General features: G+C 43.9%; 1 protein-coding gene across 1 annotated transcript; it reads left to right on the top strand.

Annotated features, from left to right (window-relative positions):
• The first annotated feature begins 8,465 nt into the window (after positions 1 to 8,465).
• LOC134529902 (solute carrier family 41 member 1-like) lies at positions 8,466 to 56,959 on the top strand. Its single transcript, XM_063364460.1, has 9 exons — positions 8,466 to 8,568; positions 27,514 to 27,734; positions 33,107 to 33,286; positions 35,710 to 35,854; positions 41,650 to 41,796; positions 44,125 to 44,272; positions 51,066 to 51,274; positions 55,652 to 55,800; positions 56,634 to 56,959. Exons 2-9 carry the CDS (start codon positions 27,564 to 27,566, stop codon positions 56,817 to 56,819), a joined length of 1,335 nt encoding a protein of 444 aa, XP_063220530.1. The 5' UTR covers positions 8,466 to 8,568; positions 27,514 to 27,563; the 3' UTR covers positions 56,820 to 56,959.
• Positions 56,960 to 57,703: the final 744 nt, after the last annotated feature.

Raw genomic sequence — 57,703 nt, 5'->3', positions numbered from 1 at the left:
GAAAAGGCGGCTCTTGATACGTATTGTCCGGGTGGGCGCCAGACTAGCTCGGTTCTAGTCGTGAATTTGGGGTCGTGGATGTATGTGCCCCTGCGTGGCCCACTAGGGCCGGCGGCGGTGTTGCGTGAGATGGTGTTTAAATAAGAGACGTGGAGTTGAGGGGGCGGTGTTGTACCTTTTATTCATAGGAGCGAGTCGTACACAATACAACACTCTACAGAGGTCCCCGGGGGGGGGGGGGGGGGGGGTTTACTCGTTATTCCGTGGCGCCGTATTGTTTGTGTTCCGCGTTACGTGGGCCTCGGACGCTGTTACGTCTCATACGTCTCACTGGTTACGCGGGTAACGTAATTTCGTAACACAAAGGCGGGACACAAAAGTACACTGAATTAAGGGGGTGCGCACAAGTTACGTGGCACTCGTTACTCGGGTAACGTAAGTTAGTAATACAAAATACGGGACATAGAAATACACTGAATTAAGGGGGTGCGCACAAATTACGTGGCACTCGTTACTCGGGTAACGTAAGTTAGTAATACAAAATACGGGACATAGAAATACACTGAATTAAGGGGGCGCGCACAAATTACGTGGCACTCGTTACTCGGGTAACGTAAGTTAGTGATACAAAATACGGGACACAAAAATACACTGAATTAAGGGGGCGCGCACAAATTACGTGGCACTCGTTACTCGGGTAACGTAAGTTAGTAATACAAAATATGGGACACAAAAATACACTGAATTAAGGGGTGGACGGTTGGAGACGGCCAACCCCGTATACGAATGTGTCTGCGCGGGTGTTGTGCCCACTGTGGTGAAACACGCACCGCAATTAAGTTTGTCCAAGCTCCCTTGCGGGTTTGTGGTCAGCGCCGTGCGCGTGGCCTTAAGTAAAGTTCTGTGAGTTGCGGGAGGCGGCCTGTGCCGTATACTGAAGATCAACCCCGCTGACCAAGTGTGGTGCGGGGTGTCTTTAAACTGATGCGGTCGGATTAGGTCCTGGACCGAAAAGGGGGACCGGGTACTCACGGAGAGGTTAAGTAAAAAAAGGGGTTCTGTTAATTAGTGACTATATTTACCGGACGTTACTTTCGATGAAGACAGGCTGTTGCCCCTTCGTGGGACGTAGGTCCGCCCCGGTCCGTGAGCTGTGCTGAACTGCCGAACTGGCATGGCGTCCGAGGGAGGCTCGGCCTCTCTTGCGCCAGGTTTGACCTCATTACGCTAGATTTTAAATGGGTGTGTCTGGAAGAGACTTTATTGTCGCTAAAATCCTAATTTAATGTTCCAGGAGGAATGGGTACGGTTCTTCTCTTGTCTACTCAGGTTTTCGCGGGTTTGCCTTTAATCGCTGTTCGGCTCGCCTGACTCGGGTGGGCCATGGCCAGGGGTGTGTTCCGTTAGCGGGAGCGTATACTGGCGGGTGCAGGTCGGGCTCTGGGGTGGTCGTCGGCCGGACGACGTCAAACGCACCCCCCCTGCGAAGCCCGACCTTGCGCCGCTTATGGTCCCGCTAACATGGGGCCACCCCTAGCTCCGGCCGCCCCATCCCGGCGTGGTTCGCGGCTCAGCAGCTGGTCGGCTCCGCGTACCGGACCCGGTGATCGTGGCTGACTGGGCCAGCGTGCGCGCCGCCCCGGTTGCCGTCGTGGCAGGTGTGCCGGGGGCGGCGTCGTGGTGCCGGTGTGGGGTCAGCGACTGGTAGGGCCAGCGCACTGGACCTGGTGATCGTGGCTGACTGGGCCAGCGTGCGCGCCGCCCCGGTTGCCGTCGTGGCAGGCGTGCCGGGGGCGGCGTCGTGGCGCCGGTGTGGGGTCAGCGGCTGGTAGGGCCAGCGCACTGGACCTGGTGATCGTGGCGCCTCCTAGCTCCGGCAACAGCTCCACCCGGGTGGTGCTCGCGGTGGCCGCAGTTGGTAGGGCCCGAGCACCTGTCCCGGGTCGTCCCACGCCGAACATCCGGGGGTCGACTCGTCGAGGTGGCCTTGCGGCTGACAGGCTCTGCGCCCTGGTCCCAGGTCGTAGTCGGCTAGGTGAGCTGGAGGTCTGTGGGCCCGTCGGGATCTTTCCGCGGGCTCGCTGGCGGGTTCGCTTGTCCCCGGTTGATGTCCCGGTCCGCGGAGGTCCTCCTTCGGCGGCGGTTGACAGTTCGTGGACTGGTACGGACTCCGTTCCCGTTCGGGTATGGCGGCGATCTCCGGGTCGGTCTCTCCGGGTTGCGTGACGATCGGCGTTGGCCCGTCGTCGTTGCCCGCGTCGGATTGACCTATGCTGTGCGACAGCTCGGCGATCTCCACGGCCTCTGCTTCATCGCCCCGTGGGTAGTATTGCGGTGGGGGGCTCTCGTACACCCCGCTCCCCTCCCAGGGTACCACTGCCGTCTCCGGTGCGTCCTCGTGGACCTCTTCCGGTTCGTCTGGCACGTCGTGGGCGGGGTCGCCCCCGGTGTCCCCCGTGGTCATGCTAAGGGCGTAATCGTCGAGGTACGTGGGTGGGCGCCGCCACCGCCGTGGTCGTGGCCTCGCCTCGTCGTCTGATGCGGTCTCCGCGGGCGATGTCCCGGGCGTGTCCGCGGGTTCGTCTCGGGGCCTGTTGGACATGGTGTTCGTGAACACCAGGGTGCGGTATGGGCGTGGTTCGGGTCGGCTTCTAGCGGGGGTCGCTTCTGGCAAGTCGTCTTCTTCGTGGATGGCGTCGCTCTCCGGCGTACGGCGTCCGTTTTCGTCCGGAGTGGGGGGTCCTGCGTCTCTGTCTGGGTTCCTCTCCCCAGGTAGGGCGGTGAGTCGGATGTCGTCCCTGTGTACTTTCTTCAGGCGCCGTCCCTCCGTGCGGACTAAGTACGTCGTCCTGCCTAGTCGTCGCCGTACCGTGTATGGCCCGCCCCAGCGCGGGGCCAGTTCCGCGCAATAGTTGCGGGGTGCGGCTGAGAGCGGGTGTTGTCGCGCGAATACCTGATCGTCCACCTGCACGGCGGGTGGAGGATGATCTGTGATTGGGGTGATCCGGTTGGCGTATCTCTCCTGCCTGCGTCTTGCCTCGTCGTGCAGAGTCACCCGTCGTTGGTCGCGTTCCTCCGTCGTCTCGTCGGGGTGTGGAGTGCCGTGTGTGGCCCATTCTCCCGGTAAAGGCAGGTTGTGGCCCTGTATCATCTCGGCCGGTGTGCGGCCGGTTGCGGCGTTGGTGCGGCGCCGTACACAGAAGAGGGCGTCAGCCACGTGTAGATCCCACTGCGTGTGGTCCGCCCCCAGCCGGATCCGGAGCTGTGCCTTCAGTTCCTGGTTCCGGCGCTCTGTTGGGTTCGCTCTCGGATGGTAGGCGGGCATCGTGTGGTGCTCGATCTGGTGTTCGTCGCACCAGCCCTTCCAATGTCGCCCCAGGAACTGACTGGCGTTGTCCGTCAACACCGACTGGGGGTATCCCCAACGTGACAGGAATTCCCTGGTCAGCAGGCTGATGATGGTAGGTGTGCGCACATTCCCGCATGGATACGCCTCTGTCCACTGCGTGAAGAGGTCCGTCACGACGAGGAGGAAGCGTTTACCACGCGGCGTGCGGGGGTAGGGGCTCATCACGTCCAAGGCTATCGTTTGGAAGGCGGTGGTGGGTTCCCTGGGTTGTTGTTGCTCCTCGCCGTCACGCCGCCTCGCTTTCCTCGCCTGACAGATCTCGCATTCGCGCACGTACGTACGTACGTCGTACGTACGTCGTACGTACGTACGTCGTACGTGATGCGGGGCCAGTGGTAGTGTCGTGAGACTTCTCGTCGTGTCTGATCGGTCCCCGGGTGTCCAGCGAGGTCGTGGTCGTGGAAGAACCGAAGGACCGCTTCTCGGGCTTCCGTCGGGACGTAGGTCCTCCAGTCCACTTGGTGTCCGGGCGTGTGAGTCTGAATCAGGCCGTCTCGCACGCGCCACGCCTCATGTCCGGCGGTCGCTTGCTGGCGGCGTTTTGCCGCGTCTATTGACGTTTCCTGTGCTCGACGTACCCGGTCCTGGACGTCGGCCACGGTGTTGGGTGGGTCTTCGTCCCCGTCCGCGTCGGCCGTGATGCGCGCGCATGCCGAGTCGTGCGATGCGTGTCCGTGTGGTGTGTCCGGGGGTAGAATCTCCTCCCAGTCGTCCTCGTCCGTCAGCTCTGTTCGTGCGTCGGGTTCCCGCGACAGTAAGTCGGGGAGCTGGTTCTCTGTGCCGGGAACGTGCTCGACGTCGAAGTCGAACGACTGGAGGAATAGCGCCCATCGTATGAGTTTGCCTTTCCGCCCCTGCATCGTACGCAGCCAGGTGAGGCAGCGGTTGTCTGTCCTCAGTGTGAAGCACTTCCCCTCCAGGTGGGGCCGGTACTTTTTCATGGCCCAGACTACGTCTAGGCACTCCTGCTCGTTGCTGTGATACCGGCGTTCGGCCGGTCCGAGCTTTGCGCTAGCGTAGTCGACGACCTCGCGGTCCCCGTTCGGGTCCGTGTGGAAAAGCACTGCGCCCACACCGAGTGCGCTGGCGTCGGTCTGGAGGTAGAGGCGGCGTCCGTGGTCTACTCGTGTGAGGGTGTGACAGCGAGTGATGGCGGCTTTTATTTCGTCAAAGGCACGTTGCGCGGGTTCGCCCCAATGGTATCGTGCCCGTGGTGACAGGAGGTCGGTCAGCGGTGCGTTGGTACGGGAGAAGTCGGGAATGTACCCCCTGAGCCAGTTCACTAGGCCGATGAACCGTTGGAGTTGCTTCCTCGTCCGCGGTGGTGCCGCTTCAGCGATCTTGCGCAAGTGAACGGGTTGGGGTCGGTTGCCAGCCGCGCTTACTAGGTGGCCCAGGAATTCGACCTCCTGGGTCCCTATATGACACTTGTGGTGTGCGGCCGTTAGATGGTGTGTGGCTAAGCGTTCCAGGACCAGCGCCAGGTGTCTGGCATGGTCCTCCCACGTCTCGGAGAAGACGATCACGTCGTCGAGGTACGCGATCGCGAACCGGCCCAGGTACCCCTCCAACACTCGGGTCATCATTCCCTGGAACGTGGCCGGTGTGCACTTTAGCCCAAAAGGCATGGCGCGAAATTGAAACTTCCGCCCGTCTGGTATCGTGAACGCGGTTTTTCCCCTGTCTTCCGCTCGTATGGGCACTTGCCAATACCCAGCCTTCAGGTCGAGCGTACTGAAGACTTTCGTGCAGCCGAGTCCGGCTACGGCGGCGTCGACGCTGATTTGAGGTGGGGGTGAGCTAATCGTGATGGCGTTTAACGGCCGAAAATCGACGCAGAAGCGTAGCGAACCGTCTTTCTTTGGGGCTAACACGACGCAAGCGTTGTAATGACTGTTGGACGGTTCGACTACCCCGTCGCGAAGCATGTCCGCCACCTGCTCCCGGATGGCCCTCTGCTCCCGGAACCCGTAGCCTCTCGGTGGCTCGTGTACTGGGTTGTCGTGGGTGGTCGGGATGTGGTGTTCGGTGATGGTGGTGCGCTTCAGTGGGTCGGCTACCGCGAAGACGTCCTGTCTTTCTGCCAACACGCGTTCAACTGCTGTTCGGTGTTCGTGGGGGACGTTGTGGCGGAACTGGTCTAAAGTTACCTTCTCCCCCTGACTCTCGGGGGTAGTGCCTATGGCGTACACCGTGAGCCGCTCGCGGGTGCCAATGTAAACTCGTCTGGGTTTCATTTCGATTACCGCATCTTGTCTCGCTAACCATGGTTGGCCTAGTACTATCCCTTCGTGTAAGTCCTCTACCACCAGGGCGGTTACTGTGGTGACGTCGTCCCGAATGCGTACCTCGAGTTCGGCTTGCCCCACTGTCGTTCCCGGTTGTGTGCTGGTTGCCATTTGACGTGACAACGTCTAATAAATCAATGAACGCCGGCTGCACACACGAAAAAGTGTCCCGTTACGCACATTGTTCCGTTACGCTGTGTCCCATTACGCTCATTGTTACGTTACGCTGTGTTCCGTTACGCTGTGTTCCGTTACGCTGTCGGCGAGTGCAGTAATAATAGGTTATGTTACAATTGATTAAAACATTATGGTGATTCATATAATTGATGATAGATATTTGATTACAGTTTATTTATATGAAAACTTTTTCATAATTATATTTAAACTTTATAGTTAAACTCCAGTTTTTAAAATTAATTACAAGTCATCTACACGTGAACTGTTTCGTCGACTGTTTATAATGTGAAGTGAAAAGTTAATGTGGTTTTCATTGCTTATTACAACAACAATTTCGGCAATAAAGGTTAATTATTCTTGCACTTTAAAAATCTGATTACTAGTATAATTACAAGTATTTATTCTTTTATTATTAAAATAAAAATGATTCATTTTTATTCATAAAAGTATGCAATCATTTCATCAATGTTTTGTTATGACGTTGTCACGTTAAACTATCGTCCGTAAACCGTATTTACAGACATCCAATTTTTTTAAAAATAAATACACATGGATTTTCACGTAATCAACGAAAATTCTAAACACAATGATAAATAAGACATCGATACTGGTATCGCACCCGACTCGCCAGCATTGTAGACAGACGCTCTAACTGCTAGCCCATGCGGCCTTAGCCGTTTATGTCAGCCTTTAGGTGTACAAGTAGTGCCTCATTTTTAGCTCTGCTATTTCTAGAGAGCTATTGAGAGTTGGGTTTTCTCATTTACAGACTAGCTCGCTATCGGGAAGTACAGTATGTCCACAAAATAATGTCGCCTTTATAAATTTTAATAGTATCGATTGCAAGCTTTGTAGAGTGCTGGTTCAAAGTCCCAATCAAAGATTAACTCACACAGTTTTAGATAATCGCATGCGCGAGTACTACTTTGTAGTTTTCTCGCTTACAGCGCGAAATAATGGTCCTTCCTTTCCCCAATTAGTAGAGGGTGAACCTGTAAACTTTATTTGGCAACAGGCTGTAGCTGCTCTCCAATGGAATCTCTTTGTGCGAGAGTGGTTGAACGTGAAGTCCCTGACCGTTGGATTCAGGGGTGTAACAACAGGGGGGGGGGGGGGGGGGGGGAGGAGGCAAACCTGAAACCTTGAAGTGGGGGCAAACGGGGGCAAAGAAAGTGCTGTGTAATCAATTTTTAGATAGTAAAACTGCGTTTAATAGCACCATTTTCCACCTTGAAATACATATTTTCCCGGGGGAGGACCCCCGGACCCCCCGCTTCAATAGGGGGGATCATGATTCTTTATAATAAGGTATATTGCCCCCCCACCCGTGGAAATTTAGTTGTTGCGCCCCTGGTTGAATTGGTAGTAATGGTCGAGAAGACAGAGCTCTTTTTCGCATGGCCTCAATGTTTACCTTACATAACGCCATGCGATTTTTTTTTCCCTTTTGGGGTTTTATAAAAGATCGTGTCTACGTTCCCATTGGCGTAGCTGTGTTCATAAAGTTGGAAGGGACAAATAATGAATTTGAAGTCATGTAAACCCATTCCCCTCTTACCGGGGGTCCTCCACCGGAAAATTTAGCAAAATAGCGCTTTTTAAGCAGTTTTTGTATCTAACCATTGGATACATCGATGTTAAAATTATTATTGTTTCCTTAAGAAAAAATTTGATGAGTGAAGTAATTACAAATAAAGTTGGGCAGAATAATATTATAAAATAAAAATATCACGGTCTAGAAAGTTGGGGGGGACAGTCCCCTCCACCCAAAAACTTCAGGGGTACACGTCCCCCCTGTCCCCCCCGGTTCCTACGCCCCTGTACGTTCCGCCACTACTTGATGATTTGCCAGAGTTGAGACACAGAATTTCTCCGGATGAGTTAACTAAGTGTGAGAAGTACAACTGAAGGAGCACATATTGATAGGGACCGGAAAAAATTCGCGGGTTCAATGACCTGTAGGATGAACTCCATAGTTCTACGCACACTCGGTCAAATGTCACCCACTCATTGGCTGCTGTCTCGTGAGACGTCCCGTCGTAGCAGCCTGTGATTCGATAAAGCTTCGGTCAGGTGTTTCTCATTGGCCCGGAGTCATCCAGGTGAGTTGCGAACCAATAGCAGAGGCGGCACTGAGGTATAACTATTTGTATGTTAGTCATCGCGAAATGAATTCGCGAATTTTTCCGGTCTCTACATATTGAGCAATTGCAAGAAAAGCTGGGATGTTTAACCTCCAGTCTGATGCGTGGTGTGTTGTGGAGGGTTGGAACTTTGGGACACGCTGCGCTCTGTCGGAATCGTTGGTGCGGGGGCGGCGGTCGAGTTCCGGCCGGAGACGGCGCGCCGCTAATTGCAGGCCGGCCGAGCCCGGCAATGAGGAACCGTGTCGTTAGGCCGGCAAGCGCCGCCGCCGATGCTAAGTGGATTTAGGTCCCTCGGACGTCGCGAATGGAGCGAGGTCGCCCCGTGTCGAGGGGCCGGGGACCATCCATCTTCATGATCGCCGGCCGCAGAGAGAGAAGACGCTCTAATGGCTTCCCGCCGCTCGGGGGGGGGGGGGGGGGGGGCCGCGGCTTGATTGGCCGGCGGTGGCCGCCTTGAGGCTCACTGCCTCGCCGTGCCTCGCCGTGCCTCGCCGTGCCTCGCCGTGCCTCGCCATGGACGCCTCTCCCGTGCGACGGACTCCCGCAGGTGAGCAGAAGTAAACAAGTGCGACTCTTGCAGTGGGAACTGAAACCATGTGTCGCTATCCGTCGGGCGGGCCCATAACCACCAGCAAATAAAAACAAATCGGAATAGAGGTTCTCATACAAAGTTTCTTTTAGTTAATACGTTTTTCATGGGCGCAGAATCCTTCGGGTGAATTTTGGTCCAATCACTAAATCATCGTGAATGTGAACGCGTTTGCATTCTATCCGGTCTCTATAAATGGCGTCTTTTCCCTCCTTTCTTTCACCCTCATGAAATGGAATAGTTGTCCGCTATTTCCATTAGTCCTCAGTGCAGTTCAATCCTAACAATGTGTAGACTGAATTAATAGAGTCTTATCCAACACGTTTTATTTTCCTTTGTTTCACAAAGGCGTGGACAGATATTTGAAGTAAGTATTTTGAAATTATTGTATGACCATGGATCACATTAATATCAAAACATTTGTATGCTTATAGTCATATTCCGTGTATATATGTCCACATACATATTATGCATTCATATAAACATTTGCGAAGAGAATATAACTTTTATACAAACAAAAACCACTATTAAGTTATCTCCTTGGCGACGCTAAACTAATTTAATTGATGCGAAAATACTTAATGCTGTTTTGTAATAAACCGTCATGTAATAAATAAAGGAGTAGGAGGTGCATAAACTCATTGTATTACACACCACAAAATTAGTGGCTACCTAAATAGAGTGAATTTTCACTGGTTTTTTTGCCTGATAATAGCTTATACATTACTTCTCCTGATAAATTAATGTAGTTATGTCAGCAATATATTATGAAAAGCTACTATCTAGCGGACGGGCCCATAACTACTTCAAAAAACTAGGTCTCAGTCTCGGTGATTAGAGTTTCTCCCCCATGGTGTGTAGCTCCACCTCCGCTGACACTGCTTCAGTCGCAGCTGGTCGCATCTGCGTGAGTAGCACGGGTGTACACTCTCAACGCACCATACTTCCACTGTTACAGCAGGCAGGAAGAATTTACCGGGGATTTGTCTTCTTCAAGTCTTAAACACTCGAAGAAACAAAACATACTAGGACACAAGCATGCAACAACTTTCTCTTGATTTTCCTGTTGCGACATTTTCCTTCTATTCACAACACACCGTGTGGCTTGATCGTGGGGTCAACTGTTTAAAGACGTAAAACAACCCTATGACCATTGAGGGCACGACCCTTAAAGCGAGGTGTCAGGCCTTACGGTTACGCACAAAGGCCTTAAGGAGACACCACCTCCCCGAACCACTATGCTGGCACACTTGGGCCATGTCCCTTGTCGCTGGCTACAGTGGTCTGCGGGGCCTACGTGAATGTTATTAGTAGAGACCTGCAAAATTCGCGGATTCATTCGGTGATAGGCTAGAATTCAAACACATATACCTCTTAGATAATTTTGAAATTGGCTTACTGTTCATCTGGACGAATCTCAACCAGTTATAAACCCTCAACCAAAGAAGGTTTCGAATCACAGACAAACCAGCTGAGACGACTTACAAATAGGCAGCCAATGAACTTGCGTTATTTGCCCGAGTGTACAGGAGTATGTGCAGTCTATCCTGAAGGCCATCGAAACCGCGAATTTTGCAGGTCTCTAGCCATTAGCAACAGTGCCTGCATTCTTCATTCCTCTGAGCGCACGCGCATTCTCTGTCGTGGTGCTGACCGCGACTTTGCGTCAGAAGCCGCAGCCCTCTGCTTTGGAGCATCGCCCCACAGATTCTCACCGAACACAACACTCAACAGATGAAGGAACGTTTCACACATACGCGCTGCGGTTGTTGCATTTGCAGGCTATACAACTTTCAACAGCACGCATTGACTTTTTGCGCGAACGTAGATATGATTTGAAAGAAAGTACCTCTGAACCTACGTAATGATATTCCATAGCATTATATGAATGTAAAGTCCCGTTTTCAATGAAAAGACAAAAAAAAAATTCTCTGAAAGTGAAATTCAAAGCTAAACAACCGTCGTTTAGTGAAACTCTGAGCACGGATGATCGGTTTCGCATGAAAACCATTCATACATTGCGCTGCAATATATATAAAAAAAATGAATACATACATTAAACAATGGCTCGAGAAAACAGTCAAATTGGCTATTGGCGGGAAACCTAGTAGGGCGACGGGCAGATTTGCTTGTTACGTAAGAGGTTTATTCGGCGCGTCTGTGCATAACGTGGTCTCTCTCCCCCCTTGCGCGAGCACAATGGCGGCCTTAATGAATCACGTAGCGCGGCTGGGAGGGTCGCGACCGGGCAGGGATCCAACTGCTATCCGAGGCAAGGCTCGACAGCAACCGGCGAACGATCATCATTGTCGTAGGAGCAGCGGCACACACGCGCGCTAAATACTGGCTGCGTGAAGTAGGACTATCATTCCTCTTCCCTAAGGATAACAATTGGTTGTCTGTAAAGTCGGTTTACGGACGATAGTTTAAAGTGACAACGTCATAACAAAACATTGATGAAATGATTGCATACTTTTATGAATAAAATTGAATCATTTTTATTGAATTATCACTATTTTGTATGGATACAAAGAAGGAGTGAAATGAAATCTATAATTTAATTGATAAATTTACTTTTATTTGCACTCATTAAATCAAATATGTTTATTACTTTAAGGAATAGATTATTTTAACTATAACTTTTATACATGTTTGCTATTTAACTTCTTTCAATCTGTGTTATTCTGTTAAGGATGGGACGATGATAGGAAAAGTAGGAAACGAATGGGAGTGTTTCAAGTTTAATGTGCCTCGAAAAAGTCAAATCGATGGTTGTTCCAATCGAGTGGAAGAGAGATAGATGCGGCGCAAGCGTACAATGAGCGTAACGGGACAATGTGCATAACGGGACAATGAGTCATCCTTTTTCGTGCGTGCAGCCGGCGTTCATAGATTTATTAGACGTTGTCACGTCAATAACGAAATTCAACCATTTTAAGTGATACTGAAATTTTCTCAACTTCTGATAGTAAAAAAGGAGTATTTGCACAATAGTATTTACTGCTTTATTTCCTTAGTTATACCGAGATAGTAAAAAAAAATATTTCAACTGATGCTTTCAAAATTTCATACTTAAAGAATTTATTTGAAATTTAGTCTTGGGGATACTATATACTGAGATCCTGAGACATATAATCAGCTAGTATATATAACTTATGAGAAATCTGTAAACCGTTGAATTTAATTACAAAGTACCAGCATTTGAATGAAAAAAAACTTATAATTGCTTGCATGTTTCAAATAAAGCACGACAATTTTTCTAAACAGTTTTGGTAAACAAAGTCATGCCTTCTAGACACAAAATTTGCTTTTCTCCTTTTCTTAGGGAGGAAATAGAGTAAAAAAAAGTACACTATTGCGTATATCATTATAACTTTATAACACGCATAAAACACCAAAGTCAAAACTTTTTTTATTATGTAAAATATATCGATATTAGTAGAACTAGACCACGCGAGGTTGCGCTTACAAGTCCCATCCTAAAACATTGCGACCGTGGTATAACTGACTAACCTCTTCAAAATCGTATTCGCACAGACGTGAAACTACTTAAAAAAAAATTGGTTGTCTGTAAAGTCGGTTTACGGACGATAGTTTAACGTGACAACGTCATAGCAAAACATTAATGAAATGATTGCATACTATTATGAATACATTAAAATCATTTTTATTGAATTATCACTATTTTGTATGGATACAAAGGAGTGAAATTAAATCTACTATTTAATTGACAAATTTACTTTTATTTGCACTCATTAATTCAAGTATGTTTATTACTTTAACGAAGAGATTATTTTAACCATAACTTTTATACATGTTTGCTATTTAACTTCTTCCAATCTGTGTTATTCTGTTAAGTACAGGACGATGATAGGAAAAGTAGGAAACGAATGGGAGTGTTTCAAGTTTAATGTGCCTCGAAAAAGTCAAATCGATGGTTGTTCCAATCGAGTGGTTAATTGTACAAAATCCGATAATCAATCAAAAAAATCAACTATGTTTATATACCCGAAATTAAATAGGCTTGTTTCATAAATAATATCTGACACTACACAAATTCTTTAGTTAAAACAATATCTCTACAATTTGGTTTGAAAATATTAAAACAAATACCGTGTTCTGATGAGTCATAAAAGTATCTGAGTACGTAATATTTTGCATTAGACTACACCAAATAGCGTAATTAAAATTTTTAACAAATACCAAAAGTGAAATACGTGATATCCATATTTTGCTTTCAATGTCGTACGTCAATAACACGACCTATAATGAATGAAGGAATAATAAAACTAGTAAAGAAAGGTTTTCTTATTGGTAACATTAAAAATATTACCGTACTTATTTGTTTCTTCTGTAATGCTGAAAAATGCTGAACTCTTGCAGTTCTACATTTACAGGTTATGTGTGTGAAACCTACGATATTGGTATTATGTCTCGCATGGTGTTGTGTTCGGTGTTTGTACTGTTAAAGGCGTTTGAAGTAATCAAACTTAAAGTTGACGGCCAAAACTTATAGTTTAGTATTTAATTACTTACATAACTCACCAATTTTGCATGGCCCCGAATATTATGGTTTGTAAATACGAACGGGGTCACAGAAGTGAGTTAAAAAAAGCAAAGGGCGTAAAATTACTATCCAATACTTAAAAAAAAAAAAGCGATAAGTCCTTTCACATATTCGATTGCAATTGAAATTGGATTTTACAAAAAAAAGTTTATGAACTCATGTTACACTTAAAATATTTTAAAGTTTTTTATTTTTTCGATTTACAAGAAATTTTTATTAGCTTTCTGTGGAGCTACACTTATCTATCTGCAAATTACTTTAAGACACCCTCTGACCATTTACACACAGTTTAGCTCAACCTAGAAGCTTAAAGCAGTGGATTTGTAAGCATATTTTGTATTATAATATAATTGTTTAATTCGTGGTCATGTAAAGAAGGTTGAACCAAATGTCAGTATTTTAATAAAATGTTGTAACATGATTGTACACTTCAGCTTTGTAACAGGATTTATTTTTACCATACGAATTATGGAAAATATGTTTTGGTTTGATTTTTTTCTATCCGTCCTAACATTTTCAATAGTAGTTGCTGAAAAGTTATAACTAAATTACATAGTTATTGAAACTGTGGAAATGAATTAAAATTATGAGATGACTAACTTTGCCAAAATTTTATCTTACGTGATAGTCCAATGTTGTTGTTTGTTTTTACTCTTCTTGTTGCAATCATCTCGCAGTTGCCAGCCCGCTTTTTTCGCATGTGCTGTAATATTTCTTCGGACTAATTTCTTCTGGGAATCTGTGAGCGGTTCAGGCATTTAACATCTGACATAAGATGTTTTCGCCCTGTTTTCCGTGCATTCTTGAGGCTTTTCCACGACATGCTGTGTCACCCATAAAATGTTTTCAATAAATTTCCTCCATTGCAAGAATCATTGAAAGAACATAATATCTGCGAGATTATGTGTTCTGCTTTCGTGATCCTGTGGGACTTTTTGTGGCCTTGTCACATATTCGTTCACATTGAAAAAAAAAAAAAAAACATTATCTTCACAGATTTGAACGGAATGAAATCTGATGCCTAGTATTTTAATAGTTTTGTAATGCATTTTACTATGAGTCAGGAGTGGTTTCAAAATAGGGGCAACCGACATTAATTATTTTTGTTAATTTATTTTGCAAATTTCGTACGTTATTCAAACAATATTTAAAAATAAAATCACATTGCTTATAGTTGTTTCATTGATTTCAGTTGCTCTATTTGATGACGGGAATCCCTTTGATTGAATGACAGCTGTCCTGTCACGTAGCTTATGATAAGGGTACTTAGTAATGGGCAATTTTTCATATTTGTTGACTTATGACATTTTGGAGCCACGTGATTCCAAATATCATGCTGAAAATTAATTTTCTTGGAAATAGTGCTGCTAAAATTCTGTCGAAACTTCAAATAACCGTGGCTGGAATTCTGTTCTAATCAACACATGTTCGGATGTAATCGTTTGCTCAGAACCACTCGAGGAAAATGTTGCGATAGTTCCTTCCTGCAGACCACGGTGTGTCTGTCAGCGGTGATCTTGCTGTAGGCGAGAATCCAGCTCAGCAAGAAGTCAGCTGTCACTGGCATGATGACTTGCATTTGCGTCGACCATGCGACTCTTTGGATTATACGGCATTTGCGCTAAGTAGCGTTTTTTTTTGTATTAGCGCCTTAATAGTGAAAAGTTCGATAAGATTTGTGTGTTGTAAACGCAAACGGAAATTCCCAACCATTGTAAACTCCGGGAGCAATATGTAAGCGTATACAGCAAAGATAATTATTATGGTATGCTCCAAATAGGTGACCAGTAATTTTAAAGAATGTTTCAAGTTTAACCCGTTATTACACCAAGTACTAAACGAAGCGTAACTGATTTACTTCCACTTAAAAATGACATATAAATAATTATATAATTCGTTACAAATGTCGACTATATATATTACTGTATTTACTGTATGTTTTACAAATTTTGTCTCAGGCTGGTAAAAGTTTTTTAAGGTATATTAAATACTACACTTTACTGTTGAAGATACAAAATAAAATATTTTAATTTTTACGTTTAAAGAAATAACAGATATGGTTGTATTAGATTATTCCGAAGTAAATTATTGCATTAGAATGTTTCGAATGATGTGTTGTATGCTTACTTTAGCACGGGGAAAAAATTGTGATAAGCACACCCTCTTTTTATTCACTTCTCTCTACAGCAATAAAGGTACCAGGCATAATATGTTTTTCATCCGTGCTGTGTCGTAGAAACGGATGCTGGGCCGAGGCTTCACCTAGCTGGTTTCGCATATTTTCCCTTCGTATTTTTTTAACGTCCATTTCTAATATTTTAACTTGATACCTCTCTTGCATTCATAGTTCTGCCACAAATATCTCCGCTCGGTGTAAAACGGCGAGCAAGTCTTCGTAATCGCCACAACTTGCTGACATTGCAACAGGTGAATGTCTGTTGAAAATATCTGTGCCGGAACAACGAATGCGAGGGCTTTATCGAGTCAATGTTGTAGAAATGGGAAGCCTAAGATGTTCATCAAGTTCTGTCCCTGCCCGAACACGCCCGAATATTCACCTTCGGCCAACCTCGGGTTTATTTATATTTCTCTGTTTATTTTAATGCAGCTATACTAACCTAACTAAACGTCCATAGTGCTTTAAAGTGTTATAATGTAGCTAACCTAACCGAAAACTTTTAATATTTGAATTCATTTTTTCTGCGCAAAAATAAAACAAATCCCGAGGTTGGCCGAAGGTGAATATTCGGGCGTGTTCGGGCAGGGACAGAACTTGATGGACATCTTAGGGTTCTCTTGTAGAAATAGCCCTTCGGTAAAAGTAAACGAAGATAAAACGTAAAAATCAACGCGTCTCGTGAGACCAAGCCTAACAGAAGCAACCACGGAGTGCCTTAATGTGGTCTGAACGTGAAGCCTATTGTGCCTTCAACCTGCCACGGCTCGGTTAAGAAACATATATTCAAATGAAAAGAGTGCACACATTAGAGTGCCTTCATCACTAAGAAAAATTACCATTACTGTAATACATAATAAATCGACTGTTCAAATAACGCAATTTTTATCTTTTGCGCATGAGAAAAAAAAATTGGTTGTCTGTAAAGTCGGTTTACGGACGATAGTTTAACGTGACGTCATAACAAAACATTGATGAAATGATTGCATACTTTTATGAATAAAATTGAATCATTTTTATTTTAATAATTAAAGAATAAATACACGAAATTATACTAGTCATCAGATTTTTAAAATGCAAGAATAATTAACCTTTATCGCCGAAATTGTGGTTGTAATAAGCAATTAAAACCACATTAACTTTACACTTAACTTTATAAACAGTCGAGTGGAAGAGAGATAGATGCGGCGCAAGCGTACAATGGCGTAACGGGACACAGCGTAACGGAACAATGTGCGTAACGGGACACTTTTATGTGCGTGCAGCCGGCGTTCATTGATTTATTAGACGTTGTCACGTCAAAAAGACAATGGAGTTTTCCTCTGTTAAAATGGGACTATGTGGACGTCTTCAAACCTAATTCACACACTTACTCACTTAACTAAATCGCGAGAAGTTAGGCTGTGCGCAGTCCCGTTACACCGACTTAATGTGCACAAGTGGGAGTGTTTCGACTGCCCGACGGCCGTAACTTTAATTACTATAATCACTGTCGTGGTGCATCCATGGCATCTGCATACTCATCGAATGAAGAACATATAAAAGTGGACCCTCTTCTTGCTATGCTCAGCCGCTGATTGTGTAGTTGATTGGAAAGATTTTGTACGGCCGCGGCCATGACCGTAGTTTATGAGCTTTCGGTAACTAACAGAGGTAATGAGCGGCATTACGTCAGCTGGAACTCTTCGTGGGTCGCGGTTCAATGCCGGGATCCGCCAATCAATGAAAATTAAGTGAACTCAGTGAAATGGAACGTAGTCGGTGAAAACTTAGACCCTAAAAGTAGCGATAACATGTTTATCATGACAGCTTCATGTGTTTAGACCTGCCAGTGATAGAGAGGATCTGGTTAACAGTGACTTTAATTGCCCTTTATATTTATAGAGAGTAGATTTCTGTTATTAACAGATCAGAAGTCAGAAACAATTTTTCAGTTATAATAGATCAGATTGTTGTACAAATGTAGCAATATACCATAAATAAATCTCAATTTTCTGTTTGTTCTGTAGCATTAAAGAGAAAAAAAATATTATTAGGAAACATGTAAAATAAAATTAGTTATTTATTGAAGTTAATTTTCCTTGGTTTAAAAATAAATAAATAAACTATTTAATTACAGGTACTTGATATTTTTACACGCTATGGATCTATTCTCTGCTCCACGCGATATGTAAAACATAGTGTTACAGTCACTCTGTAGAAATGTCATTATAATATCGCAGAGGTAAAATGTTAGTAAAAATGAACGTTACGGGGAAGAGAAGTGGCGAGTGAAGTTTTGCGAGCGAAAGTTGGCAGTGGAACACATCAGAATTCGAAGTCGGTTTGTCCGCTGTACTGGCGGCGTCGGGCCATTACTTGACAAATGTTTCCTTCCTCCAATGAATGACGAGGAGGTCAAGCGTTGAGTGGCTAACTGGAAGCGGGACGTGGGCAGATTAAAAGCAAGGTCAGGCCCCAGGAGTCGCGCCATTAGCGCGCGTCGTTTGTGTTGGTTGAGTTTCCAGCGGCGGGTTGGAAACTCGCTTCACACGGCTTCGCGCGGCTTCACACGGCTTCGCGCGGCTTCACACGGCTTCACGCCTCTCGTCGCGGCGAAGCGCATCTTCTTCTGATGCGGGCTTCACCGCCCCATCTGACCTAGGCTCTGGTTGTCTGGGGCCGGGATTCCGGTTTGGACGCAGCCGGCCCGCGCAGAGTTGTGATTGATTGGTGTGTGCCGGAATTTCGCTCCGGAGGAAGCCTCTTGCGTCCGTCTGATCCTTGTCTTGATACGATCTGGACTGGTGGAATCGAACTGGCGGTCACCCAGATGATCCTTGTCTTGATACGATCTGGACTGGTGGAATCGAACTGGTGGTTGCCCAGATGATCCTTGTCTTGATACGATCTGGACTGGTGGAATCGAACTGGTGGTTGCCCAGATGATCCTTGTCTTGATACGATATGGACTGGTGGAATCGAACTGACGGTCACCCAGATGATCCTTGTCTTGATACGATCTGGACTGGTGGAATCGAACTGGTGGTTGCCCAGATGATCCTTGTCTTGATACGATCTGGACTGGTGGAATCGAACTGACGGTCACCCAGATGATCCTTGTCTTAATACGATCTGGACTGGTGGAATCGAACTGGTGGTTGCCCAGATGATCCTTGTCTTGATACGATCTGGACTGGTGGAATCGAACTGGTGGTTGCCCAGATGATCCTTGTCTTGATACGATCTGGACTGGTGGAATCGAACTGGTGGTTGCCCAGATGATCCTTGTCTTGATACGATCTGGACTGGGGGAATCGAACTGGTGGTTGCCCAGATGATCCTTGTCTTGATACGATATGGACTGGGGGAATCGAACTGGTGGTTGCCCAGATGATCCTTGTCTTGATACGATATGGACTGGTGGAATAGAACTGACGGTCACCCAGATGATCCTTGTCTTGATACGATCTGGACTGGTGGAATAGAACTGATGGTCACCCAGATGATCCTTGTCTTGATACGATCTGGACTGGTGGAATCGAACTGATGGTCACCCAAATGATCCTTGTCTTGATACGATCTGGACTGGTGGAATAGAACTGATGGTCACCCAGATGATCCTTGTCTTTATACGATCTGGACTGGTGGAATCGAACTGATGGTTGCCCATATGATCCTTGTCTTGAAACGATCTGGACTGGTGGAATCGAACTGACGGTCACCCAGATGATCCTTGTCTTGATACGATCTGGACTGGTGGAATCGAACTGACGGTCACCCAGATGATCCTTGTCTTGATACGATCTGGACTGGTGGAATCGAACTGACGGTCACCCAGATGATCCTTGTCTTGATACGATCTGGACTGGTGGAATCGAACTGGTGGTTGCCCAGATGATCCTTGTCTTGATACGATCTGGACTGGTGGAATCGAACTGGTGGTTGCCCAGATGATCCTTGTCTTGATACGATCTGGACTGGGGGAATCGATCTGGTGGTTGCCCAGATGATCCTTGTCTTGATACGATCTGGACTGGTTGAATCGAACTGGTGGTTACCCAGATGATCCTTGTCTTGATACGATCTGGACTGGGGGAATCGAACTGGTGGGTGCCCAGATGATCCTTGTGTTGATACGATCTGGACTGGTGGAATCGAACTGGTGGTTGCCCAGATGATCCTTGTCTTGATACGATCTGGACTGGTGGAATCGAACTGGTGGTTGCCCAGATGATCCTTGTCTTGATACGATCTGGACTGGTGGAATCGAACTGGCGGTCACCCAAATGATCCTTGTCTTGATACGATCTGGACTGGTGGAATCGAACTGGTGGTTGCCCAGATGATCCTTGTCTTGATACGATCTGGACTGGTTGAATCGAACTGGTGGTTGCCCAGATGATCCTTGTCTTGATACGATCTGGACTCTGGTGGAATCGAACTGACGGTCACCCAGATGATACTTGTCTTGATACGATCTGGACTGGTGGAATCGAACTGGTGGTTGCCCAAATGATCCTTGTCTTGATACAATCTGGACTGGGGGAATCGAACTGGTGGTTGCCCAGATGATCCTTGTCTTGATACGATCTGGACTGGTTGAATCGAACTGGTGATTACCCAGATGATCCTTGTCTTGATACGATCTGGACTGGGGGAATCGAACTGGTGGTTGCCCAGATGATCCTTGTCTTGATACGATCTGGACTGGGGGAATCGAACTGGTGGTTGCCCAGATGATCCTTGTCTTGATACGATCTGGCCTGGTGGAATCGAACTGACGGTCACCCAGATGATCCTTGTCTTGATACGATCTGGACTGGTGGAATCGAACTGGTGGTTGCCCAGATGATCCTTGTCTTGATACGATCTGGACTGGGGGAATCGAACTGGTGGTTGCCCAGATGATCCTTGTCTTGATACGATCTGGACTGGTGGAATCGAACTGACGGTCACCCAGATGATCCTTGTCTTGATACGATCTGGACTGGTGGAATCGAACTGGTGGTTGCCCAGATGATCCTTGTCTTGATACGATCTGAACTGGTGGAATCGAACTGGCGGTCACCCAGATGATCCTTGTCTTGATACGATCTGGACTGGTGGAATCGAACTGGTGGTTGCCCAGATGATCCTTGTCTTGATACGGTCTGGACTGGTGGAATCGAACTGGTGGTTACCCAGATGATCCTTGTCTTGATACGATCTGGACTGGTGGAATCGAACTGGCGGTCACCCAGATGATCCTTGTCTTGATACGATCTGGACTTGTGGAATCGAACTGGTGGTTGCCCAGATGATCCTTGTCTTGATACGATCTGGACTGGTGGAATCGAACTGGCGGTCACCCAGATGATCCTTGTCTTGATACGATCTGGACTGGTGGAATCGAACTGGTGGTTGCCCAGATGATCCTTGTCTTGATACGATCTGGACTGGTGGAATCGAACTGGCGGTCACCCAGATGATCCTTGTCTTGATACGATCTGGACTGGTGGAATCTTACTGGCGGCTACCTTTAAGGGCGCATATGCTGGGCCACAGTCCAGTTTCAGCTTGATGACATTCCTCTTTGGGAACACGTCAGGGCAGTGAGGAGCGATAGCGGGTCGGACGTATCCCCTTCAAAGTCATGAAATAAACCTGCGAGATCTCGACGAAGGCAGTATGTTTCTTGTCACTTTGGGCGATGCAAGGTAAGCTGGCACAACACCTAGAGTCACAAACCACACAGTAAGTACTGTATGCTGAGAATAAAATTGTAACTCTCGTAACCCCTTTTCGTTGTTGTAAGTTATTTGAGTTTACAAAATCTAATTTAATTTTTTAATTTTTTCTATCATAGCCCTTCCCCCTCCAAAAAAAAAAAAAGGTTTCTGTCCCGCCATTGTCTAAAGCCGAGGCCACACAGAAAGCTGCGCTATGTTCGCTGCGCCAGGCGGCCAGACAGGACAGTCCAGTTCGCGATGTCGGAGAGACGCATGCCGTGGGATTACAGTGATGATTCCGACAGTAATAATATTCTGCTGGCTCTCACAGTATGTGAACGTAAAAATAAATGGATTCGTGAAGTTAATCTAAAAATAAAATAATTTGATGAATTTCAACATTTGATGAAGCAGTTGCTTGTGAGGACGAAAACAAATTTATGGATCAGTTCAGAATAAATAAAATTTAGTTTTATACCATTATCTTGAAATCAAATCCCAGACACTGTCCTGCATATCCTGCATTTTATATTTTTCCATAGATTAATTCCATTAACATGGATATTTTTGCAATCCTTCAGTTAACTTTTCCGTCGGCTTGACTATTTAAAGCACGATAACTGAGAGAAATTGAACTTCATAAAAAGCAAAAAGTACATCACAATTCCGCGCGAAAAAAAAAAGATGTTGGTGTTATTATCTGCGCATGCGCGAAGTCAGCGATGTTTAGAAAAAAAATATCCGAGAACCAAACACCTTGCGACGTCGCCAACATAGCGAACATAGCGGGCATAGAGGGCATAGCGAACATAGCGAACATAGCGGGCATAGCGAACATAGCGAACATAGGGAACATAGCGAACATAGCGAACATAGCGGGCATAGAGGGCATAGCGAAAATAGCGAACATAGCGGGCATAGCGAACATAGCGAACATAGGGAACATAGCGAACATAGGGAACATAGCGAACATAGCGAACATAGCGGGCATAGAGGGCATAGCGAACATAGCGAACATAGCGGGCATAGCGAACATAGCGAATATAGGGAACATAGCGAACATAGCGAACATAGCGGGCATAGAGGGCATAGCGAACATAGCGAACATAGCGGGCATAGCGAACATAGCGAACATAGGGAACATAGCGAACATAGCGAACATAGCGGGCATAGCGGGCATAGCGAACATAGCCAACATAGCCAACATAGCGAACATAGCGAACATAGCGAACATAGCGAACATAGCGGGCATAGCGCCCTGTGCGGCCGTAGCTTTAGTGTGTTGGAGATGCATGCCCTCGCATTGAAGGGACACTCCTGGAAGATAATACAGGATTTCACACACAGACGACACAGTTCAACGGTGCCAAGGATGAAGTCTTCACGTGTGGATGGCAGAACAGACTGGAGCGGACACAGCACAATATGGCGACTGGTCAGAGTTTTCGCACCCACGCCGATAACCGTTAAGTTAAATCGTAATCATGCCGCACAAGTTAAGCAAGACACAAATATCTTCAAAAAATTTAACAGTTTTACTTAAACCACATAAAAATAAGTTATTAAAATACTAGCTGAGGAGTGCGTTCTGAAATGTCTTGAGGCCACCTGGTGGTTAATAAAAAATTGGTTGTCTGTAAATTCGGTTTACGGAAGATAGTTTAACGTGACAACGTCATAACAAAACATTGATGAAATTATTGCATACTTTTATGAATAAAATAGAATAATTTTAATTGAATTATCACTATTTTGTATGGATTCAAAGAAGGAGTGAAATGAAATCAACAATTTAATTGATAAATTTACTTTTATTTGCACTCATTAATTCAAATATGTTTATTACTTTAACGAAGAGATTATTTTAACTATAACTTTTATACATGTTTGCTATTTAACTTCTTCCAATCTGTGTTATTCTGTTAAGGATAGGACGATGATAGGAAAAGTAGGAAACGAATGGGAGTGTTTCAAGTTTAATGTGCCTCGAAAAAGTCAAATCGATGGTTGTTCCAATCGAGTGGAAGAGAGATAGATGCGGAGCAAGCGTACAATGAGCGTAACGGGACACAGCGTAACGTCACAATTTGCGTTACGGGACACTTTTTCTTGCGTGCAGCCGGCGTTCATCGATTTATTAGACGTTGTCACGTCAAAAAAGATACATATTAAGTGTTGATACAAATGACGAAAAAAAAAAAAAATCAATTGGGGTTGTTAATGATAGAAAGAGTTACTCTTATTATTTAACACTTTTATAGGCATGAGCACTGAATGTACGGAGATCTCCCACCAGGATGCATCCGCCATACATTTTATAATAAATAACACCCGGGCAACGCGCCATGCCTATTTTAAAAAAAGCAATAGAAATTTGGCAAATATGTGTTCCAAGACCTTCATGGCAACACCGCTGTATCTGAAAAACCTCCCAACGGAATACAAGTGAACTATGTTACACACTTCCCAGCAATGCAGGTACAGGGTGGCCACTCGATAAGTCTCCTAGGTACGACCATCACGACAGAGAGACTGCAAGCCCGTTCGCTGCTCTGTACTTAGAGGCGAGAAAGACACTTTTTTAGCGTGGCGCTTTATCGCATCCGTACGAATAAGAATAGTTATGAGTCCAGGTATGCGTGTCATACGCCGCGCTCATCATTTAATTTTACCAACTCTTTTATTATATCTTTTTACATTTGTTGTTTGGTCACAATTTTTTTAAAAACATAGGGTGTCCACAAAAGAATATCTTACTTTCAATGGTATATTATAACAGTTTAATTTAAACTATTTACAACAAATCATATATAAAATTTGAGGTAAACAGACCTAGTTGTTTCGTTCAAATGTTCAATATGTGCACCTTTAGTTAAACGGCACACATCCAACCTAAAATCCAATTCTTCCCACACTTTGGTTAACAAGTCCGGAGTAATGGAAGCAATAGCATCTTAAATTCTTCGTCTCAACTCTGGCAAATCATTAGATAGCTGCGGAACGTAGACACGATATTTTATAAAGCCTCTATAAGAAAAAAAAATCCCATGGCGTTATGTCAGATGAACGTGGTGGCCAGTGTCTTCTCGACCATTACGACCAATCCAACGGTCAGGGACTTCGACGTTCAACCACTCTCCTGCCAAGAGATTCCAATGGGGAGGGTCTCCATCCTGTTGCCAAATAAAGTTTACAGGTTCAACCTCTACGAATTGGGGAAAGAACCATTATTTTGCGCTGTAAGCGAGAAAGTAACAAAGCAGTATTCGTGCATGCGCTTATCTAAAACTAGGTTTGAGTTACTCTTTAATTTTGACCTCGAACCAATATTTTACAATGCTTACAGTTAATACTATTACTATTTATAATTTTAAATTGTTTTATGGACACGGTGTACATTACCAGATAGTTATTTGCGAGTTGCTGTATGCGACCTAGGCCATTATTATTGTGACTTTTTGCGTGATTATTTACAGCTGTTATTCAACATTTGAATCGGAACATGCGAAAAGGGCCTCGGTCCAAACAACCCAGTTTTGAGAAAACGAATAAATCTGTCTCTAAGCAACCCTTTTAGCGTACGTTAAGAATTTTCCTAGCTAATATTAGCTAATCCGCACGTGTGACTCATTTTATTTTATCATAGATAGTTGACGCTATCCTATAACATGCGATTTTCATGTTTAACTCACTTTGCCATTTTTTGTGACTGAGGCCCTTTTAGCATGTGCCGATTCATTTATGAACTATACGGTGACCTAATTCGCGGCAAAAATAAATGCAAAATAGCTATCGAGATAAATTTACAGGAACAGCTATTAAATAATAGTAATGATGAAAGAATTAAATGGCAATAATTTCGTTCGAGACCAAATGGTAAGAATTTCGGCGTAGTCTATGAATCTATTCGCGGTGGACGTTTGAAATGTTCTTAACTGAGGCCAAATTTATTAAAATGTCCGGACCTTGCTTGTCCTGGAAATTAATTAACGGATGTTTCGTCGATGTCAGGGTCATTTGAGTCGACGAGGGGTGATGGTACGAGAAATGATGAGTAGAGACCTGCAAAATTCGCGGATTCATTAGGTGATAGGCTAGAATTCAAACACATATACCTCTTAGATAATTTTGCTATTGGCTTACTGTTCATCTGGACGAATCTGAACCAGTTATAAACCCTCAACCAAAGAAGGATCGAATCACAGACAAACCAGCTGAGACGACTTACAAGTTGGCAGCCAAAGAACTTGCGTTATTTGCCCGAGTGTACAGGGGTATGTGCAGTCCATCCTGAAGGCCATCGAAACCGCGAATTTTTGCAGGTCTCTAATGATGAGTAGAGTCCCGGAAATTTCGCGGATTCCTCTGGCCTCAGGATAGAATTCTAAGTTATAGGTGTGCTCGACCCATGTTTACTTTCCCATTGGTTGATTTCTTAGCGAGAACATTTTTATCCTTGTTATTTGGCACTACCTGATTCGCTTACTTCTCTTCTAGCTGGACATCGTTGGCTCACGGTCGTAGAGGGGCGTGTCCAGATAACTGCGGTCCAATCATGAACACAGTGCGACAGTGTGGCGGTTTGCATTCTAGCTTGCGACTAAATGAATCCGCGAAATTTCCGTGGCTCTAATGATGAGTTATGGAAACAGGAGTGCCCCGAGAAAATAAGCAAGTTTGCAGTAACGTCCGCCATGTTTCGCACTCGCAAAATAAATAAACAGGTTTGATACCGCCGGCGATTCGCCTTCGAGAGAAGTGAGTGATGGGACAACTATAAAATATTCAAAAAAAAGTGTGGTGACATGTTTGGTCAGTAAAACATTCACCCCGATGCCTCACACGGGCCTCGAACTCAGAGCCTGCCCACACCACACGCCGCGCCGACGTGCAGCTAACTGCACCACGGTGCTCGGACAAACATGGCACCTCGCACTTGGGCATGATTCGCCTTCGGAATAAACCGGTTCGAATCCCCAACACGGTGAAACTAAGAAATAAAGTACACAATAACTTACTAACTAGCATCATGTGTACGAGCTGTGCGACTAAGGAGACGGCCTGTGTGTTTCCACGAGGAGTGGAGATCAACAGGATAAGTGTCGCAGAGGAGTTCCAAAAATACTTTTCCTTTCAGGTCTGGTGAGCGATAACCAACTGCCCCATCACAAAAGATTAATTTTAATTTTTGATAATTATAAATTTGATGAAACGAGCTTAAACATTTAAAATTGACTTTAAACTAAAATTGATGTTTACAGCGTAAATAAAATTGCAGCACTGCAGCTTTCCCAACAAGCAGGACTGGGGCGCTCAATGTTCTCCCTCTCCTTGACCGCCACCGGCACCCATTTGATTAAACAAATTATTACAGTAATAATTGAATTGAATCTAAGTTTAAAGTTTACAGCGTAACAAAAACTGCAGTACTTCAGCTTTCTCAACAAGGGAGAGGGGCACTCAATGTCCCCCCCCCACTCGGTACCACCGAGCACCCCTACCCGGCCGGCTGCAAAGTGTGCGGGTGTGTGAGTGGATTGGGCGGTGGGCTGTGTCGCAGACTGCCCGCAGGCGCCGCGCCGCGCCTCTTGACAGGGAGGAGTGGGGCGCTCAATGCACCGAGCACCCCTACCCTGCCGGCTGCACAGTGTGCGGGTGTGTGAGTGGATTGGGCGGTGGGCTGTGTCGCAGACTGCCCGCAGGCGCCGCGCCGCGCCTCTTGACAGGGAGGAGTGGGGCGCTCAATGAACCGAGCACCCCTACCCTGCCGGCTGCACAGTGTGCGGGTGTGTGAGTGGATTGGGCGGTGGGCTGTGTCGCAGACTGCCCGCAGGCGCCGCGCCGCGCCTCTTGACAGGGAGGAGTGGGGCTCTCAATGCACCGAGCACCCCTACCCTGCCGGCTGCACAGTGTGCGGGTGTGTGAGTGGATTGGGCGGTGGGCTGTGTCGCAGACTGCCCGCAGGCGCCGCGCCGCGCCTCTTGACAGGGAGGAGTGGGGCGCTCAATGCACCGAGCACCCCTACCCTGCCGGCTGCACAGTGTGCGGGTGTGTGAGTGGATTGGGCGGTGGGCTGTGTCGCAGACTGCCCGCAGGCGCCACGCCGCGCCTCTTGACAGGGAGGAGTGGGGCGCTCAATGAACCGAGCACCCCTACCCTGCCGGCTGCACAGTGTGCGGGTGTGTGAGTGGATTGGGCGGTGGGCTGTGTCGCAGACTGCCCGCAGGCGCCGCGCCGCGCCTCTTGACAGGGAGGAGTGGGGCGCTCAATGCACCGAGCACCCCTACCCTGCCGGCTGCACAGTGTGCCGGTGTGTGAGTGGATTGGGCGGTGGGCTGTGTCGCAGACTGCCCGCAGGCGCCGCGCCGCGCCTCTTGACAGGGAGGAGTGGGGCGCTCAATGCACCGAGCACCCCTACCCGGCCGGCTGCACAGTGTGCCGGTGTGTGAGTGGAGTGGGCTGTGTCGCAGACTGCCCGCAGGCGCCACGCCGCGCCTCGTGACTGGCCGCGCCCTCGGCCATGGCGGCCACGGAGGCCGTGCTGCTGCAGGACAGCGAGGAGGCGGGCCCGCGCGGCCCGCGCCGCGAGTACCGCGAGACGCACCTGTCCATCGCCGTGCAGGTCTTCATCCCGTTCCTCATCGCCGGCCTGGGCATGGTGGGCGCCGGCCTCGTGCTCGACGTCGTGCAGGTGCGTGGTGCTGCGCAGCCCGGGGCAGCACGGGGCAGCACGGGGCAGCACGGGGCAGCTCGGGGCAGCACGGGGCAGCACGGGGCAGCACGGGGCAGCACGGGGCAGCTCGGGGCAGCACGGGGCAGCACTGGGCAGCACGGGGCAGTACGGGGCAGCACGGGGCAGCACGGTGCAGCACGGGGCAGCACGGGGCAGCACGGGGCAGTACGGGGCAGCACGGGGCAGCACGGTGCAGCACGGGGCAGCACGGGGCAGCACGGGGCAGCACGGTGCAGCACGGGGCAGCACTGGGCAGCACGGGGCAGCACGGGGCAGTACGGGGCAGCACGGTGCAGCACGGTGCAGCACGGGGCAGCACGGGGCAACACGGGGCAGCACGGGGCAGCACGGGGCAGCACGGGGCAGCACGGGGCAGCACGGTGCAGCACGGGGCAGCACTGGGCAGCACGGGGCAGCACGGGGCAGTACGAGGCAGCACGGTGCAGCACGGGGCAGCACTGGGCAGCACGGGGCAGCACGGGGCAGCACGGGGCAGTACGGGGCAGCACGGTGCAGCACGGGGCAGCACGGTGCAGCACGGGGCAGCACGGTGCAGCACGGGGCAGCACGGGGCAGCACGGGGCAGCACGGGGCAGCACGGGGCAGCACGGGGCAGCACGGGGCAGCACGGGGCAGCACGGTGCAGCACGGGGCAGCACTGGGCAGCACGGGGCAGCACGGGGCAGTACGGGGCAGCACGGTGCAGCACGGGGCAGCACGGGGCAGCACGGGGCAGCACGGTGCAGCACGGGGCAGCACGGGGCAGCACGGGGCAGCACGGGGCAGCTCGAGGCAGCTCGGGGCAGCTCGGGGCAGCTCGGGGCAGCAGTGGGCAGCACGGGGCAGCACGGGGCAGCACGGGGCAGCACGGGGCAGCACGGGGCAGCACGGGGCAGCACGGGGCAGCACGGGGCAGCACGGGGCAGCACGGGGCAGCACGGGGCAGCACGGGGCAGCACTGGGCAGCACGGGGCAGCACGGGGCAGTACGGGGCAGCACGGGGCAGCACGGGGCAGCACGGGGCAGCACGGGGCAGCACGGGGCAGCACGGGGCAGCACGGGGCAGTACGGGGCAGCTCGGGGCAGCACGGGGCAGCACGGGGCAGCACGGTGCAGCACGGGTAGCACGGGGCAGCACGGGGCCAACACGTGGCAGCACGGGGAAGCACGGGGCAGCACGGGGCAGCACGGGGCAGCACGGGGCAGCACGGTGCAGCACGGGTAGCACGGGGCAGCACGGGGCCAACACGTGGCAGCACGGGGAAGCACGTGGCAGCAAGGGGCAGCACGGGGCAGCACGGGGCAGCACGGGGCAGCACGGGGCAGCACGGGGCAGAACGGGGCAGCACGGGGCAGCACGGGGCAGCACGGGGCAGTACGGGGCAGCACGAGGCAGCACGGGGCAGCGCGGGGCATCACGGGGCAGTACGGGGCAGCACAGGGCAGCACGGGGCAGCACGGGGCAGCACGAGGCAGCACGGGGCAGCACGGGGCAGCACATGGCAGCACAGGGCAGCACGGGGCAGCACGGGGCAGCACGGGGCAGCACGGGGCAGCACGGGGCAGCACATGGCAGCACGGGGCAGCACGGGGCAGCACGAGGCAGCACGGGGCAGCACGGGGCAGCACATGGCAGCACAGGGCAGCACGGGGCAGCACGGGGCAGCACGGGGCAGCACATGGCAGCACGGGGCAGCACGGGGCAGCACGGGGCAGCACGGGGCAGCACTGGGCAGCACGGGGCAGCACTGGGCAGCACATTGCAGCACGGGGCAGCACGAGGCAGCACGGGGCAGCACGGGGCAGCACATGGCAGCACAGGGCAGCACGGGGCAGCACGGGGCAGCACGGGGCAGCACGGGGCAGCTCAGGGGAGCACAGGGCAGCACGGGGCAGCACAGTTGTCCACGTCATGGTACTTCTGTCTTGAGAGGCAGTTGACCAAGACTTGACCTTGTGCTGTAATTAATCAGCATCGAGGAACCATCTTGTGATAACACGAGCTGATGAAGGACAGCGGCTGGCCTACTGCGCAGTGCAGCTGCGCACTCTAACACTATACACAGAACCTGAGCTGCCCTGTGTGGTCTGGCCTCACTCTACATACCTAACACCCAGCCATCTTGCAGTTTTACTTTTCTAGCTGCAGCTTGGTGGTTGAGTAGTAAAACCTCAGTAGCTGGCTTTGAACACATGTCGACGCAAGTAGTTTAGCTCCTGTGCCATTAACAGCCTGCGTGCGAAAGAATACGTTATTTACACCCAGTGATAACAATCTGAACCATGTTAGTGTACACCAGACGACAACAATGTAAACTAAAGTACAGATATTTATTTAATCCCTGTCATATCCACAGTTTTGATAAATAATGCATTTGATGAAATTGTAGCAAAAATGTAACAGACCAACGATGGCGGGGTGCGCACTAATATTAAGGTGACCACACGACTACGTGCAGAACTTAAGGGAAGCCTTCATTTCACAGACGAGCGAGCCAAACGCCCGATCGTGCATCTTCCGTGTTTTTTTGTTCATTGTAACTCATGATAACTAATGGCCAATTAGGTTAGGTTAGCTATATTATAAATACTTTAAAACATTGTGGACGGTTGATTTGGTTAGGGTAGCTACATTAAAGATACTGTGAAATCATGTAAACGGTTTCCTAGCCCTGGATAGCTACATATTAAAAAGTTATTTGCTAAGCAACCATGAAATGATTTTACAGTATTTTTAATGTAGCTATACTTACCTAATATAACCAACCATCCAAAATGTTTTAAAGTATTTATAATGTAGCTGACCTATCCTAATCGACAGCAAAATTTAATGTCACACCGGTTTGTACAATGAGATAGAACGAAAAAAAAAAAGCGAGCATGAAATTCGGGTGTGGCTCTCTCGTCTGTGAAATAAAGGCATCCCGAACTCCAGGTGCTAACGCTCCATTTGCAACCCGCTCAAGCTCTGTTAAGGCCCTTGCCCACCTGGGCACACACACGGCGCGCAGAGCTTCAGGAAAAACACACGTGATTTCAAAACTACTCAAGATATCCAGGTGGGGTCTGCTTACTAAAAGCATTTAAGAGTTCGTTGAGAGCCGATAAGAAGTCTTGTTACCGGATTAAGTTTTCGAACTATGTTTTTAGAAGAGTGAAAATGAATAAAATTCGCGTGTTATCAGAGTAATTTTTAAGGAACAAAAAACCTGTACATATTCTTGAACGCACTTAATGATTTGCATTAGACCTTTACCTTCAATTCTTCGCCATATGATGTTGCGGTCACCGCTCAGATCTTATAGTTATCCTGTGCACGACGAGAAGACTGCGCGCCAGTCCAGAGGAGACACCGCGCTAGAAGCACCAGCGAGCGTCGCGCTTATCATCCCGCCTCATCGACACACATACACCCCTGACGAAGCGGGCCCCTTAAAGGTGTCTGGATACGACTATCAATAATTAAGAACCAAGTTCCGCAAGTTAAACTAAACCTATTGAGCTATCCAATTAATTTTCCTTTAGGAAGAAAGGACAGAATGCCACTAATGTTTGCATGAATTTAATGTTTTTAAATTGCTGTACAAACAAATTTAAAATATATTGAAACGTGAGTTTTCAAACATTTTAAAAGCGCCACGAAATAAAAAAAAACTGTTTAGCTATGGTTTCTTAAGTCACACAACCCTTCTGTGATATCTTGCGTGAAAGTGTATCGGCACAGACTGTTTTCATAGGTTATCGCTAGAGACCGGAAAAAATCGCGGTTTCATTTCATGATATGCTGAAGTTAAAATATTTATACCGTTGTGCTGCTTCTGCTATTGGTTCACTGTTAATATGTAGGCCTATGGCCAATTAGAGACAATCAATAAAAAAAGTATCCAATCACAAGTTACCGACTCGAGACGCCTCAAAATTCAGCACCCAATGAACAGGCGCCGTTTGTCCAAGTAGGCAGAGGATCATGGAGTCTATCCTGGAGGTCATAAAACTCGCGAATTTTTCCAGTCTCTAGCTATCGCGCAAGAGCGGAAAGTCTGCACTCGCCAGCCATGAAGGTGAAGATGCACCTAGTGAAAGCCTGCAGGTCGACCTTATAGTCATCCTCGCCAGTGAAAGATCATGAGGGTCTCTCACTCACACTATAAGCATTTATTTATTTACCATGCTCGCCACAGTTAGGGAACTTATGAGTTGGGCACGACATAAAAGACTTACAAACAAATAAATGTGCATGTGTACACAATGGAGGCTGCAGGCAATGTTATCACGCAGGCACTACACGCATGCAAAACACTGCAACCAGACAGGACTGCCGCTAAAATAAGAAGGAAATATTTCTAAAAACACGTACAGATACAAATGATAAAACAAAGGAATACAAGAAGGTCTACAACAGTCAAATAAAGAAATTATTTATTTTAAGATAAAAAAAATTGAGTAATTATAAAGTCAAGTCAAGGTTCAAGAAAATGCATACATTTATATAGTTTATAAAAGTTGGTAATAACTCGAAAAAAAGAGGTTGTCTGTAAAGTCGGATTTAGGACGATAATTTTACGTGATAACGTCATAAGAAAATATTGATGAAAAATTGCATACTTTTTAATTTTCAAATATTATTTACAGTTTTTGCAAATTTAATTTAAATAATTTGTTTAAATATAATCACGAACAATTAGTTATATATATAAACTGAAATCAAATCAAAGTCAATAAATTGTTAATTTGAAATGACGAAATTGGGCAAATAAATCACAATTTTTTTTAAATTGCTGCTTTTAAAAAGCCCGCCTTAACCTGTTTGATATCATGGAAGATTTTCTCGCACGGTGGTTGGCCGGATCTTGCACGCTCGGCTCAGGCGGAACGTGACAATGAGTCATGCATTTTCGTGCGTGCAGTCGGCGTTCATCGATTTATAACGTAGAGACATGCAAAATTCGCGGATTAATTTCGCAATAGGCTAGCATAAAAACAACTATACCTTCGTACCGCTTCTGCGATTGGGCCACATTTTATCCGGGGAACTGTGAGCCAATTGGAAACACTAAACCAAGAAAGTGCCGAATTACGGACAGCCTAGTTGAGACTTCTCACGCGTCAGTAGCCAATGAACAGGTGTCATTTCCGCGAGTATTTAAAGGACTGTGGAGTCTATCCTAGAGGTCAATGAATCCCCGAGTTTTGCAGGTCTCTATTTATAAGACGTTATCACGTCAAAAAATATGTCGTTATTACTGTGGGTAGTACTCTTTAAGAGCGTCCATGCGTGCGGATCCCGTGACGGGCGAATGTCGCGAGTGGACATCTGCTCGGGTTTCCAGCACTGGATCGTGTTCGAAGTGATCACGGAGATAGTGATCTTGGTGCCGGCATTGCTGGGGCTGAAAGGCAACCTGGAGATGACGCTGGCCTCCCGACTCTCCACGCAGGCCAACCTGGGCCACATGGACACCCCTAACCAGCAGTGGAGCATGATCGTGGGCAACCTCACGCTCATACAGGTGAGCGGCCGATACAGGGGGACGCACCACAACGCCGAAATACCACAACGCCGAAATACCACAACGCCGTAATGCCACAACGCCGTAATGCCAGATTGACCACAACGCCGACAGCTAGAAAACTGCTGTGTACCACAACGCCGAAATACACTAACGCCGAAAAATGTCATTGCAGGACTGCCACAAAGGTTAGGTTAGGTTAGACTAGGTTAGGTTAGGTTAAGTTAGGTTAGGTTAGGTTAGGTTAGGTTTGATTGCGGTATTTCGGCGTTAAGGTACATTTAAGAAACACACACAAATTCATTCACTTGTTATTTCGGCGTTGTGGTACACAGCAGTTTTCTAGCTGTCGGCGTTGTGGTCAATTTTGACATTCGGCGTTATGGTATTTCGGCGTTGTGGTAACGACCCCTGATACAGCCACCCGCGTTTACGCAAGTCCGCAACGTAAGCCGAACGAAATCCTGCATTTGTTTCCAAAACAAACGCATTGTTTAAAGTTTTTAATTATAAAGGCGGTTGTCTGTAAAGTCGGTTTAAGGACGGTAATTTTACGTGATAACGTCATAAGAAAACATTGATGAAAAATTGCATACTTTTTGATTTTCAAATATTGTTTACAGTTTTTGCAAATGTAATTTAAATAATTTGTTTAAATATAATCACGAACAATTAGTTAAAAAGTCCGCATTAACCTGTTTGATATTATATAAGATTTTACTCGCACGGTGGTTGGCAGGTTCTTGCACGCTCGGCTCAGGCGGAACGTGAAAAATGAGTCATGCTTTTTCGTGCGTGCAGCCGGCGTCCATCGGTTTATGTGACGTTATCACTTTTTAATTTTAAAAGTAAAAGGGCCTTTTATAATCAGTATCATTATTACTGACGATTAAAATATTGTTAAATAAGCTTGGAATACAGACCTATGTTTTGAGAAATGAAAACAATTTAACTGCATGAGAATTTTTTTGTAAACAAAAGGCGTATTAATAACATACTAAGATTTGTTTATAGTAATTATATTATATTTGTGGTACATTTGAAATAATACATTTTTCATTTTTTCAACATTCAATCTAACAATATTCAAGTTAACTCGTTGTAAGCTCAAGCAATAACAAACTAATGTTTAATATGGCAGTATTTTAAGTTAAGTACTAAATGTTTGTTATTATTTTTTTTTATAATAAACAAATATTAACATGATTTGAGTTAAGAGATTCGAGCAAGCGTGATAAAACGAGGAAAAAAATATATAAATCTTTTACGCTTGTTACTTTTTTAATTTTGGAGTCTTCTTTTTTTTAAGATTAAATAAAATGGGATGATAAAGTCACAATAAAAAATCCATGGTCCCTGAAAACAGTCCAGTTTATTTAAATTACTGTTAGTTTGATGTACTTTGGTGCCCAGAGTAGCTAAACTATACTACTTATACTGTCAATAAATATCAGGTAATTTGTATTAAACTGAAATATTGTTGTTGCAACAATACAATCATGATATATTTTTTTTATTAAGTAACAAGGATGTGTTAATTATCTTAAGGATTTGCGTAGGATTTTTATTTCCTGTGTTCGGATAGCAAAATATGTGGAAATAAAAAGTGTAATTTATGAGTACAATCGTGTACATAAAAACAAAGGTTAAAAAAATAAATAAATTAACAACTGACACTTTGTTGAATGCTGTCTGTAATGACTGCGAATTTTAAAAATTATGTACCGTTTTTAATACCTCAAATTTTTTTCCTGCTGGCTTAAAACACTAGTAAATGTTCAAACAAATTACTGAAGCTGACATCACTTATGAGATTTTATTTTTTTGAATTTTGAGTGTATTACAGTGGTTTATTTGTGAGAAATTATGAAATTTCTGTTATATATGTTACAGGTAATGCTAGAAGAAGAAGAAGACGTAAACCTAGGCTTGCCCGAGTGAACTTTAGCATTATCCTTGTTAGTTGGGTAAAGTTAGAATAATGACTGAAATAAATTTGAATTCGGAGTTTACCCGTGTACACCTGGGTCTAGCCAACGCTGACTGGGTAATGTTAGATAAAATAAACCAAACGATTGATAACTTTGGTTTTATTGACACCTTAACCAACCAGCCTTACCTAACCTAACGTGCTCAAAAATGACGCAACACCTAACATTACCCAGCTGGCGTTGACCTAGGTTAATCGCAAGATTTTACTTAATGTACCCTCAACATTGGATAATGCTAAGGTAACCCGGGTAAACCTGGTTTTACTTCTTCGTATAGCATTACCCGTGACATATACATAATGTGTTTGAAAATGTTGGTTTGACAACCTAAGTGTAGTTTGGCTCGAGAATCAGCCGGCGTAGGTTAAGTTTTTTTGGTTTAAGTTAGGCTAGACTTTGTTGGGAACTAATCATGCCGAATAATTGTTTCAGTGCCAAGCGATTGTTGTAGGTTTCTTGGGGTCCCTTGTGGCCATAGTGATGGGAGGCATCAAGAGCTACAGCGTAGAGCTGGACCACGCCTTCTTGCTGTGCGCCAGCAGTCTGGTCACGTCCTCTCTGGCCAGCTTCGTGCTGGGTGAGTTCACCGCCGTCGGCGACGTCCGCCACGTTCCCCCACTGGTGACCTTGGACCCCTCGCTGCCCGCTCCTGCGTCATCCCCGGATCTCCCGTTGTCAGCATCTCCAGAGTGGCTCATGACACGGCTTCAACTCGAAAACCAAGACTACCCGTAAAAGCACGAGATAAACCTTTTATATTCACCCCTCCCCCCCATCTACTGCCGCGGTGTTTGATTGGTCAGAGCACTCGCCTTCCACCGAGACGACCGGGGTTCCAATCCTGGCGCGGTCAAAACCTGGAAATTTTTTCGCTAGTGGGAAACGCATTGCCGTTGCCTCTGGGTTTTTCTCGGGGCACTGCCGTTTCCCTGTCGCTGCTCACACACGGGTAGGGCAGCCGGGTACCATGAATAAACTAAACTAATATGGCAGCAGCGAACTCTAGCAGACGAAAATGTGAGTGATCTTCAGCGCCCATAGGGCAGCCGCGGAGACGGCTGCTATTTATAAACTAAACTAATATGGCAGCAGCGAACTCTAGCAGATGAACATGTAAGTGATATGCAGCGCCCTCAGGGCAGGAGTGGAGACGGCTCACATTCATAAACTAAACTAATATGGCAGCAGCGAACTCTAGCAGACGAACATGTAAGTGATCTGCAGCGCCCACAGGGCAGGAGCGGAGACGGCTGCCATTTATAAACTAAACTAATATGGCAGCAGCGAACTCTAGCAGACGAACATGTAAGTGATCTGCAGCGCCCACAGGGCAGGAGCGGAGACGGCTGCCATTTATAAACTAAACTAATATGGCAGCAGCGAACTCTAGCAGACGAACATGTAAGTGATCTGCAGCGCCCACAGGGCAGGAGCGGAGACGGCTGCCATTTATAAACTAAACTAATATGGCAGCAGCGAACTCTAGCAGACGAACATGTAAGTGATCTGCAGCGCCCACAGGGCAGGAGCGGAGACGGCTGCCATTTATAAACTAAACTAATATGGCAGCAGCGAACTCTAGCAGACGAACATGTAAGTGATCTGCAGCGCCCACAAGGCAGGAGCGGAGACGGCTGCCATTTATAAACTAAACTAATATGGCAGCAGCGAACTCTAGCAGACGAACATGTAAGTGATCTGCAGCGCCCACAGGGTGGGAGTGGAGACGGCTTGTGGCGGGTCAGTGAGGTCAGAGTGTGGGCAGTGACCCAGCCCCCAGGGGCTGCTTGCCCAGTGGGACGGATCACTAGAGTGCTGGTTGCCCCGCATAGCCGCCTGCCAGCACATCCCACCAGCCTCTCTCGCCCCACTCACATAACCACGCGTGTGTGAGGCGGATAATCAAGCAGTGCCACTAATATCTGGGGAAAGAAACAACGCAACTCACAAACAAATATCTGGGTAGAGACTCGACTAACAAAAAAAAAAAAAGGGGGGGGGGGTGTTGTCTGTAAAGTCGCTTTACGGACGATAATTTTACGTGATAACGTCATAAGAAAACATTGATGAAAAATTGCATACTTTTTAATTTTCAAATACTTATTATTTACAGTTTCTTGCAAACTTAATTTAAATAATTTGTTTTAATATAATCACGAACAATCAGTTAAAAAGCCCGCCTCAACCTGTTTGATATTATAGAAGATTTTCTCGTACGGTTGTTGGCCGGTTCTTTCACGCTCAGCTCAGGCGGAACGTGACAATTTTTCGTGCGTGCAGCTGGCGTACATCGATTTATAAGACGTTATCACGTCAAAAAATACTGAGAAAAAAAACCTACTGCGAGAATCATGTAGTTTCCCTTCCATACGGAAAGTGCCAATTGTATGACGCTGTACTTATCTAAGGACTTAATGATTAGTTGAAAATAACTCAGACTTACGAACATTCAACGTCAGTACAGACGGGTCATTAAATTAAATAAACTGACAAGATCTAAAATGAAATAACACGAATCTTACTTGCATCCGGGCCTCATTTATGCAGGAGCTTCAGAAACCTGTAAGAGACATTGCGGAATTTAGACTAAATCGAATTACGAACACTTAAGCTTAAATTACCTTTGTCTCAGTGACTACTATTGTTATGCTGTACCATGTTATTCTTTCACACTTACACTTGGGTTCCCCTACCTCTGGTAAGGTCTCCAGCCGTCTACATGTTCTCACACTACTCGCGACCACCTGGGGCCTAAGTCCCCCTGAGTGGACCACTCATCACATCACTAACCTTGTTCCCGCAAACCAAATTAAATTCCTAAGCTTATTTATTGCTAAATTATTTATTGAAAATTAACGCCAAACTTGAGCTTTATTACCTCTTAACTTTAGACGAATTGAAAAAAAATATCTGAAAGATTCACACTGAAATCAAAAGAGACCTATTCAATATTTTCTGCGAAAAAAATTTAGTTCTTAAATATTTTGTAAAACTTGGCTTCGAAATATTGTAATTTTTTTATATATAATACGAAGTTGATTTCGTCTAAGTTCCACTTAGTATTATTAATAATATAAGGTTGTACTTAAAAAAATAGCATATTCATTAATATTGGATTACAAAATAATATATTTAACATTCAATACCTGAACATCCGTAAATATTTCGACTGTAGTGCTGTTCAACTAATTTACCGGGAATGCATCAATATTCCTCATAACTATTTCGAACAGGTTTTATGGCCGTATAAATATAAAGACTGACTTATGAAACAATCATAATATACTTATTGATAAGTTTGTTAGCTAAATAAACGTGTAAGTACTTCTCTAAATTGACTACGAAGAATTTTGTTAAAAATTAAAAATGATTTATTTCGTCCATACAAGCGTTTTGTCTCATTTGGATATTCTTTCCATTTCACTTATTCTATGTAAAAATTATTGGAATCCTTAAATCTGTTGATTTTGAAGTTTGGCAGTTTAAGAAGGAAACCTTATTTATGTCCAGTTGTTCAGTGTGCTTGTTGAACTGTTGAACATGACAATTTCATTTTATACAGCTAAATGTAATCTTCGTTGTTACAGTATTAAATCCCAGTATTCAGTCAAGTAAATTGTACATCTGTTGCTAAGGGCAATGTATCTTTTTCCGCATTATTATAAAAACAAATCATTAACTAACATAGATATACAAACTATGCATTTAAAACATACAATTGCTAGTATTTCCTCACGTTATAAACATGCATTTATTAAAGTGTACATATTTAACATGTTTATTATTTTGCATCACACTTGAAGCAATAACGCAGGAAAAAGGCTAAATGAAAAGTCTAAAACCAGCCAGTTTAGTAAAAAATGTTTTATCCTTTCATTGTTTTGTCGACAAGTGCATGGTTAGTTTCCATACATTGTGAAAGGCATGGTCAAATTATTTTGAGATGAATCAAAAACTGGGACCTTTATTTGTCCTTTTCAGTGGCAACCAACGCACACCTCACATTAACCTTACGGCCAAGAACACCGTTGGAACGCTTCACACTGGCATCTTATCTCTGCAACTCTACCTCAGACACTTTACAGCGCTTTCTAGAAGGTTCTTTTACGTTTTTCACACAGTTGAGTTATTCTTAAAATTCTTTGGCGTGTTTCTTGTTTGAAAAAAAAAAAAAAAAGATTTCTGGCACCCTCTTTGCTGTGGAGCATTCATGATTTCAAAGCGGTTTCTTCCTTTTATATATATATATATATATATATATATATATATATATACACATGTCTTTCCTCGCATTTTTGTTACTTCTTTGTCAGAACACATCCTTTTGTAGCATGTTAAGGTGCACTTTTGAGATGGTATATTTGTAAAGGGTTGTGTGTGAATGGAGTGCTTATCTTGTGTTTACATGACGTTACTATCTATGACCATAGATTATTCAAAAAGAAAGAGTCACCAGCTTCTAACGTACCGCCGGGTAGAGAGATTTTCCTTGCTTACGCAAGGGAGTTGTTTGAAAACGCATATAGCATAGCGGCCCAGCAGTTCTGTACAGCGATTTGATCCATTGAGTGTATTTCCCGAGAGAACAGTCTTTCCTCTACTTCCACGTGCTCAAGGGAAATCGCTGGAATCCAGACATCGCACAGTTAGTGAAATGTGAATATCGCTGAAATGTTTTTTTATAATAGTAATTACATTCTGACTTACCACAATTCATTTTATGAAAAATACGCAAAAAAATCAGTTAACAGAACATTTTTGCCACAATTAGAACAAAATTAACTAAAAATTGCCTACATCAGGCGTTAGGTTGAAGACTTGGTTATTTCTAAAGGTGTTAATTAACATTTAATGGCAATGTTGCACGACTAAAGGAAATAAATTAACTTTTAGTATCATTACATCACCAAATTGAATTAGTTATCTCAATGTATTACATACTTCTAGGCATATAAATATAAAAAAAAATTATTAAAGACTTTTGAAATATAAAAAAATTAGTGTACTTTAAATACTATAGACATGAAAATGCCCATAAATATGTAACAAACAATATCGTAAGATAATAAGACCCCTCCAAAATAAAACAACTCTGATATACGACATATTTCATAAGTTAACATTAATGCTACAACTACTTAAAATATTTCTGACATTAAACCATAACAAAGAGTAAATAGACATTGTACACGTATGACGTCTTCAGTTTCGAGGAATTTAATCATTTACTCACAAACACATGTAGTTTCAGGTAAACAGAACCTACGCAAATGAGACTTATTAAGTACATTGAAAAACAATATCTTAGGATATTTCATGATTTTAAGAAATGCTAATAATGTTTTAGTTCTTGACTGGAAATACCACTTTAAGACAAAATAAACATTTGACCTTTTAAAACTTAAAACATAAGTAAGTATGTTCTTTACAACCCGTTCGTTCGTGACAATTTATTACTCATAATTTTACTAATGCTTCAGGGTTTACTATAATGATTAACTAACGGCTTGGCATTGTGAAAAAAATCTGTTTGTTAGATGATTGTAGCATTGAACAGAATGTAATTGGTAGTAACAAAATTTGTATGAAAGACTACATTATAGGCACGCAATAAAAGTAACCCGAAAGAGCAAGTGATAATCAGAATAAGGCCTTGGGGTAAAAACTTATCAATTTTTCCTTAGAGACAAGCCATCTGCATGGCCAAACATCGGAAAAGCGTCTATGGTGTGTGCTAAAGATAAGTAGGGACACCTGTATTTCGCGAATACATTTCGTGTCAAGGTATTTCACAAAATACTGTAGCTTTTCTCCTGTGGTTATTGGCTGAGGTCGGGGAGAGGTGTCGTCCCGCTCTTGACGGGGCCAATGAGAATGTGGTCAACGTACTGCTGCACCCTCACAATTTGCCATGACTAGAGACCGGCAAAATTCGCGGATTCATTTAGTGATAGGCTGAAATTCAAACATGTGTACAATTCTGCTGGTTCTGCTATTGGATCGCAGTTTAACTGGAGCTCTCTGAGCCAATGAGAGACTATCGACCAAAGAAGCGTCGAATCACAAGCTACCCAGTGGAGACGCCTCACAATTTAGTAACCAATGAACACGCGTGTTTGCTTGAGAAATGCAGAGGATAATGGAGGCTATCCTAGAGGTCATTGAATCCGCGAATTTTTCCGGTCCCTAGCCATGACTCTTAGAAAAAGCTACAGTGTTTTGTGAAATACCTTGACACGAAATGTATTCGCAAAATACAGGTGTCCCTAATGATAAGCATTTAAGATTGCCACAAATAATGTTCAATATGACCTGAGTGTTGTATTGGCGCGGGAGCAATGGTAGCCCCAGAACACGCATGGTTGGTTGCAGGTCTGATAACCGCAGCGGTGATAGTCTTCTCACGCCACTGCAACATCAACCCGGACAATGTGGCCACGCCCATAGCCGCCAGTCTGGGAGACATCACGTCACTCGCTCTTCTCTCGTGGATATCAACACTTCTGTACGACGCCATCGGTGAGAAAAGCTGCGGGTTCTTTGCATTCCAGAATGGACTTCAAAATCGTATACCTACTGGAGCTATTGTTATCAGCTAGCTGAAAGTTAAGACACTGTTTCACCGTCTGTGTTTCGTGATTGGTTAAATTTCTCCCAGGTACATATCGATTGTAACAACACCAATCACAGTGATTCAGTGTGGAAGTAAACGCGTCCTGAGCGGCTCGGTAAAACAAGGCGACGGCTTATCTCACAGACGACCGCCAATCACAAGGAAGAAACCGCTGGTGCGAGTATACCTTGTTGCAGTATAATAAGTGTTCAGATCTTTTCGCGAAAAATGCCTGCCTCTAGTTATCAGTAGAGATCGGAAAAATTCGTGGATTCGTTTCGCGATACGTTAAAATTCAAATATTTATACCTTGGTACTGCATATTTCGCGAAAAGATGCCGAGACTAGCTGAAAGTTAAGACACTGTTTCACCGTCTGTGTTTCGTGATTGGTTGAATTTCTCCCAGGTACATATCGATTGTAACAACACCAATCACAGTGATTCAGTGTGGAAGTAAACGCGTCCTGAGCGGCTCGGTAAAACAAGGCGACGGCTTATCTCACAGACGACCGCCAATCACAAGGAAGAAACCGCTGGTGCGGGTATACCTTGTTGCAGTATAATAAGTGTTCAGATCTTTTCGCGAAAAATGCCTGCCTCTAGTTATCAGTAGAGATCGGAAAAATTCGTGGATTCGTTTCGCGATACGTTAAAATTCAAATATTTATACCTTGGTACTGATTCTACTATTGGCTCGCTGTTAATCTGGTGGACTACGGGCCAATGGGAGACCTTCAATAAACGAGTAAACGAATCACAAGTTACCCAGTTGAAACGTCTCAGAAATCAGCAGCCAATGAACAACTGATACTTGCCCGAGTGTGCAGAGGATTGTGGATTCCATCCTGGAGGGCGATGAAACCGCGAATTTATCCGTGCCTACCAATCAACAGGGGCATGCATAGTTCGCGAAGAGGTTTCCCAGACTAGCTGAAAGTCAAAACAATGTAGCACCGTCTGTGTTCCGTGATTGGGTAAGTTTCTTTCAGGTACATGTCGATTGTTACAACACCAATCACATGAAGTCAGTGCGGAAGTAAACGCGTCCTGAGTGGCTCGGTGAAACAAGGCAACGACTTCTCTCGCAGACGGCCGCCAATCACAAGGAAGAAATCGCTGGTGCGGGTATACCTTGTTGCAGTCTAGTAGACGTTCAGTTTTTTTTTGCGAAAAATGCCTGCCCCTTGTTATCAGTTCAATCGGCTGCTGACTTGTAAGAAATCTCAACTGTGTTGCCTGAGACTCGTCACTTTTTAGTTGGGAGTTTCTCAGTAATTCGAATTCCTTCAGAAAAAAACTATCGGCTGAACGTAGAAACAGCTTTAAGAAAATAATAATTTTAGGCTAACATTAAATCTATCCGCGAAATATTCCAGTCCTTGCTCATTGTGAATCTAACTATCGCACACTGAACGAACTCTAATGGTTACAAATAAATATGTTTTTAGCTGAAATTTTACTTAAAACTATTGAGTCGTAAAGAGAAGTATTTAATAAACGAAAAATAACAGTTTAATACAATGTGTGACATTTTGCAGACTTCATGTCTTTAGGAAATATAACGAAATTTGCAACTAGTACTTATGCAAACTGTATTTATAATTAGTAGAGACCTGCAAAATTCGCGGTTTCGATGGCCTTCAGGATGGACTGCACATACCCCTGTACACTCGGGCAAATAACGCAAGTTCATTGGCTGCCGACTTGTAAGTCGTCTCAGCTGGTTTGTCTGTGATTCGATCCTTCTTTGGTTGAGGATTTATAACTGGTTGAGATTCGTCCAGATGAACAGTAAGCCAATAGCAAAATTATCTAAGAGGTCTATGTGTTTGAATTCTATCCTGTCACCGAATGAATCCGCGAATTTTGCAGATCTCTACTCATGGGGAAACACCCCCTCCCCAAACATGGGTTTTAACCGAAACAAATAATCGAAGGATGGTTGCTTTTATGTTGTCTACCGCCCATATTCTGGCCTATATCCACGCAACATGCAGAAAACATTAAAAATATACTGAAAGTTTTCATAAAACATAGTTTTGACGTATGTGTTCATCAACCCCGTTTCACAGTCACCATTCGGCAAGTGCAAACCCCTCAGCTAGAGGTGTCTTAACTCCAGGAGGGGGGATCGGAGCCCCCTGAAACCACGCCCCTTTCCTATGGATCCACGCCCATGGCCTTGATCATAGTTAAAACTCATATTTTTCAAAACATTGTCATTCTCGTGCAGGTAAAGAAGACTGGCTGGCCCCACTGATAATATCCTGCTACGTGCTGATAACGCCCCTGTGGGTGTGGATAGCCAAGAACCACGAGCACACGCGCGAAGTGCTTCACAGCGGCTGGACTCCTGTCATGGCGGCCATGCTCATCAGCAGGTCAGAGTCGCCATTTGCTTTGCTGCTTCACGCAGGTTCAATGTCCTTTCTTCAAGGGTTCCCTTCGAGTCTGTGATTCCTCTTTATTCCACTTCATGGGCTTGAAACTTTTGAGGTGATAACGTCTTATGAATCGATGAACGCTGGCTGCACGCAAGAAAAAGCGTGACTCATTGTCACGTTCCGCCTGAGCCGAGCGTGCAAGAACCAGCCAAGCACCGTTCGAGAAAATCTTCGATAATATCAAACAGGTTAAAGGCGGGCTTTTTAACTAATTGTTCGTGATTATATTTAAACAAAAAATTTAAATTAAATTTGCAAAAAAAACTGTAAATAATGTTTGAAAATTAAAAAGTATGCTATTTTTCATCAATGTTTTCTTATGACGTTATCACGTAAAATTATCGTCCGTAAACCGACTTTACAGACAACCCCCCACCCCCTTTTTTTAAAGTCTCTAAAGGCTGTTACAAATATTCTAAAACTACGTTTTGGTGCAGAATTCCATGAAAAAAAGTATTCATGGGAGCTATGTTTCAGTTAAAGTTTTTATAAAACCATCTGTAAATTGATTTAACATTATCAATTAATATTACCGATATTTAATGAGAAACATCTTATTAATAATATTATTATATTTTGTATAACGTCAAAGTAATTTATTATCTTTTTGTTTTTACTCTACAGCTGGTGCCAGAGATTTGCATCAATAGGTTTTTCAATTCAATCTTCCTCAACTAAGGTTCTTTCCGGCCAATTACTGTCACTTCAAGCTATGATCCTCCACCTCATGTGTATTTTTTAATAAATATTCCATGTTCTACATACAATTCATTTGCTCGTTAATTTATGTATCCGTAGCTTTCCATATCTAAGAAGCTTTATTTAATATTCACGCAACAAAAATATACATGCTGGAAACAGTTGACAGGCCAATTAATTACGGTTATGAATTTAAAAAAACCTAAATTTAAAAAAAAGTGTCGTATTTTTAAGTTTTAGCCATTTTTTTTAAAGTTTTAAAATCCCAACCTAAACAAAATAAGTTGATACTGTAAATACAAATTTTTTTACCCTACTATTCCTAACAATTCGAAATAAATTCAAACATTCTATACTTTTGGCGAAAAAATATTCTTTGCACGACTTATGCGGCAAATTTTTTTAATGGGTAACTTTGACTATTCATACCGTAAAAATAATTACTTTGCTAACTTATTAAGTTATTTAAATAAATAAACCTTATTTTCGAATAATTTGCCAAATTAGAAAAGTAAATTTTTTACAGTATGTAAAGTCAAAGTTACCCGATTAAAAATTGTTGCCAAATAAATCGTTGAAAGTATTTCCCTCCCCAAAAGTATAGCATGTTTGATATTATTGTGAAATTTTAAAAGTAGTAGGGGTATTTAGGATTGAGTAGAAAATATTTGTAGACACAGAATATAGAGCTTTGGTTCAGGGTGGGGATTTTATAACATAAAAAAAAAATGCTTTGACTTAAAAACTGCGATGAATTTTGATTTTGGTTTTTTGATTCAGAACCGTATTTAATTGGCCTATCAGCTTTTCTCGGCTTGACGTTTAGTTCTTGGACATTCTGTCCGTATATTATAATATTAATCATGGTTGAGCGTCGAGGAAACAGCCACAGTGTCTAATGCCTGAGTTGAAGAGCCACACAGATGCTCCTGCAACAAACCATACTGTTCATATTAGTACGAGATTATTATATTGTTGATAATGAAACTTTATAACTGCCACCATATACACATGTTTACAAAACTGTTCGTATTCTTTTCGCTGCAATTTTTTTTTGCAGAAAATGTACAACATACCTAACCGTTTTTTTTGAGCATCCACAAATGCTATTGGCCAAGCTTTTCTTTTGCATTCTCAAATATTTCCTGTCGACTCCTCCAACATAGCCATACCACCCCAGTGTCCTCTGCTCAGTGGTCTATAATGGTCTCGTCTGGCCACACAATTCTTGCATTTCTGACCACCCAATATTCGACATCTCTCTGCTACAAAAGCTAACTTTCGTTGCAGTTAACCCGTGTAGGCCTACTGTGTATTTATTGTCCCACACTGTGTTCGCGATTGGTGAGTGCTATCCCGCAGTGAGTGATGTGAGCGGTTGTCACTCAGTTGCTGTTTTACCTTATTTGCTATGAATAATATTATTTGTTTGTTTTGGTTTTAGGCCATTGTGTAAGAGGTAGAGGTGACTGGGTGTTTCACGAGTTTGTGTATTTTTCTTTGTGAACGTGGAATTATGAATGCCTTGTTATAATTTCAGTGTGTTATGAGTATGTTTGTTTGACGAGTGTCAGTATTTTTAGCGCCTAGCCGACTGAGCTATTTGTGCGCACAGCCGCCTCGAGAATTTAAATCATTATTTTGGACATACGCCATTGATATTTCGCACTGTATGTCACGGAGAAAACCAGAAGGAGGAATAAAGAAATACAGTATTAGGGTAGTTCCGGCAGAGATGGACCACCGGGAGAGACGGGCCACTGCTAGTAGCTCATAAACCAGTCGCTAGAGTGCAGCTATGTCCAGTTTGCTCCAAGATGGCGGATGCGTAACTGCCGTGATTGCGTTTTTTGTATGTTATGCAACACAGTTTACGTGTAGAACATGTCTATTGGAACGAGGTAGGTGAAAAACATTTCAATGCATTTAGTTCAATAAATGTGTTGACTTTTGTAATGCAGGATTTTGTTATATATTTACATTGTTAAGGATATATTTTAACTTTTTGCATCACTCTAGCTTACTTGGATCTTTTTTATACAAAGAAGTTTGTAGTTATTCAGTGCTCCATCTCTCCCATGGTTTTGGGACAGATGGGCCGGACACATTTAGTGATAGATGGACCACTTATTTCAGTGGTGTATATGGTATACTTCAATATGTGTAAGGTAAACAAGGTATTTTGAGGGAAGGGTAATTAAAATAACAGTCAATTAAGATTTTAAAATTATTGTTGTGGTCGAATGTGGCAGGAGTTTTTTTATATATTTTGTACCTTAGGCCTAAATACATAAAATCTAACTAATAAAGAAATATTTGCCGTTTTCACTGTTCTCTTATTTTGACAACCATCAGACCGGGTATATTTCAAGCCTCTAAAGACCTATTTAATTTAAGGCATACAACAACTTCATGGCAAACCATCCTTCAAGAAAACTGACGAGGCTTTATTTCAGAGAAAGGCTGACTGCTGCCTGGAACAAATCAGCTTCAGTTGAAAATTGCATGTCTGCATTCAAATTTCTGGTATACCTTTCAAACTTAATGTCATCCCATAATAAGATTTTATTACAAACACTATTGGATAGAACCTAGCTTCAAATGGGACCCAGCCAGAAAATGAGCATGTCGATACGCCTACGATTGAACAAAGTATCATTAATTCTAGAACCCTTCTTCCAGAAAATTCAGGAAAGAATACTTCGTATTCCCAAGAAACTTCTCAGAGTTATTTTCCAGCAACTTTGACGGAGAACATCTCGCCTTTTCCTAGTACTTCTCAAACTTCTATTCCAGGGGCATCAACAGAGATCTTTTCACCGTTTCTTGGAATTTCCGATAGTGAGACAGCTTACGTAAAAATACGAAACGTTCCTACGCCTGAAAAGATACCGCAAGAAGTTCCGCCAAAACAGTTTACAACCAGTAAAATGCTGTGTGATATTTCACCAGTGCCCTTAGTAACGAAAGCTAAATCAGTACGACGAATGGGTAAACCAGCACATCTAGCCAAAATTCTGAACTATCCTGAAAACCTAGCAGTGCTAAAGGAGAAGAAAATAATACAAAAGGAAGACCAATAAAATAAATTAAACAAAAGAGCAGAAAGAGAAGAATTTAAATAAGAAAAATAACGAAAACAAAACGAAATAAAGTCAAAATGGCCGCAGGAGGACACAATGCAAAAAATTAAAATAAAATAAAATTTGTACAAGGAAACGAAGTAGAACTAAAAGAAATGCAAGCCTGCTTCATTCATCGGAAAGTGAAAACGACTCTTCAGTTCTAAATCAGGAAATTGACGACGGCCCACCAGAAGAGTGAAATAAAAATGATTGTGTTGGTTGCGGAGAAGTCTATAACGAAACAAAATAATGTGACGAGTTGTTTCAGACCTTGTTATGTTGATACCATATTCCCGAACGAACAAGGACTTCAAGTACATGTTTATGGTCATCGACATCGACATATATAGAAAGTTATCTTGGGTCAGAACTGTGAATTCGAAGACAGCGTCCGATGTTACCAAGGCCATGGCAGACATTTTTCTTAATGGACACATTCCATCGCACCTACAAATGGATCTCGGTGACGAATTCAACAACGCCACCTTGAAAGCTGTGATGAAGAAGTATGGCATCAAACACTACTCTACATTTAGTAATACCAAAGCCTCCATAGCGAGAGGTTTAACAGAAATGTGCACACCAAGATGTGGTGTCAGTTCACGGCTAACGGAACATAAAAGTGGCTGGATGTCTTGCCGAACCTTACCAGCGAAAAATTTTCACGGTGCATTCTACCACAAACGTGATGCCCAAAGGCGGGGCCGGATTTAGGGGAGGGCAATCGGGGCGAAAGCCCCGGGGCCTCCACAAACGGAGGGCCCCCACAAATCCTTTGATATTCTTTTTTCGCTGTTTTACCTTTACCTACAGTACTTTGTACATTCATGATTATATTATTGTTAAATATTAACAGAAATATTCATTATAACTAAAATTTAATTTCCTATAATTCTTGTCTCCGATTATATTTATGTATGTTTTTTAAATAATAAGAGAATCTACTTGATTTCACAATAAATTATTTAATGGAAAACTCGACTGAAAAAAATTGTTCATTTTATTTGGAAAATAATTTGGGGCCAGCGGGCCTCCGCTCCTCTGTTGCCCCCAGGCCTCCAGACCTCTAAATACGGCCCTGCCCAAAGGCTTAAAGGATGAACCCCTACTTAGAAAAGTGTTTCCCAACACGAAGTGAAAAATCTACGAAAGCAAAAAAGCTAACGTCGGTGACATTGTGCGGATCTCCAAGCAGAAATGTGTCTTCAAGAAATGTTTCACTGTGAAGTTGAAATCCGAACTTTTCTGAGTGACCCATCGAAGCCTGGGACCTAGCACCTCGAAGATTTGTACCAAGTCACTACTCGCGGTGGCTTCTGTACCGAAAAGGTTCAGCCTACAGTGTCTCCCAACATGTATTTGTTAGAGGAAATTCTTGAAGAAGAAATGGTCGATCCTACATTGGGTGGTAGGGCTTCCCACCTTGTTTTAACTCGTGGGTAGCAGATGCAGAGTGCCCTGAGTACTGGTTTTGTTGCAGATGTCTTATCGCTGCCAGCTTACTGTGTTTCTCTGTGCTTGTGATGTTGTTTTGTCTGATCCTCCCTCGGAACTCACTTAATATTTATTTGTCCGTTTTTCGAGTTTCAGTATGTTAATAAAAGTTTATTTAATGTTTTTTTATGAACCTATAGGCAAATTTTTATTTCAGCCCTAGGATAAACTGAAAAAATTAAATCTTGTGTTTAGGTTTCGGGTTAACCGATCGTATGAAGCCTACGTCTTCAAACACTTTAGTTTTAGTATATCATCATTGAATCAGGTTTTCTCAGAAACTATAAAAATAATTACTAATATTACTAAAAAAGGCGGGTTGTCTGTAAAGTCGGTTTACGGACGATAATTTTACGTGATAACGTCATAAGAAAACATTGATGAAAAATTGCATACTTTTTTTAATTTTCAAATATTATTTACAGTTTTTGCAAATTTAATTTTAATAATTTGTTAAAAATATAATAAGGAACAATTAGTTAAAAAGCCCGCCTTAACCTGTTTTATATTATAGAATATTTTACTCGCACGGTTGTTGGCCGATTCTTGCACGCTCGGCTCGGGCGGAACGTGAAAAATGAGTCATGCTTTTTCGTGCGTGCAGTCGGCGTTCATCGATTTATAGAGACGTTATCACATCAAAATTTTTTTTAAGATGAAGGCTACATACGAAAAATTAATCCAAAATGGTATGCCACACACGTTCATGATTTCAGTGTCGAGGAGGAATGGCTAGAGACCGGAAAAATTCGCGAATTCATTTCGCGAAAGGCTAAAATACAAATAGTTATACCTCAGTGATGCCTCTGCAATTGGCTCACAACTTACCTGGATGTCTCTGGGCCAATGAGAAACACCCGACCAAAACTTTATCGAATCACAGGCTGTTACGTCGGGACGTCTCACAAGACAGCAGCCAATGAGTGGGTGGCATTTGACCGAGTGTACGTAGAACTATGGAGTTCATCCTAGAGGTCATTGAACCACCGAATTTTTCCTGTCCCTAGGAATGTGGTATGTCTAGGGGTATGCATATTTCGCGAAAAGATTCCGAGACTAGCTGAAAGTCAAAACATTGTAGCACCGTCTGTGCTTTGTGATTGGGTGAGCTTCTTTCAGGTACATGTCGATTGTGACAACACCAATCACATGAAGTCAGTGCGGAATCAAACGCGTCCTGAGTGGCTCGGTGAAACAAGGCGACGACTTCTCTCGCAGACGGCCGCCAATCACAAGCAAGAAACCGCTGGCGAGGGTGTACCTTGTTGCAGTCTAGTAGACGTTCAGGTTTTTTTTTTTTCGCGAAAAATGCCTGCCCCCACGTATGTCCGGAGTGAAAGCTGCTGTGTGCTGGGTGTGGAGGGCGTGTGCCTCGAACCAGGGCGCGGCGTGTGACTCTCGTGTGACCACAGTGCAGGAGGCCTCATCTTGGACTTCATGGTGTCTCGTTTCGAAGGCATAGCGGTGTTCCAACCCGTCATCAACGGCGTGGGCGGCAACCTGGTGGCCGTGCAGGCCAGCCGCATATCCACGGCCTTGCACAAGGAGGAGCAGCTGGGCCGCATCGCCAACGAGGACACAGTGATCTTCATCACCCCCAGGGAGGCGTTCTTCGGGAAAGGCACGTGGCGTGCACCCTTGGGGGACATCTTTCTCTCTCTTCACGACCAGTGGCGTAGCCAGGATTTGTGTATGGGGGGTGTTAAGAAGCATGCCCCCCCCCCGGCCCGTATTAAAGCGGGGGGTCCGGGGAAAATTTGGATTTTAAGGTGTAAAATAGTGCTATTTTAGCAGTTTTCGGTACTTAAATTTAAATATTGTAATGGTATAAATTTTATTAATTTTAATATGAAATTTGATGAGTGATGAATAAGAAATTAATTAAAGATTTGGGGCTAAGGGGGGGGGGGGGGTTTGAACCCCTAAAACCCCCTCCTGGCTACGCCCCTGTTCACGACCACCAGTCCTCGGGAGAAATCACTAGTAGAGACCCGTGAATTTCGCGGATTCAATGACCTCCAGGATAGACTCCAATATCCTCTACACACTCGGGCAAATGCCAACTGTTCATTGGCTGCTGACTTGTGAGTCGTCTCGACTGGGTGGCCTGTGATTCGACACTTCTATGAGTGAGGGTCTCTAATTGGCCCTCAGTCCTCCAGATTAACAGAGAACCAATGACAGAAGCAGCACTAAGGTATAATTTATTTTAATTTCAACATAACACGAAATTAATCCGCGAAATTCACGGGTCTCTAATCACTAGAGTCCCGGAAATTTCGCGGATTCCTCTGGCCTCAGGATAGAATTCAAAGTTATAGGTGTGCTCGAGCCATGTTTACTTTCCCATTGGTTGATTTCTTAGCGAGAACATTTTTATCCTTGTTATTTGGCACTACCTCATTCGCTTACTTCTCTCCTAGCTGGACATCGTTGGCTCACGGTCGTAGAGGGGCGTGTCCAGATAACTGCGGTCCAATCATGAACACAGTGCGACAGTGTGGAGGTTTGCATTCTAGCTTGCGACTAAATGAATGCGCGAAAGTTCCGTGGCTCTAGAAATCACGTACAATCCGTCTGTTTGGTACTTAACGTGAACTCTTGTACACAGAACCGTGTGGTGAGTGGACTTTGTGGCACTTGCACCGGGCCAAGTGATGGACACAGTTTAAATCACCCGCGCCCCAGCTTTTGACGTGACAACGTCTAATAAATCAATGAAAGCCGGCTGCACGCACGAAAAAGTGTCCCGTTACGCACATTGTCCCGTTACTCTGTGTCCCGTTACGCTCATTGTACGCTTGCGCCGCATCTATCTCTCTTCCACTCGATTGGAACAACCATCGAATTGACTTTTTCGAGGCACATTAAACTTGAAACACTCCCATTCGTTTCCTACTTTTCCTATCATCGTCCTATCCTTAACAGAATAACACAGATTGGAAGAAGTTAAATAGCAATCATGTATAAAAGTTATAGTTAAAATAATCTCTTCGTTAAAGTAATAAACATATTTGAATTAACGAGTGCAAATAAAAGTAAATTTATCAATTAAATTGTAGATTTAATTTCACTCCTTCTTTGTATGCATACAAAATAGTGATAATTCGATAAAAATGATTCAATTTTATTCATAAAAGTACGCAATCATTTCATCAATGTTTTGTTGTGACGTTGTCACGTTAAACTATCGTCCGTAAACCGACTTTACAGACAACCAATTTTTTTTATTGCGTGGTCCTCCGGTCCGGATGACCAAAAGCTTGGGAGCGGGTGATTTAAACTGTGTCCATCACTTGGCCCGGTGCAAGTGCCACAAAGTCCACTCACCACACGGTTCTGTGTACAAGAGTTCACGCTAAGTACCAAACACCGTCACTCCACCAACCAAAGGAAAGAATTTTGAAAGCACACACCAGAAAGGAGGTTCGAACCTCCACACCCTTCCTCCAATGAAATCCTGCGTGGTTTTCGACATCTGCACGGGCAAGCAAACACACATGCTCTTGGGAACCTATTTCCACACCTAAATTGCTTCTATGAATGTATAACCATATTTAATGTTTTTTTTATTTAAAGAACCTATAGGCAAATTTTTATTCTAGTCCTAGGATGCACTTTAAACATTAAATCTTGTGTTTTTAGGCTTCGGGTTAACCGTTAGTATAACGCCTTCGTCTTCAAACACATTATTTTTAGTATATCATCATTGATTCAATAAAAAAATTAGGCTTTTTTATAAACTATAGAAAATATTTACTAATATTAATAAAAACATTTTTTTGATGACGAAGTCTGCATATAAACGATTAATCCAAAATTGTATACCACATACTTTCATGATTTCAGTACATGCCAGGACTGACAAATATTTTTCTTAAAGTTCATAGAAACACCGAAAAATGACTTTCTTTTTGTAAAAATATGCAGAAACAATCAAACTGGTTATATTACGAATTTATTTATAATCATGCTCGGAAACACGAAATATTAGAAACAAAATAAATTTATAATACTAGCCCTTTAATATAGGAAAATTTCTATCATTATTAGAAACAGGAAATACCATCTGTTTTATTTCGCGATATACTAACATGCCGATACATATTTCTTTTAGCTACTTCTGCTATATGCTCACAGTTAATCTGGAGGTCTCTGGGCCAATGAGGATAATTTGAACAAAGAAGTATCGAATCATGGGCACCCAATTGAGATGGTTCGCAAATCAGCAAGCAGTCTAAACCCACTAATTATTGCAGTCCTCACTAATGGGTCGTTGGCACCGTACAACATTCCTGAAACATAACCTAAATATCATAAACTATAGTTAAGAATGTTTTGTTTACAGATTATTCTCTTCCTGTGTTGGAGTTTGTTTGATATTTTCTTGTAAACCTATAACAGAACCGTAGAGTTGTCTTTCTTATGATCAGTTTACTCATAGAGTGTGTTCTATAGGTTTGAAGGTTATGTTTACCAGTAGTTTATTACCAACTGAACAGAAAACAATGATATGATCATACCCATTTTGACACGGTTTCGCTTAAAAAACTTAGGTCCTGATCTATGGTTTTAGCTGTTAATAGTTATTTTCCTGTTAAATAGGTAAGACTTACGGAAATTTGACTTATTTAAAATGTTTAAATGTACATAGAAACACTGTAATAAAAATTGCATATTAAAAATGCAAGTTTTTTCCTTGTGCAGAAAAAAAAATCTGGTCATCATACATATAATGAAATTCAAGGAACTGCATGAAAAATGCACATTGTTTTTTTATGACTAGATATAGACTCGGTCTCACATGAAATGGTGATTTTTTTTTTTTTTTTTCATTTATCGCCTCAAGTATTATTGAAGGGCTACTTCTGACATTTTAACTTGATATCTCACATGCATTTATTGCTTTATCACAAATATCTTCAGCAGATATTCACTAAACGTAATATCTGTTGAAAATATTAGTGACATAACACATGCAAGTTTCCATAAAAAAAATCCAGAAACTCTGTTGATCCTCACTATATTACTCAAAAAGGAAATTAAAAATGGAATTATTGTATAATTTTGTACAGATACATATTACAGGAATTCGTCTCATCTCTGGCACTTAACCGATAAACATTTCGTTACAACAATATAACATGAGTTGATGAATTATCCAAAACAAATATTAAAGACGAGGGCATTGATTAAACGAACTGGTAGTGCATTAAATATAATGGCAGACCTGCACTAAATTTACACTCATTACAGGTGATACCCAAATACTTCTTTTTTTCTTGCATTTGTGGTTCAAATAATTTAAAAATTATGCAGATTTACATTTGCATCATTGTAAGAAATAATAAATATAACTTATTTCACTCTCTAAATACAATGACTGTAAGTAAATGAATATTTACTATGATAAACACTCTGTGCAATAAATACATATAGGACTGTTAAAAACTGTTAGCAGATCACAAGATGATAACAGTTATTGTTTATAAAAATGCAACTCACTGCTAACACACCTTAGTAAACATTATCTCTCCACATGAAACCACCATGCCAGACAAGAATTAACGAACTATTGACGCATTCACTTTTGGAATCCACCTCATTTCTACTATAATTATTTATCTTACTTGCAACTGATAACATTAGAGCACATTATTAATAATATTGATCAATTATCTGAAGATAGTTATCATAGATAAATATATCTTGCATGCCGGGAAGGAGGTTTGCGATCAGACGACTCGACCTCGATTAGTCGTTGTGTCGAGTGACATCGAGTTTTCGAGCTGTGTGTATTAATAAGCTCGATGAACTTAAAAAATGAAGTTTAATGCGCGAAACTGTATTAAAAAAACACAGATATATATAAGAAAAGTATGCTTTGATCAATGATCATTAATCTATCTAAATCTGGTTATGGAAACTCAATTATTGTTTGATGATGTGGACAAAATTAAATCGTAGAATTGTAACCTAAACTATGTTTTTTTTTCAGGGGTACACGCAAGAACAGCAAGAGTTCTCATGCTAATGGTCATTCCAGGACACATAATATTTGTCTACACTATTAACTACATGAAAGCTGGGTCAACGACCCTTACGCCTCTTTTCGTGTTTGTATATCTCTGCGCAGCAACTTTGCAGGTACGGAACTGTCAGAATGCCATTGTGTGAATCAAAAACAATACCTTTGAAAGATTTGTGCAATGGGAGTGCATGACTTGATGTAGGCTTTTGGACATACGCCATTGCTAAGTAATGGCGTATGTCCAAAAGCCTACATCAAGTCAAAAACAATACCTGTTAGAGTGATAGAAAATAAAACAATAACATCAAGTGTGGCTAATCCGAAAGTAAACCTTAGAATAACTTTATAAAGCCTTATCGGTTAACTATCAATTTTTTCCCTTTGCAATAATATTAAAATGATCTATTGGGAATGTAACACGGATTTTTCGTAATGATTGCTGGAGATAAGACTATTTTTTTAACATTTGAAAACCTACTGACCTTAAGGGCCCCGCCTTGTCAGGGGTGTGTGTGTGTCAGCGAGGCGGGATGATAAGCGCGACGCTCGCTGGTGCTTCTAGCGCGGTGTCTCCTCTGGACAGGATAACTGTGCAATTTTAGCGGTGACAGTGACATTATATGGCCGATAAATGAAGATAAAGGTGTAATGCAAGTCCATTCAGTGCTTTCAAGAATCTCTACTGGTTGGTTTTACGCCTAAAAATTAATCTGAAAACATGCGTTTTAGCCATTTTAACTATTCTAAAAATATGGTTTAAAACCTTAATCCGAAATCAAAAGTACTTTCCGGCCCTCAGCGAACTCTTAAATGCTTTTCTTGAGCAGACCCCACTCGGATATCTGGAGTAGTTTTGAAATCGCGTGAGTATTTCCTGGAGCTCTGCGCACCGCGTGTGTGTGCCCGGGTGGGCAAGGGCCTTAACCCAACCAGCCGGCGTGTGTCGCAGGTGGCCACCTTGCTGTACATCGCCTACATCATGATCCACTGGATGTGGAAGAGCAACGTGGACCCGGACAACTCGGCCATCCCCTACCTGACCTCGCTGGGCGACCTGCTGGGCATCAGCCTGCTGGCGATATCCTTCCACTTCCTGTCGCTGGTGGGCGACAAGGCCCCTGACATGGGCGCCTGAAGCGAGCCGCCTGGGCCCGTGGCCTTTGTAAATAACCACCATGCTACTTCTTAGGAATGTGATATCATATATATGTTGATAAATAAATTATGTCTATTGTTGTATGTTACCTGAAATAATATGTGTACATTTCCATTTCTAACAGTATTTTGCATTATTTCCCTATGAAATTGCTTTGTTTAGAAACATAAGTTACTATAGAGACCCGGAAAATTCGCGGGTTCATTTCGTGTTATGCTAAAATTCAAATAATTATACCTTAGTGCTGCTTCTGTCATTGGTTCACTGTTAATCTGGAGGACTGAGGGCCAATTAGAGACCCTCACTCATAGAAGTGTCGAATCACAGGCCACCCAGTCGAGACGACTCACAAGTCAGCAGCCAATGAACAGTTGGCATTTACCCGAGTGTGTAGAGGATATTGGAGTCAATCCTGGAGGTCATTGAACCCGCGAATTTTCCGGGTCTCTAGTTATTAATATAACTGGGCAACCGGAGGCCACACACAAAGCCAATAACAGTTATCAAGGAATGGATCAGTCGTGGCAACAGTTGAGTAATTATTTCACTTGGATCGAACCGGCCAGGATCTTCTGGAATCCAAGTCCTTGCCTTGTGTTTTTGGAAAGGCCTGTATCTATGCGGTCTTAAGTAGAAGTAGAGTGTGTTTCGTTATAAGGTCTGGTCTCGATGGCCTACCAGCACATTCATCTCGCAGTAAGTGTGTTACAAGTCTATAGGGTTGAATCAATCTAACGTCAAGCTTGAATTACGGCTGTGAAGAAACGTTACCTTGATAAGCTTAATTGAACTTTATCACAAACATGAGAAGCTTGCTCGTTAAGTTTAGTAAAAAAAAAAAAAAAAACATTCTGCATGCTTGC

Source organism: Bacillus rossius, chromosome 2, assembly GCF_032445375.1.
Source record: "Bacillus rossius redtenbacheri isolate Brsri chromosome 2, Brsri_v3, whole genome shotgun sequence".
NCBI classification, from domain to species: domain Eukaryota; kingdom Metazoa; phylum Arthropoda; class Insecta; order Phasmatodea; family Bacillidae; genus Bacillus; species Bacillus rossius.
This window is presented reverse-complemented; position numbering and strand designations above follow the sequence as displayed.

Bases quoted from the DNA above. Each gene is read 5' to 3' on its own strand.
- LOC134529902 (XM_063364460.1), top strand. From the start codon at position 27,564: ATGGCGGCCACGGAGGCCGTGCTGCTGCAGGACAGCGAGGAGGCGGGC. The intron at 44,273-51,065 runs GTCAGAGTCGCC...GTGTGACCACAG, and splicing joins GCGGCCATGCTCATCAGCAG to TGCAGGAGGCCTCATCTTGG. The intron at 51,275-55,651 runs GCACGTGGCGTG...TTTTTTTTTCAG, and splicing joins GGAGGCGTTCTTCGGGAAAG to GGGTACACGCAAGAACAGCA.